This window comes from Raphanus sativus, chromosome 5 (assembly GCF_000801105.2).
Source record: "Raphanus sativus cultivar WK10039 chromosome 5, ASM80110v3, whole genome shotgun sequence".
Lineage (NCBI taxonomy): Eukaryota > Viridiplantae > Streptophyta > Magnoliopsida > Brassicales > Brassicaceae > Raphanus > Raphanus sativus.
This window is the reverse complement of record NC_079515.1, coordinates 18,915,353-18,969,070: the sequence shown is the minus strand read 5'-3', so window position 1 is coordinate 18,969,070 and position 53,718 is coordinate 18,915,353. Positions and strand designations below refer to the sequence as shown.

Sequence of the window (53,718 nt, the reverse complement as noted above, 5' to 3'; positions counted from 1 at the left end):
CATTCATCTACTATTCTTAGAAAGTCCATTCTACTATTTACTAAATTTCTAAATAAGAAGAATGTGCATTCTACTAATCGTAAAGGTATCCAAGAATGTATCTTGTACTTTTATAAAGTAATCTAAATTTCAGAGAATGTGTTTTCTACAATGTACTCTTACGTCTACTTAAAGTAGAAATTGTATTCAGGATTTTTATCATTCTTTTAAACTTTTAGAAGACGCATTCTACGGATAAGAATATCTGATTTTTTGAGAAAATAAATTAAGTTTCAGTTAAAACAATATTCTAAAAATCTCCTAAAAATATTCTAACTTCCTAAAACGTGTTATGGTCGATTTTACTTATGAAAAAAATGATTTTACATTTTTTTCTTCATAAATCTATGATATCTCCAAAGTTTATCTTGTGATTTTCACAAACACTTGTTCTATTTTTTTAAGTTTAATAAAACTAAAAATTTACAAATGTTTTAAGATTTTTATGAAAAAAGACTTTGTAAACGTTTTTTATAAAGTTTATTTAAAGTTTTTTACTAAAACCTTTTTCTAATGTTTTATTTTTAGTTTTATAAAGTTTACTTTTATTAAAATTTTATTAAAATAAAAAGTTTTATTTTTATTAAAAAGTTTGATAAAAACTCTTTGTAAAATATTTTTTATAAAGTTTGTTTAAATTTTTTTATTAAAAACTCTTTGTAAAGTTTTATTTTTATTTTTATAAAGTTTATTAATTTTATTTTTATTAAATTTTTATCAAAAACTTTTTAAACTTTTTATAAAAATAAAAATTTGTAAAAAGTTTTTTTATAAATTTTATTTATTGTTTTATTAAAACAAATTTTTAAATTATTTTTATTTTATATATTTTACGAATTTTATTTTACTAAAAAAAATTTAAAAATTTTTGTTTTTTTCCCTTTTTAAATGTTTTTTTTAAATCTATTAGCTTAATATGTTTAATTAGATTAATCAAAGGTTATTTTTTGGATTATGAAAAAAAATATACTAAAGGGATAACTAAATGATGGTTTTATATTATATGGACAACTATGCTGAATTTTTGTTCTCTTTTGGCAATTTTTCCAAAATATAATGTAGCTTTAAATAAAGGAGAAAACTTGATTTAAAATGTAAAAGTATATCCAAATTTCAATTCAATGAAAAACTAACCCAAATTTCGGGTTTCAGGTAGTTTGGATAGGGGGTTAGAGGATCCACTGGTTACTTAACCTATTTTTGGTTTGGTTCGGGTTCGTATAGTTTCGAGTTTGGTTCGGTTTGGATAGTAAAATTAGAAACCGGAAAATACCTGAAATAGTTTCGGTTCTCATTTGGTTTCGGTTCGGGTTCGGATAGTTTGGGTAGTTCAGATAGTTCGGATAAAACATTGCTTATTTAGGATAAAATACCAAATTATTATGATGATTTAGATAAAAAAGTTTAGATATTTTCGATTACTTTGGATATTTCAGATAACAATGTAGTTATCTTCGGATATTTTTGGATTCTTTTAAGAAAAAAATTAGTTATAGATATTTATTTAGCTATGCTATATGTATATATAATTAATATTTTTATATATTCGGGTACTTCGGTTCTCGGTTCGGTTCCGGTTCGATTCGGTTATTTTCAGATATAAAAATATAGGAACCATTCGAGTATTTGAGGATCTTTGGTTCGGTTCCAGTTCAGATAGTTCGGTTCGATTCCGGTTTGGTTCTTTGGTTCTGTTTTTCTTTCTAGGCCTGATTAGAACCTCTCGTTTACATACATATATATAAACTTTTAGGACCTTAATATTAGAACTAGGCCTAGGCATTTCGGGTATCGGTTTGGTTCGGTTCTGGTATTTTGGGTTTTGAGTAGTTCAAATAGGGGGTTAGAGGATCCACTGGTTATTTGACCTATTTTGGTTCGGTTCGGATAGTTTCCGGTTCGGTTCGGTTTAGATAGTAACACTAGAAACCAGAAAATACCTGAAATAGTTTCAGTTCTCATTTGGTTCCGGTTCGGGTTCGGATAGTTTGGGTAGTTCGGATAGTTCGGATAAAATATTGGTTATTTTGGATAAAATACCAAATTATTATGATGATTTAGATAAAAAAAAGTTTGGATATTTTGAATTAAAGTAGAACCTCTATAAATTAATAACCTATAAATTAATAATCTCTATAAATTAATAAATTTTGTCGGTCCCAAGTTGGACTAGTGTTAAATATAACACAAATCGATAAAATAATAAGATAATAATATTTTAAAAATTTCTATGTAAATATATAGTCCCCTTAAAATCATAAATTAATAATATATCTATATATAATTTTTATATAAGTACGAGCTAAATATTATATTGTTGATTTTATATTCACAATGAAAAATCTTTATTTTTCTTAACATTTCAATATATTTTGATAATATTTAGTAAAATTATACCAAAACCCACTTAACAATTCTATGAAATATAAAAATCTACACAAAATATGATAATAGAACAATATGGAAGTCAAATTTCTAAAATTTAAATAATGTACATGCGGTAAAATAAAATATTTTCTTTTTTTTTATAAATAAAAAATAGAAAAATAGAAAAAATCCAAATATGGAAACTTTTGTAAATTAATATCTCTATAAATTAATAAAATTTCAAAGTCCCAACATTATTAATTTATAGAGGTTTTACTGTACTTTGGATATTTCAGATAAAATTATCCGGATACTTTCGGATAGTTCGAGTAGTTCGGATATCTTATGATAATGTAGTTAGCTTCGGATATTTTTGGATTTTTTTAAGAAAACTTTTACTTATAGATATATATTTAGCTATGCTATATGTATATATAACTAGGTGTTTTCTTGCACCACGTGCAGTAAGAAATTTTTAAATCTAACTTATATATAAATTTTTTTTATTAAATTATAGATTTTACTATTTTCTTACTAATATTTAATATAGATTTGATATATATTAAATCAATTTGTATAAAACTAATAAAACGATATAAAATTGTAATTATCAAAAATTTAGCCTAAACAATATTTATAAAATTTGTAGATATATAAAAAACTAATGATCTTACGATTAGATATTTAAATTTTCTTAAAAATTGTAGAAATTTTTGAAAGCTTTAGTAATACAAATTGTATGATTATACAAAAATAATAATATTTCGAAATTTGAAATTTTATATATGAATATATTCATTTTATAGATGATGTATAAGCTATTACCATATTTTAAAAAATTACCAAAAAGAAATATCGATATTAAATGTAATATATGAATTATTACCATATTCTAAAAAGTTTTACAAAATTATAAATCAACTTTAAATGAAATTATCAATGTCATATTTGACCATATGACATGTCATCAATCTTAATAGCCATGTCACATTTTTTGTGAAATTGATTATAGAGAGAACATGTGGTAAATCACTTCGCAAATATAGTCTAGGAGATTAATATTTTTATATATTCGGATACTTCGGTTCGGTTCCAGTTCGGTTCGGTTATTTCAGATATAGAAATATAGGAACCATTCAAGTATTTGTTAATCTTTGCTTCGGTTTCAGTTCGGATTATTTCGGTTCGATTCCGGTTTGGGTTTTCGGTTCTGTTTTTCTTCTAGGCATGATCAGAACCTCTGGTTGGATTGGAGGTGTTCTTAGGTGTTCTAAGGGCCACACTTTTAAAATACGTGGTAATTACATTGGTCCACTGAAAAAGAGGCGACTTGGAAAAAGTAGGAATCTTTAATATCTGTGGAGTAGATAGGATTGCAATAGTTTTAACAACGTGCTATAAATATTGTGGAAAGAAATGAACAAAAACAATAAAAACAAATTGACAGTCGTTTTTCTTCATGGGCCGCTGTGACATGACCCCTAGTAGACGACAACACATCCGTTAACCAATGAAATGGCCACAATATCATTGTTCATTTCCTTTATATGGGGTGTATTCGACTTTAAGTTTAAAAGTTTTAGGTGATTATGATAAATCCACTGTTATTAGTTGACAAAAAAAATCTAGTGTTATTCAAAGATGAGTTTTAGAAATTCATTTAAAGTTTATTATTATTGAATTTGACATATTATAAAGTATTTCAAGTCTATTTTTATTGAAATTACTTTTAAGTTTTAGAATTTTAAAGTTTTCAAATGATTTTAGAGGGCTGTACTCAACTGAATATTTTAGATAATTTGTATTAAAATGACAAATCTACTACACATAAATTTTAAGAACTCATTTAAAATCCACAGTTATTAAACTTAACATTTCACAAAATATTTTGAAATCTTTGAAACACGATGTTATTGAACATATTTTAAGTTGTGGAGTTTTCAACTGATTTTAGAGTGTTGGGATAGAGTCTTTTAGTTAAAAAAACTAAGGGGAGTGCATTGAATGTAAAGCTTAAAGTGATTTGATTTCAATGAAGTTTTAAATAATTTCAATAAATTTCAGAGTGTAAGGTGATTTTCGTTAAACAACTATAGAATATCTCTGAAACCATGAGATTTGAGTTTTATTTTTTAACTAAGAAACTTCACCCAAACACTTAAAATCACTTGAAAACTCCACAACTTTAATATTTCCAATAATAGTGGATTTGAGGATACCTCTGTATAATTCAAAAAAAAAATAGTTGATTTCAGAGTATTTTATGAAATATCAAATTTAATAACAACAAATTTTAAATGATTTTTTAAAATTCATAATAATAGTAGATTTGTCATTTTAATACAAATCACATAAAACTCTCAGTTGAATACATTTCAAATATCATGGTTTTAGGTGATATTTTAGAGTAGTTTTAATAAAAATCACCCTAAACTCTCCAATTTGTGGAAATCATCTAAAACCTCACTAAAAATCAAGTATCCACAAACTTTAGTTTGAATACACCTCTCTTAAAGTGTTTGAGTGAAGTTTTTTATTTAAAGAAAAACTCAAATCTCATAATTTTAAATGATATTTTAGAGTGGTTTAACAAAAATCACCTTAACCTCTTCAATTCATTGAAATCATTTAGAACCTCACTAAAAATCAAATCACTTTAGATTTTATATTGAATACACCTTCCTTAGTTCTTTTTCTTGTTTATTTTTTTTTACTTTTGTAAATTATCTTATTCGTCAAAATGATAAAATAATTAGGTCTTAAAATAAAAAATAATTCTTGTAGTTTATTTTTTAAGTTTTCATATTTTGTAAATAGAAATTATATATACATATATATATAACACAAAGTGTGCTAAATTTTGAAAATTTATTTATTACAGTTTACTAGTTTCTTATATAAAACTTTTGTTTGTTTTCATTTGTTTCCATATGTAACTGTAATATCAAATACTAGATAACTAAATTATTTTCTAGTTAATATATTTTTAAAAAAGCTGACCCAAAAACCTTTAATATAATTTATCTTGCTAAAAGGTGATTTTTTATTGAGACAAAAAGTTCACCAGTAATTTATCTATGACATGAAGCATGTGCATGCCTTCTTAAGTTTTCTTATAGACTCAAAGTTAACCTAACACATCGTGGTGGTCTAATGGTTTTTACTAGAGCAGAAATTGCTATATTGGTATAGTTGAGGGATTGACTCCCACTTAATACAAATTATTAACTCCATATGTTACCATGCATATATGAACTAATAGCTTACGACTCATTTGAATACCTAAGAGAGAAGATCCATCTGTGGGTTACACCTCTTTTTTAAGATTAGTCTCAACTATTTTATGGGTCCGCAATACTCCTAGATTAATTAAAACAAATGTTAACTTATATCTCAAAATTTGAGATTCTATCCTAATAACAAACTTGTCTACATAAGATCATCGGGTTATTATATTTGCGGTATTGAGTAATTATTTAATTAATAAAATAATAATAATATATAATATGGAAAATATTTAAATAGTAAAACTTTTATATTAACATAATAAATATAGTTTAAATAAAATTATTTGATTGGTAAAAATAATTTGACTGTAAAAATAAATTAACATTAAGTAGTGTTAGTGATGTAAGTTTATCAACTACAATTTTATATTCTTATAAATCTTTATTTAAAAAATAAATGTTTAAAGTTTGTAAAGAAACAAAAATATATTATTTTTTATTTAGGCACATTTAAATTAATTTATAAAAACATAATCTAACAATTAATCTTTATAAATTGGCTGATTCTTGAATATAGCTTACTGTATTGTTTATATTTTTAGTTTTTTTTTTGGAGATGACAGCATTTGAAAAAAAAACTTTTTTTTTCTGTTAGAACACATGAAGGTATATTACTTTTTGGATCAAACTAATCGGCATACTTCACTTAATTTTAATAAGAATATAAATATAATATGCAGAAACTAAACAATTGTAGCTAAAAATTTGCTAAAAGCCTAAAAGTAACCATTGTAGCAATGGCGTTGCCTTAATTGATTACTTATTTTAATAGCTATTCTTACGATAATTTATAATCTTTAAAAAATAAAAAAAATTGTTATCCAGTGCATTATTTTGCAGGGTATTAACTGCTTACAATTTTGAAGTGCGGTTTATTGGTTTGCTGAGTAAATTTTATTGTATGCGTTTTTGCTTTTTCTTTCTGAAAACCGCAGTATATCTGACAAAAAAGTGTGATGGTGCACTAAAAGCGTTTTTGTGAAAACCGCTTTTAAATTCCTCGATGGTATTTCACCCATTCATTGTCTTAATTCCAGTAAGTATGTATAGTATTTCTAATGTACATCTCAATATATTTTTTAAAAATAGAGAATCTCTATTATAAAAATTATCTAGCTCTAATATATGACTCTAAAAGAGTTTCTCTATTTTAAAAACTTTTTGTTAAAAGAAATATATAATAAAATAAATCCATTTTATAACAAAAAAAAATTCTGTTGAAAAAGAAAATATAGAAATGAATATAGATGTGGATGACAAAATAATCGAATATAGACGTGAGTTTTCTTCTTTTTTTCTTGATAAAAGATAATATATAGATGTGAGTTGCAAAGGGTCTTAACGTTTATTTACAGTTCACTACGTGGGACAATGTTTGCAACATAGTTTATTGGTAGATTGTTGTGATAAAAGGAATCAAATCTTGTAAGCAAACAAAGAAGATTGAAAGAAGAGAGGACAACGAAGCACGGTGGTACACGTTGTCCATGTGAATTGCTATACTAAATTTATAAACAGCCCCACCTACCGTCCATTAAGATTAGAATTAACTTTCGTTTATTTTAATTTAGTTCAATATGATCGTAATTAGTAATTACGCAACTAATCGTGTTCTTGATTTTGTTCTTAAAAAAATGTTTCTCTCATCTCGCAAATTAGACACGGGATTTATTATTCGGGACCCGGATTCGATCCGAGATCTGTTCCGAATTGACTTTGAAAATAAAATATTTGAGTCATCTAAATCTGAATCCGGATAATAAAATTAAGAATCTGTCAAAACCGAATTCAGATATCTGGAGGCCAGATATCCGGAAACCCTAAATCCGAATCCAGATACTAAATCGACGGATCTGACGAATAAGAATCCGGATACCTTAAATTTCCCGATATTCAAATCTGTCTCAGCCCTACCACAAATAATTAATTAACTCAAAAATGTATTTAAAACTGAGAATAAGTAAAAGTTAGACAACCAATTTAATGATGTTTTAATATTACAAATTACTATTAAAATACTCACGAGAAAAGTTTACGATTAAAGTATCATCTGATTTTGATATAACCTAAACCTTAAGATATATAATATGATTGACAGCTAACTGAAGATAACAACCGACAAATTACAAATTACAAAATAGAAAAGGATTGAATATGTTTTTGGCGTGACAAGTGGGACTCCTCCTTGTGCACTTGATCCCCATTTTAAACTAGAAAATATTAGGGTTGGGCGTTCCGGTACCCATTCGGGTTTCGGTTCAGTCCATTCGGGTTTCGGTTTTTCGGGGTTAAAGATTTCAGCCCCATTCGGATATTTCTAAATTTCGGTTCGGGTTCGGTTCGGATCTTTGCGGGTTCGGTTCGGGTTCGGATAACCCATTTAAAATGTTTTTAAATTTTCAAAATTCATTATATACTTTAAATTTTCAAAATCTATAAGAAAGATAATATATTACATATAAATTATCATAACATATATGTCATAATACCTTAATTTAACATATAAATTGGTTTTCTTTGAATATTTAAATAAAGAATCAATAGATATTTAACTATTTTTGGTGTTTTAAGTATACTTTAGCTATTTTAAACATTTACTTTTGACTATTTGCATATATTTTTCGAGTATTTTGGAAAATTTAAAGGTATCTTATATATTTTTAATATTTTTAATATACATTATATATAAAAATAATGTATATATTTAAGTATATAAATTTATTTTGGATACATTCGGGTACCCAAAATACTTCGGTTCGGATCGGATTCGGTTTCGGTTTTTTAAATACCGAAATTTTGAACCCGTTCGGATATTTAATCAATTTCGGTTCGGGTTCGGTGCTACTTTTTCGGATCGGGTTCGATTCGATTTTTCGGGTTCGGATTTTTTGCCCAGTCCTAGAAAATATATACGTCGTTGCAAATCATATAATATTCTTCAAAATTAAAATTCAAAGAGAAAATATACGTCGTTGCAACTCATGTAATGAAAAACAATTGATCAAACTATAGCAAAAAAAGAAAAAACTATAGCAAAAAAAGAAAAAATGAATTCTATATTAATTTTTTTAACCCATACTAAATTCAATAAAGTATTAAACTATAAATATTGATGTCAAATATACAATTTTAATGTGTGGGTAACTGTTTCTAACTGCTGATCTTGAAAATAATTCTAAACATGTGGTTTCACATAAGAAACATTTGACAAAGAAAAATAAACAGAATTTATGGCTTCTCCCAACTCCTGGTTGGATATCGCTCACGTTTCCCCTCCTGACTCTACGGCTCCGGCCGGCCTGCTCAGCCGTCCTCCTCCGCTGCCAGATCCCCCAGACCCCCTCCAATTTCCCCCCTCTCTGCTTCTAAATCCCCTCTGAAAAATCCCTCCAGCCGTCCTATTCTCCCTTCGTCCTCTACTACTCCCTCTCCCATAACCACCGCATCCATCCCTCCCCTATCCCTGCAGCTACCCAGCCCTCTCCTCCTCTAAATCTTTCTACTACCGCCCAATTGCTAGCTTCCTTCACTATTTCCCCTTTACCTCACTGTTCACAAAATCCTAGTTCTCTACCTACTACAGTACCTTATCCAATTTCTGATTATCCTCTTGTCCAAGGTCCCGGCCTTCTTGGCTCCGGTCCTACTGCTACTATCGGCTCCTCCCCTCCCCTCCCTACTGCTAACCATCTAAAAAATGGTACTGGCATTAACCTTCAGCATAACCACCACCCGATTCCAAATGCCCCAGTTAACCAAACTCCTTCTTGGACCGCAAAAGTTAAAGCTAACACAGACAGAACCCTCCGCAGATTGTCTCCGCAGAGCTTCTCCCCCTCTGGTGTGCCTCGTGTCGTCATCCCTGATGAGGTCTACCAGAAAGGAACTGACCTCCACAAAGAGTTTCTGGTGTGTAAATTCTTTGGTAGAACTCATGCATACAAGCTTATCCAGAATGTCCTCAACTATTTGTGGGGCAAGGGACGTCACCTGAAGATTCATATGGTCCCAACTACTAAATCAGTGCTAGTAAGGGTTCCTAATGAATCTATCTGACAGAAAGTACTAACCAAGAAGTTTTGGTATGTGGATACCTCGATATTTCATGTCTCCCAGTGGACACAGGATGCTGTCGATTCTACTCCTTCACTGCAACACATCCAGCTCTGGGCTCACCTAAATGATGTTCCCTTTGACCTCATCCATTCTGAAGGTTTGAGCCACATAGCGGGCCAAATTGGCGAACCTAAGGAAACAGATGAATGGACCCTTAGTCTCACTAGCATCAGCATCGCTCATGTTAAAGTGGAAGTCAATACCTCCCTGCCATTGCCTAAGATAGTGGAAGTGGGAAGATCGAATGGATCCTTTGTTGAACTGGAGGTTGAGTACCCTTGGATCCCTCCTATCTGTTTTCACTGCAAGGAGTTGGAGCACATCTCTCGTAATTGCCTCCTTCTCCCAGAACCTCCAAAAACTGTTCCCTCTTCTAAAACCCCAGCCAACAATCCTACTGCTAAGCCTACTTCTAACCCAACCTCATCAAAAATTTACTGCTATTCTTGTAATGCTCAAGGGCACTTGATGAAGAATTGCCCTAAAGGTCCTCAGTAATGGATAAAAGTTTCAGGCAGGAAGAAACAGACTTCAGATCCTATGGATAGTCAATCTTCTGAGGCACATACCTCTCCTGCTGCTGAGGATTCGGTACCGCTAGGAAATGCAAGCGCTTCTCACTCTGCTGCAGAATTTGGAGGCGATTTAATACCCCTCCTGACCCAATTACCTCCACCTCCTCCCCTCCTACTACTATGGAAATTGACCCCCCCCCCCCCAAACCTTCCCCATCTCTTCCTACTCCACTACCTGATACCACCCTTCCTCTCCCCCTCTTCACCCCCATCTTGCCCTCCCCAAACTGACCCTCCTTCTCCATGTTTATCAGATACTGTCCTCGCCCTCCCTGCTGTTTTCCATGCTAGACCTATCGCTCCTCTCCCTAATCTCCACCCTCCAGCTTATCCTAAAACCAATCCCAAAGATCCTTCCTCATTCAACCCTTTCTCCACTAAACCTTTGTCAAACCTTAATCCCTCCCTCCCTTCACCTGCCTCTTCTCCATCCCTAGATCCTTCCCCCATTCCATCTCATCCTCTCCCTTCCCCCACCGTCTCTAACCTGCCACCTGACCCGCCCTCTCTTGTTGAGGGTACCCTCCACCTTTAATATGTGTACAAAAATCTTTTTTTGGAATGTCCGAGGACTCAACGAACCGGACAAGCATCGCCCCTTTTTGCAGTGGCTTTCCTCTCACAAGCCACTAGTCGGTGCAATTTTGGAGACTCATGTTAAAGAACCCAATCTGAATTCTATTCTATCTACAGTTTGCCCAAACTGTTCGTACTCTTCTAATCACAACACCGATGCAGATGGTAGGATAATCATCATTTGGAGACATCCTGCATCTGTTCAGGTTCTTCATCAATCACGGCAGTCCCTCACTTGTGAAGTTGAGATCCCTGGCCACACCAAATTCACCTTCACTGCTGTCTACGCCTCTAATCTGCGAGAGGAAAGGCGTGTGCTATGGGATGAGCTTCATGAGATCCAGACCACATTATTTTTGGATCATAAGAACTGGATCATTGGAGGAGACCTTAACCAGATTACCCACTTCCAGGAGCATCCTCTTCTACGGTGGATCATCTATCTAGTGATATGATTGAACTTCAAGACCAACTCCTTGCTCTGGGACTTGGAGACCTCAGATACCAAGGCTCCCATCATACCTGGACCTCTCATGCCCCCTCCCATCAGCCGGTACCCGCCCCTTCAAATACTTCAACTACCTCTCTAACCACCCATCCTTCCTTGTGACGGTTGAAGCTGCATGGATCCAGAGTGGAAGTGTTGCGTTAGACCTCCAAATGTTGGGATTTAAGCTAAAATCACTTAAAAGAGAGTTAAAAACACTGCACAAAGAGAGATTTTCAGATATTGAAAAGAGGGTTTTAGAAACTAACTGTTTGTTAAAAGATGTGCAGGAAAAAGCTCTGGCGAATCCAACCACGGAGACATTTACTGAAGAGAAAGCACTTTTGGCTAAATGTACGTTCCTGAGGGGAATAGAGGAAGCTTTCTTCAAGCAAAAATCGTGCACAACTGGCTTAGACTGAGTGATCAGAACATTACCTTCTTCATCAGAATTGCAGCTGGGCGCAGATCCTACAACTCCATCCGATCGTTGCTACTTGCATCAGGAATACTAATCACTGATCCGACTCAGCTGAGCATGATTGCACTGGATCACTTCACGCAAATCCTGGCGCATGCATTCTTGCCTATGTTAGTCTCATCTCTTCAGTGGTTCCTGGAACTAATTCCATTTCGCTGCTCTGACCACCAAAAGAACATCCTAGCCTCTGTCCCTACTGCTGCAGAAATAGAAAAAACAATTCTCAAGATTAATCCCAACAAGTCACCGGGTCCAGATGGGTTCACCTCTGCATTCTTTAAATCATCTTGGGGAATTGTGGGGTCTGAAACCGTCGATGCTACTCAGAAATTCTTTGCCACAGCTTTTCTTCCTGCTTCAACGAATGCAACGATCCTTACTCTCGTTCCAAAGAGGCCAGGAGCTGCCTCGATCACTGATTAGGCCTATCTCGTGCTGTAATACGACCTACAAAACAATTTCAAAGCTTCTTGTCAAGCGGCTAAAATCGATTATTCCTGAGGTAATTCTTCCAAAACAAACTGCTTTTGTGCAGGGAAGACTCCTCATTGAGAACACTATCCTAGCTTCTGAGATTGTTCAAGGGTATCACAAACAGGGAGGTCCTAAAAGAATTACTATCAAAGTGGATATTGCTAAAGCGTTCGACACAGTGAGATGGGAATCTATTTTCCAGTGCTTGAGAAGTCTGGTGATGCCTGAAATATTCCTACAATGGCTACAAGCATGTGTTTGCACTACCTCGTTTTCGTTGGGTTTCAATGGATCTATCTTTGGCTACTTCAAAGGAAAACGTGGGCTGAGACAGGGGGATCCTCTAAGTCCCTATCTATTTGTGCTAGCCATGAACTGCCTATCTCTATCACTAAACAAAGCAGCTAGGGAAGGAAGATTTAATTATCATGCTAAATGCCACAGAACAGAGCTCACTCACCTTTGCTTTGCGGATGACCTCCTGATCTTCTGCGACGGTTCGAGTGGATCTGTCTCTGCTATACTGGAGATTCTTCAAGACTTCGAGCAGCGTTCTGGACTTGCCATCAGCATCGAGAAGACTTCTATGTTTGCTGCTGGTATCAAGTCTCATGAATTGGAGCATATAAAATTGGCTACAGGTCTCACAGAAGGAGCATTACCGGTGAGATACCTTGGGGTTCCGCTCTGCACAAAGAAACTCTCTCTCACCCACTGCGCCCCACTCATCCAGTCCATCAAGTCGAAGCTCCACTCTTGGACTGTAAGATCTCTCTCCTTTGCTGGAAGACTCCAACTACTCTCCACTGTGATTGCAGGAATCATAAACTTCTGGTCTTGCGCATATATCCTCCCTAAAGGCTGTCTTGCAGAAATTGATTCTCTAAGTAGTAGGTTCCTATGGAAAGGGAAGACAGATGGGCAGGGCTCAGCAAAAGTGGCATGGGATGTAGTTACTAAGCCTAAACCAGAAGGGGGATTGGGGCTTAAGAACTTATCTGCTTGGAACAAAGCGGCGGCGCTGAAACTGATATGGATATTGTTCTTTAAACAAGACTCCATTTGGTCCACCTGGTTCACGAGTGAAGTCCTGCAGGGAGATTTAAATAACTTTTGGGTCATCAATACCAGACAAAAACACTCTTGGATGGCTAACCAACTAATACTCTTGAGAACTGTAGCTTACCCTTGGATAAAGGTTGTTGTAGGTAATGGTGAAACCACATACTTTTGGTCCTCCAATTGGGCGCCAATGGGGAATATAAGAAGCTTCTTGCAGGGCCAAGCCTCCTTAGCTTTGGGTGTAAGATCGGACAGTACACTTGCGGAACTGTGGGACATTGATCACTGGATACTACCGGCTGCTAGATCGGATGAACACCTCAGCATCCTATCCTACCTCACTTCTCTTACGCTATCAAGTGATGCAGACCACTATGCCTGGTGCCCAAATGGTACCTCGATGCCGCAGTACTCAACGAGAATCATCTACAACTTACTAAGGGAATCGTAGCCACTGGTACCCTGGAGCAAGGAGGTATGGTTCTCAGGAGGTATCCCCAAGCACAAGTTCCTAGCCTGGCTGATGGTCCTCAATCGGTGTCCTACTAAAGACCGCTTGTTGAATTGGGGACTACAAACGGATGCGCTCTGTGTTCTCTGTCGTGCCTATGATGAATCCAAAGACCATCTCTTTTTCCAGTGCTGCTACTCAAAGGACCTCTGGGATCGAGTGGCTCACAAGTGCGATCTGACCTCCTCTTCAAGCTGGGAAACTACTCTTCAAAGCCTCCGATGCTCCCCGGGAACGAGATTGCAGAAGAAGCTTCGATTACTCTCCTGGCAAGCGACCATCTACTTGATTTGGTCGGAACGCAACAGCAGGATCCATAGGAATCACTTCAAATCCCACACTGCCCTCTTCCGTGAACTTGACCATCTGATAAGAATCAGAATCGCCAGCTTCCGGTTTAATGATCCGGCTCAATCGTCGGACCTCCTATCTCTCTGGTTTCTCCGATCATGAGATGAAGTGAAGAAGAAGCTAGAGCGTTTTTCCCTCATCGTTACCTCCAAAGATCACTACCTCTGCTGGGTTAGGCCCTTGGTGTTATTAGTACTTCCTGTTTGGACTTAATATTTCAGATTAAATATTTTAATTGAACTCGGGCCGCTTGGCCCACTAGCTTAAGCTGTAACATTTTGTTTCTCATGCATTTAATAGAAACATGTGGTTTCACTACAAATGTGTTTAGGCTAAATATCATCCACTATTTTGAAACAATTATGTATTATCATCTGTATTTTAGTTTAGGTAAATATCTAATTTACTTTTTATTTAAAAAAAATTTATCATCAACATAGACAAATTTATAAATAATCTACAAACTAAACTGATAATGTTGCATCTGTATGAAAACAAACGAAGTTTATTTTTTAACTCTGCATGCGAGACTATTTGCTTTGATTTTCCGTTTTTGGTACATGATTGCGTTCTAAATGGTTAAAACGTTTTTGAGAAGTTTAATATCTTCTAAATAACTTATAAAACAGGTTATTTTCTGGTTCTAAAATTTTCTTTATTTATTGAAAACAATATGTTGCAAATCTATTTATTTATTGAGAGTAATCAGTTGCAAAAGTGACAATGATAGTTGATACTAACTAAATTTCTCATGCATTTTATTAAAGCTAGGCTATTCAATTAGTGTCAAATTTTAACCTAATTTTGATATTTTGGACAAGATCGTATAAATTTTGAAAGACTTGACGGATAAACTTATTATTACTTGTCTTTGACACTAGTAGTTTGAATGTGCTTCTTTTTATTTAAGAATCATCTGCTGATAAGTGACTATAAGATTAAAAAATGCCAGACTTTTCCACTCTAAAATTATTCTAATTAGGAAATTTCAAAATACTCTTAAATGAATAAAGTTCTTAAATTTATAGTTCGCGTTTATTCGCATGAAAATCTCTATTTTGCTCACATTTCAATAACAGACCTTTTACTTTGTCAAAAAGAAAAATTCCTATTTTGATAAAAATAGAAAATGAAAATTTTGTAAATATAATATTGCTTTAATATTTTCTCATTTTTAATAGTTCATTGTGTCCAATTAAACTTGTGATAAATTTATAATATAGATATCAGCATTTTTAATAGATCTTATATTAGAATGATTTTCTTGCTTTTCTGATACTATATAGGTTTGATCAAATTTTAAGACAAGATATTAATTTAAATATCAAAGAGTTCTCAAAACACTTTACTAGTGCTCTAAATTAAGCATGGTACCCACTCGGATATGGTTTTGGGAATTTTGAGTTCAACATCGTATATTCCATTTTGGTTTATATCTGATCGTGTTGGTTTCAGTTTATAACATTCATGTTCATATATAATTTATATAATCTTATGTAAAACTCGTTTTAAAACAGGCTCCGTTTGGTTCAGATAATACAAAACTGAGTTCGAGTATTTTTACAGATCATATAAAAAAAAACATAAAATTGAATATTGAGATACATAGTAGGTCGCAAAATCCCAAAACTTGAACCCGAACATGTGCTGGAAATCATATAAATCCCCAAAAAAGGAATATCTAAATTAGCACCTAAAAAGTATTCAAAACCTATATAAGTACATTATATACTGTTAAAATAAGTACATTAAATACTCAACTTCACATATATATATATATATATATATATATTTTTTGATATGTCCACAAAACTACTCGAACCTGAAGCTGTATTATCCTAATCCAAACTTAGTTTTGTTGAAAACATGTTTTTTCCATGATACTAAATAATTATATCATATATAAAATCAGAATAAGACTTAACAAGCTGAACCTATAATTCTAAATGATACGATATGAACCCGAAAGGATATTGAACGCATATATCTAGTACTTATATATGTTTTAAACACTTATTTTGGATACTAATTCTAGAGCCAGACCTGGTAAATAAAAGTTTAGAAGCAAAAATATATGCTGGCCTATTATTTAACTAAACAACATAAAAATAATAGAAAAAGAACTTGAGGGATTCGGACGCTGCTCTTCTTATCAAGCCGGCTTAACTTGTTAATGTGAAATTCTACATTAGAAGTTTAAATAGAGTGTTTCTACATTAGAAGTTTAAATATATATATATATATATATAAAATGTTCAAACTCTTATTAGTATGAAACTCTTTAAAAAAGAATTCAAAAATAAATTCATGCAGACCAGATTGTTAGATCTAAAATAGACAATATCGCACTAATTAGATACTAAAAAAAATTAAATATATGTTTGAAGAAAACCCAACAATTGATAACAGATCGGGATGACGAAATCTACGAGAATACCAAAATATTTTTCAAATAGGAATGAGATCCTTCAAATCAGAAGGGAAGGTAAGTGACAGAAATTAGTCAGAAGATAATGAAACATGTGATGTTGTAAAGGAAGAACACACGAGATTAGTATGGTCCTTATTTTGAAGAGGAAAATGTGAAGTATCAAACAAAATCCCACATGGGAAGTTTGAATAAAGAATGTCTAATATATAAAGAGATGTCTATTCTAATTAGTATGAAGCCTTTTGGGAAGAAATCCAAAACTAAATCTATGCATACTAATCTCTTAGGCCCAAAATAGATAATATCATACTAATAAGATAATAAATAATTAGACATACCCTTTCACAATCCTAACAGTTGAAGGGACCTCACAATTTTTTTAATCATCAACATACAAATATTCATATTGATTCTGCGAATCACACTGGTAACTCCGCATCCATGTGAATGACAAAAAAATTGTTGTTTCCTAGCACTGCATACTAATTTTTATATTATTATTAAAGAGGTATTAATAATTTAAAATAAATAACACATATTATTGTTTTCATTTTCATATAAAAAAAACTTTGATTATTAATTATTTAAAATTTTATCTAAATTCAACACTGTAAATGTAGAACCTAAAATCTACACTCAGTATTTTGTAGTGTTTGTAAAGTAAACTCGAGAATGACAAAATATGTAGGCAACGATATCCTTAAAACACAACGATATAATCGTAATTCAGTTGACAAAATGGACTTTTATTGAATAAGAGGTCTTTTACAAGGAATAACAAAGAGATTGACTATATCTAATAGATAGATCAAGATCGGGATCTAAGATAAAGTTAGAAAGGTAAAAGTGTGTAATGTGTTCTCTCTCTCTCTAGGGTTTTCGCTGTGTCTCCTATGTTGATCTCTCCTTCCTTTTATAATCTCGACTCCGTTATCCCCGTAACTGACTCCGTGATCTCCTTGACTTCGGCGAGTTCTCTTCGACTTCGTTGACGTCGCTATGGGCTTTCCCTTTTGTGGTCCATTTGCTTTAATCATAGTCCATTTAATTTAGGTCCAAAATTGGGTCCAACAGTAAATACAAAAACAAATTGTACCAATTTTTTAAAAAAAAAAAAACAATTCTACACTCATCATATTGTAAGTGGGTTCAGAGGTATGTGCACGATTTACCTTCCCTGCTAAACCGGATGTGCACGATTCACCTTCCCTGCTAAACCGGCCCTGACCCTAATATTATAATTCCCGTTGATATTGATTTGATCATGTTTTAACCACAAAATAGACCCTGTAAGAGCATAAGAGTGAGAAATAGTACTCATGAATTAAATTCACAAAGACTGACGTTACACAATGACTCTTCACGAGTAAAGTTAAGTAAGATAGAAGGGGTTTGTTTGTAGTTGTCAGCTTTGAGAATATAAAAGCAGAAGGCAAACAATGCTGTAAATTTAAAAAGCGCCAGGGCTAAGGAATCTCAGGAAACACATATTGGATGATATGATTGTTCAACATAGAATGTATTAAAACCCGCTCTAGTACTCAAATCTTTTAATTAAATTAGCATACTTATGTAGTATTAAACCCTATGTATTAGAATTCTATAGACTACATTTCGTTGAATGTCATATTCTAAATATACAATAAAAATAATTTTGATATGTTCACGAAACTCCTTCAGATCAAATTCAATTGGCTCGGAATATTTCGATGATCTAAGTTCGCTCAAGAATTTAATCAATCAATTTCAATGCAATAAATAAATAATCTATGAACCAGTAACTAAGTGATCAATACAATGCAAGCATAAAGAACAACTTAGATTAAGAAATCGATAAATTTTTCCCTATTTAAACAAATCGCAATCATCAAGCCATGAACTGAAATCCTAAACCTAACTAATGAACTAGTCATACATGGTACAAGAAACACAAAGAGATAATGAATAATGCATAATGGAATTATAAATCAAAATAGGGGTTAAGAAATGTTCTCCAAAGGTACATATTCATCTCCCCAAAATATCCAAAGCCAACAAGTCTGATAAAAAAAAAGCTTAATTAGCCTAAAAATGGCTAAAAATAAAAGATATACTCAGAAACACATCATGGTCGAATTTGAGGCTTAACGATATCGTAAAATAAGGAAAACCAAACATAAATTTCATGGTACTGAGCCATCATACAAATCAGTATTCAGTAAAACACGCATAACTTTTGATCTAACCATTGACTCGACCTCAAACTGGTGACACTGGAAATATAATTCAATTTTATATCTTTTTGTCAGAATTCAATTTCCCCATGCGAAGTCTGTAAGACCCGACCGAATGCTACTTCGAACCGGTCACGATTCAGGCCGATAGGCGACTCGGTCTGGTCACTTACATTTTAAGGTTCTTATCCCATTTAAGTGTAATTTTCAAATGAGGTTCTAACCATGATTCCCTAACTACTAAATTAAACACACAGAAGCAAAGAAAGGCATATGGCCTCATTGTATAAATCAAAATGGATTTGTTATATTGTAGTTTAAATATAATCATATCGATCTTATACAACACTAGACCTAAATGACTCGAATACCACTCATACCCATCGCCCGCCTGTCTTGTGCCAACCCAGACCAATTCTTAGAACCTGCCACACTAAACAAGGCATACTAGACTCTACAATTTCTTAGTGAGGCGAATCATTCCGCCTACACGGTGTAGTCCCGAAAACTTATTCCTAACATGCACATTATCCTAATGTCTTTTAATGACGACAGCTTCCAGACCCAAACAATATATTCAAGACTCGTCCTTAACTTTTTGGTCCGCTAGATATGGTTCATTCCCAATGTGGCCTTGTATACTCAAGTTGTAGCCTCTTCGAGAGAATACACAGATTGGATAATATGATTGCTTAGCATAGAATATATTAAAATCAAGTTGTAGACTCAAAATGTAGACTCTTCGAGAGTACAGTTAAGCTAAAATAAAAGGGGTTTGTTTGTAGTTTCCAACTGCAGGAATGTAGAACCATATAGAAAAGAACGACGTCTACTTAAGAATAAAAAGTGTTAGGTCTCAGAATGATGAATACTCAATTTTATAAAAATGGATTATATGTTAATATAAAAAGTATTTACAAGTGCTGATAAACACAAATGAGACTGAACTAATGATGAACAAGGTATAAAACAAGGTCAAAGTGTTTAGGAAATGAGAGCTCGAGGTCGAAGAATATGTGTGTGTGTAAGCAAGAGTGTTCATTTCCCCTTCTCTCTTGCTCCCCTCTCCTCTCTATTCTCCATCTGGTTGTTTCGTTCTCCTGATATCTTCTTCTCTTCTTGTTCGCTCGATCACTATGATCTCGAAGTTGTTCCCACTTTTGTCTTCGTGAATATTAGTACCAATGGGAATATCCTTTTACTTTATCATTGTCAAGCGTGATCGGACATCGATGCTTCTTTCTGTATCAAATTCTAGCTGTAAAGATCGTTTACCAGCCTCGTCATTATCACTCAGGGTCAAGTCAAGATCTGAGTTCATGAATATCGTAACTGCCTAGGATATTTGTTGGTTCGAGTTCACGGAGTAAAATCTGATTTTGTTATTCCTTTATACGATAGTGGCTCTCATTTAGGTTGATTCTGATCGATGTGACCATCTTTCTCAACTTCTTGTGTACGATTTTTATGGGCATGGTCAAGATTTGGGCTAAAAAGTAAGCCTAGTGTGTATTTAAGTATATACTATTTGATCTTTAGTATTATTTATCTTTTTGGCCTTTAATTAAGAGTTTGAACATAATAATTAGAGTGATGAAAACCGGGTTTCAGAAGAAAAAAGAGAGAGGGAATTATGAGTGATTAGACCATGGTAGTCTATTGTTTTGATAAATATATGCATGGACGAAAATATGCCAAATGATTATGTTATTCACTAGACCTAATTTTTGAGAACATCATTAACCTATTGGTATGTTTACCTTTATATTAGTATTTAGAGCTAGGGTTCAAAAACTCATTAGGCGGTAATTAGAACAATTTATATGAGATAATTGATTATATAGGAGTCATAACCGGCTTTTTAAATGTCTAGACCAATTTTAGAAAATTGTTCAAAAAATTTCTTCGTTTAGATTCGATTTACCGCATACGCTTGACCAATGTTAGAAAAATTGTTCAAAAAATCGTTTTGTTTAAAACCGATTTGCTACTTACAATAGACCAACTTTTAGAACACAATTAAATATAATCTCACTCTAACTAAGGAACAAAAAAAATACTATTCTTCACCAGACCCAATTGCCTCATTCTCTCCCCTGTAGACAGTCTGTCTTTAATGGCTAACCAAGTGATAAAGGAGTATCGTGGGACTCCTTGTGAGAACCACGGTACTTTGGGTCTGGTGCAGGGTTGTGAGCTTTGTGATGAGAAAGATGAGATAAGAGATTACCTCTTCTTCTGTTGTCCATACTCTTACACAGTTTGGGAAAGTTATGTTGGCCGGCTTTTTGGAAGGGAAACCAGCCAGATTGGCAATGGACCATAAATTGTTTGCAGCGAATGGGAGAGAAGAGACTGGATACAATTCTTGCTAAAATGTTACTGCAGAGTAGGATCTATCACATGTGGAGAGAAAGGAACGTAAGGAGACACCACCAGCCCTTGACGAACACTGATCAACTGAGATGAGTGATAGAAAAAACTGTCATAAATAGGATCGTCTCACTTCATTACAATCCATATTGTAAATATGGAGATCTTTTACAAAGATGGTTTCAGATTACCACATAGATCTGATCATTATTTTTTCTTTATATCTTTTCATAAAGATTTCACATTCTAAAGGTTGAGAGTTGTGCATAACATTTTTTGATAGATTAATAAATTTTAAATTTCATCAAAAATATTATTCTTTTCTTTATACATAAAAAAATTATTTTTTACTTTTACTATATATGTAGATAAATACTATTATAAAAAATACATCAAAACAAACTTCATCTTAGTTATAGAAATCCTCTACTCTAGAAAAAAAAATCAAACTATATATTTGAGATGGTGATACAAATTTCAATATATTAAAATGAGTAATATAATTTAACTTAGGTAGCATGTGTTCATCGTGTAGTGTGAATGTGACTAAAATATTATAAAGAGTTTCTTTCTTTCTTAAAGCATGTGCTAATAATATCGTTGGTCAAGTAAATAATTAGTTTTTTTTTGTTTCGTCAACAAAATAATTAGCGAAGGAGACAAGAATCATTTTGGGAGATTGAGATTCTCACTTGTTGTGCACCTTGTTGTAGTTTTACATACAGACAAAATTAACTATTTTCTTTCCAGCAATTTCATTTACTAATAAGCCACTGTCCACGTTATATAGATATATGGACATCTTAATATTAATTGAACTATGACAAAAATAATTTGAATTTTATAGAAATAAATTATATATTTTGTAACTAGTGACCTGGGATATTTTCTTGCAATTTTTTTATATATAAATAGTTATTTGGTATTTTTAACTATAAAAATAGCTATTTTCAGTCGGAGAAATAATTGTTTATTTAGTTTTTTTTTTTTAGATTGATAACCAAATCTCTTTGATATAGTGGTAAAAGAGCTCCAGCTGGAGTTTCTGTCTTGGGTTCGAGTAGCATTAGCCACCCATGGAGGTTTTAAGTGACTCTCGTGAGATTAGTCTTTGAACCTAGAAAACCTTTGAGATTCCACAGTTATAAAAAATAAATTGATCAAATTTATAAATTTTTTACATATATTTAAAAATCATATTAGATTAAGATTGTAAATGTATTTATTTTGTAATTAAATATTTCACACAATTTTAACCAATAGAAATTTAATAAACACAATTAGTTTTTTTAAAGTTTATGATTTACAATTATTATTTGATAAAAATGAATTGGAAATTTTAGAAATACATCTTTTTAAAAATTATTTTTTTCTAAAACATGAATGTTTTTGGAATAGAATGAGTATATTTTTACAAATTTTAATACGATTAAGAGTGAAATTTCACATATGGTAAAGAAAAAAAACTAACCCGGTTCGACTAAGGGAAAAAGTGCCTATTTCAATATGAACTTTACGCGTCGTGCCTATTCCTTCACGAACTTTGTAGTAGTGCGTATTCCACACTGAACTAAACAAATTTTTTAAAATACTATATGAACTTTATGCGTCGTGTCTATTCCTTCACGAACTTTATAGTAGTGCGTATTTCACATTGAACAAAACCAAAATAAAAATATACTACATAGACTCTCAAAATCGTGCTTATTTCAATATTGAGTGTTAAATATGTTAGTCATCCGTTAATGTATCAAAACAACGTCATTTTGTATAAATTTATGAAATTAAAAATTAAAAATTAAAAATAAAATACACTCTCAAAATTTTGCTTATATATATTGACTGTCAAAAGTAATAGTCATCATTGATTTTATCAAAAGACTATTTTAGATAAATTTTATGAAATTGTCCGTCGTTTTTTTAATTTTTTTTCATTTTACAACAAATTTATCCAAAATGACGTTGTTTTAATAAATTAATGTATGATTTGACTACCACTTTTCACTTACTGACAAAAAAAGACTAACATCTTTGACGGTCAATATATATATATATATAATCACGATTTTGAGCGTCAAAGGTGTTCGTCTTTTTTTTGTCAGCAAATCAAAGGTGTAGTCATATATATATGTACATTAACCGTCAAAAGTGTTAGTATTTTTCTGTTTAGGAAATCAAAAGTATTAGTCATACGTTAATTTATCAAAATAACGTCATTTTGATAGATTTTATAAAAAAATAAAAAATTACAAATTGACGGATAATTTCATAGAATTTATTCAAAATAAAATCTTTTGATAAACTAAAACATGACTAACACATTTGACAGTCAATATATAAATACAATTTTGAGAGGTTTTTGGTAAATTAAAGGATGACTATTACATTTGACAGACAATATATATAAGCACAATTTTAAGAGTCTATATTTTATTTTGATTTTTAATTTCACAAAAATTATTCAAAATGACGTTGTTTTGATAAATTAACGGATGACTAACACATTTAACGCTCAATATTGAAATAAGCACTATTTTGAGAGTCTATGCAGTATTTTTTTATTTTTGTTTAGTTCAATGTGAAATATGCACTACTATAAAGTTCGTGAAGGAATAGACACGACGCATAAAGTTCATATAGTATTTTAAAAAATTTGTTTAGTTCAGTATGGAATACGCACTGCTATAAAGTTCGTGAAGGAATAGACACCACGCGTAAAGTTGATGTTGAAAGAGTTATTCTTGGGTTCACCCCTAGAGTGAACATAGAGGTTCACCCAACCAATAGAAATTACTCATTTCACAATTGATATCTTTTAAATAAGGAAACAATATATTGTCAAGTTATTTTATGTTTTAAAATAAATAAAATAAAAACAAATATAAATAATAGTAGTTACAAAAAATAATTTAAAAAATATATTTTAACATTTTCAAAGAATAAAATAAACCCTAAACTCTAAATCATAAACCCTAAACCCTTAGATATACCCTAAACCCTTGGGTATACCATAAACCCTTGGGTATACCCTAAACCCTTGGGTATATGCTAAACCCTTGGATAATCTTAAACTCTAAATACTAAACTCTAGTATATGCAAAAAATATATATATATATTTTAATGCCGTCATCGAAATATTAAACTCTAAATCGTAAACTCTAAACCCTAAACCTTTGGGTAAATCCTAAACTTTTTTTAGGATTAAGGATTTGGTATTTTTAAGATTTAATGTTTAATGTGTTTAATTTAAATTTTAGAGTTTAGGCTTAGTGTTTTGATGACGGATTTAAAATATTTTTAACTTTTTGCATATATTACTATTTTTATTTATTTTTAACATTTTTATTTTAAAAACATAATATAACTTGATAATATTTTGTTTTCTTATTTAAAAGATATCAATTGTGAAATGAGTGATTCCTATTGGTTGGTGAACCTCTAGATTCACTCTAGGGGTGAACCCAAGAATATAGGCACTTTTTCCTTCGACTGGGCTCACATCACTGTCCACTACTATTGTTAGAAATAAATGAATCTTGACCGAACAATAAAGAGAGTGCGACAGACGCGCGAACAACAACCGCACGATGTTGATCTCACTGGTTAAGATATATATCACCGAGTAGGTCCAATAGTAGAGGGGTGAAAGTTAAATCGAAGCTTCTTCTTTAATAGCAGAGCACTAATAATCGAATAAAAGCCACGTAATAATATCATTGCAAATGTAATCACTTTCTCACCCTCGATATAATAATAGCAAAGCACTACAAATTTTTCTCCACTACGAAGACTTTCCTCTTTCTCTCTCTACAAACTTTTAACTTTAACCGGTTTGTGTAATGACGGAGCCGACGATGAATCTCTGGACCACCGACGATAACGCCTCTATGATGGAAGCTTTCATGAGCTCCTCCTCCGACATCTCAGCCTTATGGCCACCGGCAACAACAACAACGGCAACGGCGTCGACTACAGCTCCGGCACCGGCGGGATTTAACGAGGAGAGTCTCCAGCAAAGGCTACAAGCACTGATTGAAGGGACTAACGAAGGCTGGACCTACGCTATATTCTGGCAGCCTTCGTACGACTTCTCCGGCGCCTCCGTGCTCGGATGGGGCGATGGTTATTACAAAGGAGAAGAGGACAAGGGAAAGCCCCGACAGAGGTCGACTCCGCCGCCGTTTTCGACTCCGGCGGATCAGAAGTACCGCAAGAAGGTGTTGCGTGAGCTCAACTCGTTGATCTCCGGCGGAGGTGGTCCGACGACGGATGACGCCGTTGACGAAGAGGTGACGGACACGGAGTGGTTTTTCTTGGTTTCGATGACGCAGAGCTTCGCTTGCGGTTCTGGACTAGCGGGCAAGGCGTTCGCGACGGGTAACGCGGTTTGGGTTTCGGGTCCGGATCAGTTAACCGGGTCGGGTTGTGAGCGGGCCAAGCAAGGAGGAGTCTTTGGGATGCAGACCATCGCGTGTGTTCCTTCGGCGAACGGGGTTGTTGAACTCGGGTCAACGGAGCAGATCCGACAGAGTTCGGATCTTATGAACAAGGTCCGAGTGCTTTTCAATTTCAACGGTGGCGGCGCGGGAGATTTATCGGGTCTGAACTGGAATCTTGACCCGGATCAAGGCGAGAACGATCCGTCTATGTGGATTAATGACCCGATTGGAGTACCCGAGCAGGGTAACGGAGCTCCGAGCTCTAGCTCCCAGCTTTTCGCCAAGTCGATTCAGTTTGAGCACGGTGGTAGTTCAAGCACCATAACCGAAAACCCGAACCCGGATCCAACTCCGAGCCCGGTTCATTCCCAGATCCAGAATCCGAAACTCAGTAACAATAATTTCTCCCGAGAGTTGAATTTCTCGACGTCCAGTACCACCTTGGTGAAACCAAGAGCCGGGGAGATATTGAGTTTCGGCGATGAGGGTAAACGGAGCTCCGTGAACCCGGATCCGAGCTCTTACTCGGGTCAGACTCAGTTCGAGAATAAGAGAAAGAAGTCAATAGGTCAGAGCGATCATGACAAGGTTCTAACTTTCGGAACCGGCGGAGGAGAATCCGACCACTCCGATCTAGAAGCCTCCGTCGTGAAAGAGATACCGGAGAAACGTCCCAAGAAACGCGGGAGAAAACCGGCCAACGGTAGAGAAGAGCCGCTTAACCACGTCGAAGCGGAGAGACAGAGACGCGAGAAACTAAACCAGCGGTTCTACGCGCTGCGTGCGGTCGTACCAAACGTCTCGAAAATGGACAAAGCTTCTTTGCTCGGAGACGCGATCGCTTACATCAACGAGCTTAAGGCGAAGGTGACCAAGACGGAGTCTGAGAGAACTCAGATCAAAACCCAGCTCGAGGAAGTGAAAATGGAGCTCGCCGGAAGAAAAGCCAGCGCCGGCGGTGATCTGTCGTCGTCTTGCTCGATGACGGCGATCAAACCGGTCGGGATGGAGATCGAGGTGAAGATCATCGGCTGGGATGCGATGATAAGGGTGGAATCGAGCAAGAGGAATCATCCGGCAGCGAGGTTGATGTCGGCGTTGATGGATCTAGAGCTTGAGGTGAATCACGCGAGTATGTCGGTGGTTAACGATCTGATGATACAGCAAGCGACGGTGAAGATGGGATTCAGAATTTACACGCAGGAGCAGCTCCGGGCGAGTTTAATCTCAAAGATCGGTTAAAAGTAGCGATCAAGTAAAAGTTATGGGGTCAAATCATTAGTAGTTCGTTTTAGTTGGGGTTCCAGTAATTTTGTAGCTTGTAGTTATTATGTAAGAAAGTCCAAAAATAGAGCGACATGTTTGTTTTGCTCTATCTCTCGAGTCTGTATCGTTTGTTGTTGGATCTAAAATGTGTAACGTGTATATAGTGTATGAGTTTATACTGTGTTAGTTACTACCAAATCGATTTCTACACAAATTTAGATAACGTAACTTACGAGAAACTCCGAAGAGGGCTAATAAATTGGCTGGGATCTCTAGCTAGATTGTGATTGCCATCGATCATTGGTGCTATTTAAATGATCATTAATCGACGAATTGTAAAGAGAGGCCCAGTCATTGGTTGCATCTTTTAATGGTTCGACTTTATAAACATTGCTCAGGAAAAAATTAATTATACAGAAAATTATAGAAAAGGCAATTTTCTCAAATACTTTTTAATTTTTTTTGTCACAGAAAAAATTTTGTAGGAGAAAAATGACTAAAATGTTTTATTAAAGAGATCAAAAACATTTATAGTCCTAGATATATAAAAATAAAAAATAAAAAAATTATTTTTTTATAGTTTAGAATTATATTTTTTTCAAATTCATTTTCTTATAAATATTAACTTTTACACTTTTGAAACTATTTTTTAAAAAACTTATTTTAAAGATTTTATATTAATTTTTATTCAAAATTTTAAACCCACCCCAAAACTCCACATCTTAACTATAAACTTTAATGTGTAGATTAGTTAATCCTAGAAATATAAATGTATATTTACATGTTTAATGAAATATTTTGTTCATTTTGATTTTTAAAGGCTATATTTGTGAGGAAATATTTTTAAGGCTATCTAAGGTTATTTATCTTTAAAATTTGCAAAATGGCAAAATACATATTTGATTAATTAAAACTTTTATTATATTATATTTATTTTATTATAAGAAAAATAAACACTAATAATAAATTAATTATTACAAAATGAAAAAAATAACTAAATTTAATTAAAAATACTTTACTTCTTATTATAAATATTAAATGTATATTCAATACATTTTAATAATAAATTGGCATCTTATAATATTATAAAAATTATAATAGAATTGTATTTGCATAACTACTTATCATTAAAATTTGTTTCTATTTATTTAGAATTATATTATTATATAATTTAATAATGTGAAAATGCTAATTTTGAAAATGATTTACTAAAACTGATTTTCCACTTAATGAAATTGTTTCTTTTATTTTTGCCAGTGATAACGCAAACTTACTTTTTGCCTTTTTTTTATTCAACAACTTTTGTTGATTAGCACATAATTTGTGAAATCACGTTTAAAACATCGTTATGCTATCCCCATAGTTACCAATAAGTTTCTTTTATGTATTTCAAAAGCAACTGCAGATTATAAGGTCGTGAACAATGAAATCTTATATTTACGTTTTGATGACTTGTATATCTTTTACAAGTTTTGATATTGTACAAGACAATATTACATCAAACAAGTTAATACAAAACACATCAAAGTAAAACTGCATTAAATTACATAAATAAGCTAGAATATTAGAATTATACTAATTTAGGTAAATTTTATCCCGAACTTCCAATATCACTAAAATATTTTCCATAAAATTTTGGTGCATTCGGAGGAGGTTATTGTTGTTGTTGAGTTCATTTCTTTATAATTCTTTCTTGTTTAAATTGAATAAATTCACTGAGTAGTATAATCACTGATAGATTCTAAGTTTGTCAACAACATTTTATTCTCCTCAAGCATTTCCTTAAGTGGTTTTGCATACGTAAATGAATTGTTTCATAATTCTCCCCTAGTTGATGTGCTTTCTTTTTCTTGTAAGAAATTAAGAATTGTTCGTTTGATAAGACCAAAGTGTCAACTGAAGACTTGTTACCTTCTGAAAATTTTCTTTTGAGTTTTAATAACTTTAACTGATTAAAAATGAACACAATATTCGGTTTCAATAACTTTTAGCTTGTAATCTACAAATAAAATGTAAAGAGTTCATTTATCAATTCAAAATTCACTAATTGATCATTTATGAAAGAATTGTAGCAATAATAATAATGAATTATTATGCATCTTTATTTAAAATTCATGATTTAGTTTGTAAGTTTTTTTATTTATATGTAGTTTGCTATTAATCTATACTTTTTCTTTCTCTATAAAAAGAATAGTAAAAATCTACACGTAAAAGGTTCATTCATAATTAAAATGAATCCGATATTGTTTATTGTATGTTTTCAGTTGTTATGAAAATTTTGTTTAAATTAAGAAGTATAATATTAAATATAAAACGTTTTTAGTTATAGGAGAAGTTTTAAAGTTAACTTTAAAGTTTTGTTATAGGAGAAAACACTCTAAAACTCAAATTCAAACCATAAATATAAGGTTGCTCTCGGAGATATTCTCAAATCTTCTTTTTGCTTTTTTTTTTTTGCATTTCCAGGGTCTGACGATCTTTTGGCGGTACTTTGATGTTATTCTCAATAATATTCTTGATAACAATATTCTACAATTTGAATGAATATGTTTTGGGTTCATTCCCAAATGTCACGTATTACTAAACAATAATTGTCTACAGTTTGTCTAAAAATCTTATGCAGAACTTGGAATTTGGATGATATCTCAATAATATTCTTGATAACATTGTTAGGCGAGGTTATTGAGAAGAATAAAATTATGGAAATCACCAAACTATTGTTCGACAGCACCAGGCTGGTTATATATATATTCATGTCCATTTTGATTAGGACCGGTGAATGTCTTAAGAAAAAACTCTTGATGTTATTTTCAAATGATCTTGATGGTAGGTGTTAAATAATAAAATGCCATAGGTTTTGGAGATAAACACTACTTATCATCTGGGGTCGAATCTCCTTTTTTGTAAAGTGTGATAAGTGTTGGTAAAAATGAACTTACACATACTATAATTCCCATAACGTCTGGATATTCTAATACATAATAAAGAAAGAGCTGAAGCAGTACGGTTATAATCCAATGTTCTACTAAGGATGTTTGCTTTGTACATTCTCTTTTTTTTTTCTCAGTAAAATCCAATCTTAAAGAAACTGCACTTGCAAAATCCTCTAGCAAACCGGACTGACTTGACTCCTCAATAACCAACCAACTACATGGATTTGATCAAGTGTTCACCTTTCGAGCTTCAGCTTTCCAGTCTCTTGGACGAGGCCTAATCTTGCGATGAACCAAACAAGAACCATCCCGAGTCTTGTCCATGATCAAATGAGCTACTCTAGCTTCTTTTTTCCAATCTCTATGGCAATAAACACGCCTCACAAAGTCGTCAACATAAACATTATTATCACACTCTAGCTCCTCCTCATCCTCCTCCTCTTCTTCTTCTTCTTCTTCTTCTTCTTGGTCTTTTTGTTGACCCGTCTGGAACGAGAGATTCTCATCATCGAGCCCCGCTTCTTCCCGCATCCGCTTCCTGGCTCTGTACCTGCGTTGTCTCTCCCGATTCTTCATTCGACGGATATTAACTTCATCTTTGTCTCTCAAACCATCATTCTCATCAACGCTCATCATAAAAGCATCTTGTATCCCTCCACTCTCTCCTTCAATTCCCATTACTCAAACCACTGATAGAAAAAAAAACTAAGTTATAAAAGGAATAGACTTGGAAGAATCTAAGTAAAGATATAGAACCCTAGAAGTTAAGCTGCTTAAGGCAAACACATACACAAATACAAATGTAAGGGTTTAAAATGGAGGATAATTGAAGTGGACATTAGTTAATAGCAAATCAACCTGAAATTTAAGGAGTGCCCAAATCATAAACACCTTCCAAAGAAGAATCAATAGAAATAGAAAGGTTGGGGTTTTTTTTTATTTGTTTCAGTTGAGAAAACACAGAGAAGTTCAATACTAAAAAGAAGATCCTCTTTTCGATTTTAGAAAGGATTCGTTAGAAGACTGAGTTGATTTTGCAGAGGATTAAACCGGAAAATATGATAACAAAACGAAAAGGAATGAATAAAGGTCATACCTTTCAAGTACTATGTGCTTCGGAGAAGAAAGAAATTAAGGTAGCGAGCGATTATGTTCTCTGCTTGCTTTGAGCTTTAACCTTTAACAAGGAACGAGAAAGAGAGATTGTTTCTTCTCCTGTGAATGGGTTATAGGAAATGGTCTCTTTTCTTTCTTGCACAAAGTTTGATGGAGTCCTCGTCAGTACAGAGCAGTTAATTTAAAAAAAGTCTGTACTATACAATCAAACTGGGGTGGTGGCGCAGTTGGCTAGCGCGTAGGTCTCATAGCTACTGAGTGATCCTGAGGTCGAGAGTTCGAGCCTCTCTCACCCCATTTATTTTTATTTTTCGCCATTTTCTTATTTTTAATAATAAACTCCAATGACACTGTTTTTTCCCAATCCTTCGTGTTTGCTAGAAAAAAAAAACGGATCTGAGCCCAATCCTTCTTTCTCTCTCAACTCTCTTACCCTTGTTCTTTCTATGATCGTGAGTTTTTAGATTAACGTAGGTGATTCGATATCTAGATGCAGAATTGGATAGAGGGCAATCTCTTGATTCACTAATTTAGGGTTCATAGCTAGCCTAGGTTACTCTGTTTCTCTTCTCTGTTGTGGGTTTCTGAGATCAGAATTTAGGGTTTTTAGTTTAGTCTTTGTGCGTAAGATGGATAAGCCTCGGCATAATGATCAGTTAGCTGTGAAAAAGAAGATAAAGAAGACTCCTTTACACCTGCCCACTCTCGCAAATAATGGTTGCACAAGCAAGAACCGCTTAAGAAGAAGCATTGTTCCACTGCTAACATCTTCTCCTATGCCCCTTGATGTTCCTCCTCCTCCTCCTCCTCCTGCCATGGCTCAACCAACTCTTAACACAGCTGAGTCTCCTGTCTCGGTTTCTCTTCAAAGCTCATCAGGAGATTCAGGTCCTTCAGCTAGGTTCAGTGGTGGTGGTGGCGGGATATTGCCTACTCCTGTCTCTCTGTGTAATCACTATCCTCAAGGCTCGTCTGGAGATTCAGTAGGACCCAATAGAAACCAAATGAAACCATCTCATGACTATCAACAACAACAACCACCACGGTTCTATGGTTCTTCTGCATCAACTGTACCCATTTTGCCCTCTCCTAGGTTTGACGGTCCCGGGATATTACCCACTCCCCCACCACTTCAATATCCTTCACCACTTCAACCAAGAAGTTTCACATCCTCGTCAATGGCTCAAGGTGGAATTCTTGGTCCCGGCAAGTTTCCTCCTCGGCCTTAATTAAGATGTTCTGTCTTCTTTCACTCTACTCTTTAGGTTAAATCTCTGTGTACTATGCACCGGTGCCATCTTTTGTATTAGAAAGTTGTCAATTTGCTAAAGAGAGAGATGAAGGAAATATTTTTTTTTTTTTTGTCAAAATGTTTCCTTTTATTATTATTATAAGAGAACCAAGATATTACATAACTTTGATTTTTAGTTCTTGCTTCCTTAGCTAAAACATCTACAACATTTTAAAAAGACCTAGGCACAAAAAGTGAAAAGTGAAGTTACAAGCTCTTGAAATGTTGTAGATGTCTCGTATCATAGAGGTGGCCTCCGTGATACGCATACTGATGATGGTTTCTTCAGTATAAAACTGATTTAACTCATCTATTAGTTGCTTACAGTCGCTGATAAAAGCGACATTCTCATACCGCAAGCTTCTGATTTGCTGGACTGCAATTAACATTGCTATTGCCTCTGCTTCTATGGGTGTATTCGTTGGCATGATAGAAGAGGACCCTCTTATCTTTTGGATGCCTTCTTTACTGTGTAAGGACCATCCTATTCCTGCTAGCTCTTGGTTACTCTTCCACTAAGCATCAACTAAGCAATATAAATTTGTTAATGGCGGGAGTACGTCATGAATGTTTTCCGTTTGATTCCTCGGTGCTCCAGTACTCCGTTCTTGTGAGCTTTCGGTGTCCATTGCTTCATTCAAACACTGATTCTACCTTATTGCTGCGTGAATAACTCTGAGTATGTGATCCCTCTTGTGATGGAACAAAATGTTATTTCTCATTTTCCAGATGTTCCATCCTGCAAAAAAAATCAGAGCTTCTCTTTTATCCTGCTTAGCACCAACCAACAGATTATTAATATTCTCAATCAGATTATTTGAGGTGCTAGCTGCGACATGAAGAAGGAAAGATAAATTTACTTTTTAATTTATTTGTAATAAGATTGGATATTTTTTTAAAAAAAGGTTTCCTAAATCATTTGTTTTGTATGTTTATTGAAGGAAATTTTTAAATTGGGTAATCAAATATCCTCGGAATCATTTTCATATTTTCTTTCACTACTAGTGGTTTAATATTTCCCATAAAAGATCTCTGAAGATCACAATCGTATTCGAAATTTAAAGAGTATTTACTCCAGGTTATTCGTTATTAATCGCTTAGAAACGATTCTAGCTTCTCTTTGCTCTTTCTTGAAGGTTTGTTTCCCTCTCGTCTCTCTTCTCTTTCGTTCTGTTGGTACAGACGATTCAACTAAATGATTAGGTCGTGTTTTTTTTTTCTTACATTTTAGATTGTTTTAAGGTTTATTGTTTTTTTCTTGGTGTTGATAATCACCTTTAATTAGCAGAATTTGGAGATAATAATTCGGTTGCTTAACCTTAACGTTTGTAGTTTGAAGGAAAGAAAAACAATTCCAGGGAGATGACTGAGGTTACTAGTAAAGAGTCTGGTATGCACTTAGTTTCTTAACCCTTTTTATTCTCAAGATACTCTGTTTTTCTTGCTGTATCATATTTCATGTGTTGTCATGATGTTTATTAGTTATTTTATTATTATTCCTAGGAGCAAACCCCTCTGAATTATATGGGACATATACATGGAAGATTGAGAAATTTTTAAAAATAAGTAAGCCAGAGATCCGTAGCAATGTTTTTGAAGTTGGTGGCCGCCAATGGTAAATGCCATTTTCTTCTTCTCCTCTGGATATATAATAAGCTTTAAAACTCGTTTGATATTTCTATGATGTTTTCTTCTTTATCGCAGGTTTATTTTAGTTTATCCAAACGGCTGTGAAGTTCGAACCCATCTCTCTTTGTTTCTCTGTGTTGAAAACCGTGATAAACTTCTTCCAGGTTAGTATTATTGTCTTCTTTCTCTCTAGATCAACAAAACTTTTAATTGTTTATTTAACTTTAACCTTTTTGTGACAGGTTGGAGTAATTTTACTCAGTTTACTATATCTCTGGTCAATAAAGATCCAAAGAAATCAAAGCTTTCAGGTTTTTCTTTTGCAACTTTTACTTTTTGAATCCTCACTAATACGACATATATTAACTGATTACATTTCCTTTGCAGATACGTTGCACGAGTTTTGGAAGAAAGAGCATGATTGGGGATGGAAAAAGTATGTGGAGTTACCTAAGTTATATGACGGTTTCATTGATGAGTACGGCTCTCTTACAATAATGGCTCAAGTCCAAGTCATTAGGTAAATCTGTGTTTATATATATGATGGCATCAATCATAAACATGTAGCCAAGTTATCTTACAATTGATTCTTGCAGAGACAGCGTGGACCGACCTTTTCCCTGCCTTGATGTTCACTATAGGAGGGAACTTGTTACGGTTTATTTCAAAATGGTGGAGTCTATTTTCTTGGGATTTATGAAAGAGAAAAAAAGCAAGTTGATGGAGGACAAGACGAGATGGGCAAGGTATAAAAGTTTACATGTTTGTTAATTAATATAACAAGGATGGATTTTGATGATTTCCTTGTGCAGCTTATGTGCCTTTTGGTTAGAGATGGACCAAAAATCAAGGCGAGAGATGTCTCGAGAGAAAATGGAAGTGATTCTAAAACTAGTTGTGAAACATTTCTTCATCAAGAAGGAAGTTACATCCTCTTTGGTGATGGATTTCTTGTTTCATGGGTTAAACTCTCTCGTATGGAATACCAACAACGAGAAAACAATACATACAGTTTCAAAACAAATGGGGAAACTCCTTCAGGATGATTTGGATTCTACAATATTGAAGGCTATTGAAGAAGAACCAAAGGAAGAGAGAGCAACTGATGTCAAAAACTTGCCAGCTCCAATTGTTAGTGTGGACAAAGATGTGTTTGTTTTCGTTGATGATGCAATGTTACTCATGGAGAAAGCTGTTGATCTTGAGCCGTTGCCTGATGAAAGGGATCCACAAAACCGTATGGAGGTTAGTTTCACATTGTTTATACGGCTCCATATTTCATTAGATTTCTTTTCTCGTAATGATGATTTTTTCCTTATTATTTTTTTCATGTGAATTTCAGGTTAGTAACGACGGAGGGGGTGAGGATGAGAAGCTATTAACTGAGCTTGCTAGACGCACGTTGGAGGTATTTATTTTTGATCATATCTTATGCACCAAAGTTGAAGGTGCATATAAAGAAGCTATTGCATTGAAAATGCAAGAAGAGCTTATTCGTGAAGAGGAAGAAAATCTGAACCAGAGAAGAGTGAAGTCAACTAAAAAGTTAGTGAAGAATTAAAGAAAGTTATCGTATTGTTGGAAACGCAAAGTCATTTAAATTTCTTTTAGTGTTTGATTACTATGCCTTGTTAAACATTTTTTATGGTTTTGAGTTTCAGATAATTTCTCAACAAGCAATTTCAGTTTTAGTATTGGATAAGTTACTTTTCAATATGCTGGTTTGGTTCATTTCAATTTTATATAGTTTTTATATATTTTCTGAGAAACTAAAATAAGGCTTTTTCTTATGACCGTCAGAATTAGTTTTTTCAGTCCGGACCTAGAGGACGTTTTTAGATCTTCTTACATTTCAACTATCACCTGTTTTTTTTTCTCCATCTTCAGATTTTCCAGAACATGGTATCCATGAAAACAAGAAAGAAGCTTGTGTTAATAAGCTTTGTTTGGGTGGTGATGATGATTAACATCATCATTACCATCTTCTAGTGAGATGTGGTTTTAAATTAAATCAACTCTTTTTGTCTCTCCCCTAAGTAATTTTAACTCAATCACCAATGAAACATTTAACACTAATAAACTTAAACTGGCTTACAAGGGTAGGTTAACCAAGACCTTGGTTTGATGAGCACAAACTCAATCCAAGATCTCGGTTTGATAAAAACTGAAAGCACAGGTCCGTGGAAAATACCGTCTAAAACTAGAAGCAAGAGACTGAAGAAACAGAGAGAGGGTAAGAGAAGCTGTTAGCATACTGAAAGGAGAGTGTCTGTCCAGGAGCAAGAGGTTGACCATCATTGACCAGACAGTCATCGTACGAGAGTCGCCTGAAAACTCTAGGGTTAACCAGTCTGACCGAGCTGAACCAGCCACAACTGACGTGGATCTCCGCGACGCTGCAATCAGAGGCACATGCATTCAAGATCTCAACTGTAAATGCTGGTACTCCGTTTGGAAGTGGAACCGTTGAGCCCTGGAAGACAACAATGTCATCTTTTGAGCATTCTTCTCCTATCCTTTTGCTCCCGTCGCCAATATCTGAAAATGTCTCCCAAGATGTGTCTTTAGGGTTATCAAAAATAAATAAATAAAAAAAGACACAGAGATAACCTACTTTCATAAAATAGAGACTGATCGTCGTATATATAAAGCCAACAATGTAATAGATATGTTACGAAAGCGTGTCTTTAGGGTCTCTACAACATAAACAGAGACACTCGTCTTATATGTGAAGCCAATGCCTACGATGGATCTATAAGTTACCCGGAGATAGCAGAAGCTTTCTGGAGAGGCCGGTTTGGTTTTTGTAATTGGAAACGAAGTCTCTTGCATCGCTTATGTCAGTGGAATCTTCCAAGGCATTGCACTTCATAAAAGCTGCAACAGTGACAAAATTCAAACATGAAACTGGTGTGAAGTGACAAAAGAGAGAGAGAGAGGGATATGAAACTGAACTTACATGAAGCAAGAAGAGACAGCAATAAGCCAAGACTTATGAAGAGGACAAGCCGCTGTTGGAATTGGTAGAAGTGTTTCATTTTCTTGCAATGGGAAAAAGATGTGGTGGCTTCTTCTCTGTTTTATAGAGCTATGGATACGCTGCATGGTGGGGGGAGAGAGAAATCAACTTTTAAAAGGAAACGATGTGATTGCATGCATGTCTGCTGGTTCCAGAAGGTATTGACCAATCCCTTTGTTTCGTCTCAAAATCTATCTAATATACCTCGAGATTCAGACAAACACAAGTATACCAATCTTTTGTTAAAAAAGAAGTTTGAATAAAGGGGCTGACAGAAGGTAGTTGAGTCATTAACTGTACAAAACCATAATAAAAACCACCTATCAACAAAACTTTTGAATAAATGTTCACTTGTGGGAAGTAATAGAAGTCTTGGCACCCCTTGCTTAAAAAAGGCAGTGATTTATATAAAACACTTTGGTAGAGCTAAGTTATCTTCTCAATGTCCAATCTAAAGATGAATTATTGTTAACAAGAAATGTTTTAGAGTGAGACAAGACGTTGTAGCCCAATGGTTAGGACGGGTCCCCGCCTGCACCCAGGTAGGGGGTTCGATCCACGCCGGAGGGAACTACCTTGCAACGCTCTTGTCACCCACACGGATATGGGCCATGCTTTCGGCCCATTTGAAAAACTGGGAGGGGCGTCTATCCGTGGGCATTCCTTCCCCTTGGGGATTAGTCTGGGCCTTCTGGGCCTGGGATACCCCCAGGTTAAACAAAAAAAAAAAAATGTTTTAGAGTGATGTTTGGTACCTAATTGGTTATTCCACATGGTATGAATACATTTACAGAAGATAGAAACAAAAAACAAGATAGGATCTCACAAAGGTCTTTGATTCCGCGGACATTGGTTAATTCACTTGGTTTCTATAATCATTAATCTGCTGTGGAAAGTGGAAACCAACCTTGTTCCATTGATACATGAAGTGAGAGTAAAGACTCAACTAGAACATGTTCATATCTCTTGGTTAATACAAATAAAAAAACAGTAGTTAAAGAATAGAATGGGAGAGGTCAAAATCTTTAGTGCTTCTATAAGCAGAAGCGTCACGTTCCTTCAACAAGTCTGAAATCATTGGCCATCCTATGAAGGCAACACTGGTCGTCCTATGGGTGTAACGTTACTCTTTTGGAAGACAAAAATAAATCCCAAACATCATCCATTTTACAAGCCTTTCATGTTGAAGGGCTAATAAGGTGGATGATGCTTGGGATTTATCTTGTTATTACCTGACAAAAGAGTGAACGAACCATAAAAAAGGCGGAGCTAACATAGATCTATTCATGACAAAATCTGCTGCATAAATAGTTGAGTATTATTGTTTTATAGTTCCCCATCGAGAACGGATCCAAATACCCTGAGATCCGTTTTCACCTGCAGATAATTAGATCAAAACATCATACTTCTGCGTCGAGGTGAGCTCAATAAGATTTATCAAGAACAACAGTTATAGGATCCACCTTCTCCGATGAAGAAATTACTTAGTTCGCAATCGCAATGGATAAAGTCTTGGTTGAGAGAGACCGATCTACAGCTCTCTATTTCGTGAGTGACCATGTAAACGGCGTACGGCCTGCCCTAAAAGGAGTTCGTTAAGAGTTTAGGAGTGTTATTTTTAGGCGAGGAAACCGGTTAAACGACGGGTAAGAGTTGTCAATCCGGTTTTAGTAAATTAATGGAAAAGAACCGGTATGCCCTAAATACGAAAGAGTTAGATCAACGTAGGATGTTAATCTATATTATTACAAGGGAAACATTCCAAACAAAAATCTACTTATTTAAGGTTGTTTTTTTTTTTTTTAATTCTATATTATATATACCAAAAGAGGCCGGTCTATTACAAAAAAGAATAAGGACGTCCAAAAGAAGAGGCCAAAGCCAAGACCCAATTAGAGTATCAATCTAAACCCAAAAAATTACAAGATTGCTAATTAGAAGGAGGGGAAACAACCTTCTCAAAAAACCTGAAACCATGACGAGAGGAGAGTGAGCTCGGGGAGGTGTTGCTGGTTCCGGGAGAGGGGATCAAGTCGAAGCTGAACAAGCTGCTTAATCTCCACAATGATTGCATCTGACTGGCGAGCTGACCCTTGATGAAGCCTGGAGTTGCGTTTTTTCCAAATGTGATAAATGGTAGCTTGAAAGAGGAGCCTTATGATGAGCAGGATGTCTTGTCTCTTGTGGGGTCTTTCAACCATCTCAATGCATCCTCAAAGAGAGTCGGCGGAAAGAGATGGAGCCTATTACAGAAGAAAGACAACACAGCAGAAGAGAAGGAGCAATCGAAGAACAAATGTTGTCTGGTTTCATCACCTGCGTTACAGAGAATGCAAGTCGGCGACACTAAGATACCCCATGCTATCATTCTGTCTTTGGTGACTAGTCTGTCGCGGGCAATGATCCAAGTGATGAATGCATGCTTAGGAATACGTCCAGTGAACCAGACCTGCTTACACCAAAACACTGAGTTACCTTGTGGATGAAGAGTCTTCCATGTTTCTGATGTGGAGAAAGTATCCTTTGGAGACCCCGAAGCCGTTTTCCATAGATACCGATCATCCTCACCCGAGTTAATAATAGAAGAGGGGTCTGGCAGACTGCGCTTAAGGAAGAGAATGATTGGGTTGCGACTAACGAGAAACCCACCACTCTGCTCCTCTTATAGCTTCTGCAACGGAAGCATCAATATACAAGCCCGATATAGCCGGAGCCGTAGGTCCAAGGAGATCAATCAAGGGACTCATCCCCAGCCAGTTATCATACCAAAAACTTGCTGATATTCCTGAGGCAACCTCACATACAATGAAAGGCCGAGCAATAATTCTCAATTTACATAGGCTTTTCCAAATCCAACTCCCACCAGCAGAGGCATCAACCTCCCAGAAGTTAGTATCGCCTATGAGATGTCTACGAACCCAAGAGACCCACAAAGATCCCCCCGCCGCAAAGATCAGCCAGATGAGCTTCAGCCCAAGAACTGTGTTCCAGTCAGCCAATCTCTTAAGCCCGAGACCCCCAACTTCCTTGGGAGTGCAGACAGAATCCCAGGAGACCTTAGCTCCTCTAGCTGAAGTCGTAGAGCCTCGCCAAAGAAAAGCATTGCACATTTTCTCAATGGCCTGGATACATTTATTTGGGAGCACGAAAACTGAGGCCCAGAAGGTGATCGTAGAGTAGATAATCGTCTGTATAAGCTGATATCTTTCTGCAAAGGAGAGATGCCTAGCTGTCCAAGAATTGAACCGCATTGTAATCTTGTCCAAGAGAGGCTGATAGTCCGAGTCAGAAAGTTTCTTCGAAGATAGTGGAACCCCAAGATAGCGGATCGGTAAAGCGCCCTGTGAGATCCCAGAGGCATCAGCTAGACTCTTACATCTTGCCGGAGAACCTCCATCTATCATAACCTTTGTTTTCTCCCTGCTAATGCTTAGGCCCGACGCTGCTTTAAACTCGTCGAGGATGCCCAGAATACCCATCAGAGAATGTTGCGAACCATCAAAGAAAATGAGTTTGTCATCCGCGAAGCTGAGATGCGTGATGAAAGGAGCATCACAAGAGGGAGGCACCGAGAAGATACTATTGATGGCCCCCTGATCCAACTTTTTTGATAAAACGTCCATAGCCAAAACAAAGAGAAGCGAGGAAATAGGGTCCCCCTGTCTTAAACCCTGCTTCCCCTTAAAAAAACCATGCAACTCACCATTGATGACCATACTATATGAGGTTGTTGTGACACACTGCTTGATGTAATCAATGAAGACCGAAGGTATCTCAATTGCATGAAGAATATTGAGCAAGAAGTCCCAGTTGAGATTATCATATGCCTTCGTAAGATCCACTTTGAGACACCCCCGAGATGTAGTGCCGATCTTGTGAAAATCAGAGACAAGCTCTGACGCCAGCAGGACGTTTTCACATAGTAATCTGCCCTTGATGAAGCCAACCTGGTTCCTCTGAACCACCTCTGCTACAAACAGCTGAAGTCGCTTCTTGAGAATCTGGGAGATAACCTTATAGGTTGTAGAACAGAGAGCAATAGGACGGAATAAGTGCAATCTGTCTCACCCGTGATCTTAGGTATTAGAGCAATAGCTGTAGCGTTGATCCCTGAGTGTAGTCGGCCTGAGATAAAGAACTCTTTGACCGCTGCAACCGTTTGAGGACCAACAATAGACCAGGCTTCTTTATAGAATTCCACTGAAAACCCACCTGGTCCTGGAGCCTTGCTTCTAGGCATTGCAAGGAGAGTAGCAGTAATCTCCTCATCAGAAGGAATGTCAAGGAAAGACGAGTGCAGAGAGACAGGACAGCGATAACGATATATCCTCTGAAGTTCCTTCACTTCCATCGTATTACCCCTGGATTGACTGAGCCAAGAAGGTTCTGATAATACGCCAATACCATGCCAATAATCTGAAACTTGTTTACAATTTTCTGATCATGGACTGTCATGAGATACCTGATTGCGTTCCTCGCTTGATGAGCTAAGACCGCTTTGAAGAAGAACCTGGTATTTGCATCTCCTTCATGTAGCCATCTGATTCTCGACTTTCTGCAGAAGAAGATCTCCTGAGCCACCTCAAAGAAACGCCAGTTCTTGCGAGCTACAAACTCCTCTCGAAATCGCTGAGGAGAAGGATCGGTCATAAGATTTACTTGAGCTTCCTGAAGGCGAGCCCACGCCTCCTTAGTCCTCTGTTGAATGTTGCTGAAACCCTCCTTGTTGAGTTTTCTACAAGCTGACCGAACATTCTTTAATTTCTTTGATAGAGAGAAGAGATGAGACCCTATCTGTATCTCGAGATTCCAGGCTTCTTCTATCGTTTGAAGAAACTTAGGGTGAGTAGCGAGGAAGGGAAAATACATGAATCGTGAATGCCTGACCTCTGGCTGGGAGTCAAGATCCACAATACATGGGCAGTGATCGGACTCTCCTGGAACGCTGTAGTACGCCACAACATCCGAGAAGGTTGTTTTGTTGAACCATTTCATTAATTCATTATTCTTTGGTCTTAAAATTAATTACTCTAACTATATACATAATGTGGAAGCTTACTTTTGATCCAGTGGTTTGATTAAGGGTTCAATTACTTATACACCCGGAGATTTGAGATTCGAACTCTAGAAAATACCAAATTATGCAGATTATGGAGAAAACATGTTACAGGAGATCTTCAGCTTGGTGCAGTTCGGACCATTGAACATGGATCTCATATGACGGCTCAGAATGGTGCAGTCGGGTATGTATTCTCACATAGTGATAGAATTATCGGCTGTAAAATCATCTTTGTAGTATTTCCATCGTTGTAATAGCATAATTAATCGATAATAATCGATTCAGAAGTTAAAAAAAACTATATACATAACTATTTAGATATCTATAGATTTTTAGTTATACACCTCTTTTCATTAACGTGGTTACTTACTTAACATTGGATATATTTCATTTACAGTCGTTTCATTATAGTGCATCGTTATTATTTTTGTTACTACATTATTCCAAACAAATATATATATCATCATAGTACATCGTTATTATTTCTGTTACTACAAGGACATATATTATTTTATTATTTTTGAGCATCAACATCACAATGGACATATATTTATAGTTTAGAAATTATATTCTTAGGATTCTTTTAGTTTATAAGTTTGTACGCTCTACTCTTTATTAACATTATAACATTCGTTATTTGAATTAATCTATTTCAATCAAAAGCTTCTAATAGGGTTTCATTAAATTTTAATTTGTGGAACCATATTAGTTGATAAAAAACATATTAGTTGATAAAACCTATGATAGAATGATACATGAAAAACATAGAGCAGTCCGGATTATATACAACTACCGGTTTGACTGCAGGTCTAGATCAGATATAAAAATATTATTTATATTTTGATTTGTCTACAAACCACATATGTATTTAACTAAAATAATTAAATAATTTGTAAAAATAGAATATTTTCTTTAAATGTTGATACACTATTAGTCTTTATCATTCAGTTCGGCTTGGCTATTCTTATTTATTTTTGTTTTGATTCTAGGAATTTAGGAACCAGTCAGGTATTTACAAAGTTTGGTTTGGTTTGGTTTCAGTTATGTTATTTTGGTTTCTGGTTCGGTTCAGTAGTAAATCTAGAAACCAGCTAATGTGCAAAAGGGCTTAATTCAGTTTCTGGTTCAATTTTGGGTTTTTCTGGGTTATTATGAATTTATAAAAAAAAATATTGGATAAGTTGAAATTCTTTTCAATTTAAATATCATGTAATTCGGGTTATTCAGATAAAATATCGGACAATTGGGATAAATTTTAGTATTTTGAATAAATATTGTTCGGGTAATTCTGTTTTTTTTTGGGTAATTCTATTTATAAATAATATTTTAGGATACTCATTTGGTTATCATTTCAGTTTCAAATCTTCGGTTCCAAAAAATATATGATCTGCTCGGTTATATATACAATTTCGTTCAATTTTGGTTTCGTTTTTTTCTAAGTTTGGTACTTCGGTTCGCTAGGATAAATGTAATATATTATATATAAATTCATTAAAAATAAATTTATTTAATTTGAAAAACAAACCCGCGCTTGAATTTTTGAGTTTATTACTCAGCCCATCGAAAGCTCGTGTTTACCGGAAACGCAGTTCAGTTTATCACATTTATCTTGGTTATCTGAATTGTCTTGGTTTGGCTATTTTGGGTTTAGTTAGTTTGTCTTTTCTGAAACCTTTATATAAGGATCTTTTGCCGTTTACATAAAACAAGAATGTTCTTGTTTGATTATTGTACGACAGAAGCTCGGTTGGTTGTTCATGTTCTTGTTTGATTGTTGGACGGTCGAATCGGTGGACTTTAATCTAGATCAGTTTTCTGTGTTACAATCACTTTTGATGGTGCGAGTCCTGTCATGTCCCAAGTTCTAGATAAGCCATCCGGATGGGCCATGGTGCGAGGACAAGCACCAGCCAGGTCAGGAGACCAATAGGGCAAGCGTATCATGGTCCATAAATGGGGTTAAGTGCATCAGGAAGCTGAGACTTAACCAGAATAAAGGAAAGGTAAGCTCAAAGGAGCTGGACAAGTGTTTTGGTAACTGGCCGTAGAGGTTTGGTAGCTCGGGCAGCTAGGAATGGAGTGAGGCAAGCTCACAGTAGCTCAGGCAAGTCTAGGACAGCTCCAGTAGCTGGCAGGTCAGCTCACTCAGCTGGGGAAGCTAGTGACCAGCTCATCTCAGCTGGACGGAGTGAATAGCTCTTGGGCGGCTGGACCGGACCATGAGCGGTTATGGGTCCGGCTCGGTGGTGGCATGGTCAGGTGAGACCATGGAGCTTGGCAAGTGAGCTAGGTACCTGGAGGAGTGTTGGCAGCTGGAGATCGATCAAGGGGAGCGGTTGGAGGCAGTTGGGAAGCGGTTTGGCCGAAGAGATGCAAAGGGAACCGTTTGTGCCTTTTCGCCCAAAACCGTGCAACCGCTCGGTCCAACTGCTGATCGATGACATTTCCTATAAATAGGAGTCATTGTTCATCGATTTCAAACACAGAAAACATTAGGCAAACCTCTGCCAAAATTCCACCAGAAAGAAAGAGAGAAGAGACCGGCGGTGTGGAGTGATCCGTGTGGTGTTCCGGTGAGTTTTAAACGGTGGAAACGGTTCAGACAAGAACATGGCAGGCGGGCAAAGTGATAAGGACAAGAGGAAGGAGACAGAGAAGGATGGAGGCGCGGAGGAACGTACGCCTAAGGTACTGATGCACTCCGGATGGTAACCGCGCAAGACCATGGGTTTAAATGGTCTGGCCGGTTGAACCATGATGTGTTGGTTGCATCCGTTTCTTCCTTTCTCTTTATCAATCTCTTCCCTACTATTTTCTGATGTGGTCTGAGGGTTTAAACCCGCGGACAAACCCCCAAGGTTCGGATTGATCAGTGTAATCTCTCCGCGGCCTTGGTTGGGGAGGTATGGTCCGATCTCATGGTTCTCAAGGGAATCATTGGGGTTTGGCGATTGTAATCTCTTAGTTGGGATTTTTAATGAATTACCAAAGTGGTAGATTCAATTTATAACATGGATTTAGGGTTGGTCCAGTTTGGCCGGTTGGCGGTTCATGGTCAAGGTCGGTATGACTGAGGCCGGTTCTGAGGAATCCAACTGGACCATTCTCTTAGTTTGGATTTATCATGAATTATCATGTATAGTTTACAGTTTTTGGCCGAGTATTTAGTATGGTCAGAATTGGGGTTAGATGTGATCTAGGGTCCGGAACCATGTACTGATTAGTTTGATGTTAGGATATCGGACCATATGTATATTCATGTGTTGTGGTTTGGTTTCAGGAACAAGCAGTGATCGTGGTAAAGCTAAGGAGTCTTGAAGACTTGGCCGTGAATGGATGTGTGATGTGTGTCTAGTTAGAATTGAACTTATGATAGCCTATTGTGCAACTTGTGTGTTATGAATGATTTGTATGGATCACATTGACTTATATATATAAAATGATCTTTCTTTCATGCTTCCGCAATGTACATGTTGTTTATGAACCTCAAACAAAAGGAAAATGACTTAGAAACTATTGGACCTAAACCGGCTTAATTACACTTAGACATCTAGGTAAGTACTTGAACTGGTTGGATCATGGGATCCAGGTTCGGGTCTTACAAGTTGGTATCAGAGCATGCTTGATTCTAGGCTGTTGGGTTAGGGGCAGGTCATCACACATCCGGCTGAGTCTCTTGACATGTTTAGTTTATGTTTTTACTTGCTTATGTTGATGTTGTTTGAGGTTTAGAAAGTTCTTGTTAAGAATAACATTTGGTTTGTGTTTGGTTTTGATGTGTCCTAAGGGAACAAGGAAGCGGTCTCGGAAGGCTAAGGATGGGGCTGGGGTGTCTGGTGCTGGAGATGCATCAGTACCTAACCCAAATGTGGAGTTGGCAGTTCCACCCATGGGTCGGACCGGAGACACTGTCCTGACTGAAATCCAAGTTAACCAGACTGAGGTTCAGCTGGATGGTGCGGATGGGCAGCTGAATGAGACCGGGAGGCAGCACGAGGGAGCTGGAAGTCAGTTAGGTCCAGCTGCTGGGCAGCACCAGGATGATTCGGATGGAGAGGCGGAGTCTTCAGAGATTGGTCACCGGGCTGATCCAAACATCAGGACTGATGGGAGGACTGGTCCGGGTGATCAGGCGGCTGAGCCTTCCATGCAGGAGATATTGGCTGCCATCAAGCTAATGGGTAGTCAGATGGTAGCCATGACTCAGGTGCTCACCCCAGTGGTAAACTCATCCGTTGGCCAAGCCACACAAGCTCAGGTGGGAGCTGGTGGAAGTGGTGGAGCTGGTGGACGAGTGTTACCAGTGGCTGAAGTGATTGAGCTGGATCCACCTTCTGGATCAGCTAAGAAAGTGGACTATCTGAAGGTTCTGGAACATGTATCACGCCTAGGGACTAAGCACTTTGCTGGAAGTGTTGATCCCATGGAGGCTGATGAGTGGAGAGACCGGTTGGTTAGAAACTTCAAATCAACCCGGTGCCCTGAGGAGTATCAAAGGGACATTGCAGTGCATTTCCTGGAGGGGGATGCACACAACTGGTGGATAGCCTTGGACAAACGTACCAATGGTTCCATTGAGCGCTTTGCTGACTTTGAAGTGGAGTTCAACCACAAGTACTTTCCAGCTGAGGCATGGGACCGATTGGAGGCTAAGTTCTTGGACTTGGTTCAAGGGCGTAGGTCAGTCAGAGAGTATGAAGAAGAGTTCAACAGGCTCAGGCGCTTTGTGGGAAGGGAGTTGGAGGATGAGGCAGTACAGGTCCGAAGGTTCATCCGCGGCCTTAGGCCTGAACTCAAGACCTACTGCTCAGTCCGGACCTTCTCCAATGTGACTGAACTGGTTGAGAGGATGGCTATGCTGGAGACTAACCTTGCTGAGGAAGCTAAGCACAAAGTGAAGAGTGTGGTGGTGGCTCCTGGGCAAAGTGGTGACCGGAAGAGAAAGAGGGACCAGGCTGAGGAGGGTAAAACCTCAAGTGGTAAGCCTGTGTGCCCTAAGTGCAGCAGAAACCATTATGGGAGTGCTGGAGAGCCATGGGCGCTTGCACTCGTTGTGGTAAGATGGGACACTTTGCTCGAGAGTGCCCAAATGTGGGAGGTGACCGGACTTGCCATACTTGTGGTCTTAAGGGTCATCTCAAGAAGGACTGTCCAAAGCAATCTGATGGACAGAACAAGAACAGGAGTGGGGGTAGCAGGCCGGACCAGAACCGGGGTCAAACCTCAACTCCAAGGGTGTATGAGCTGTCCAAGGATGTGGAAGAGACAGGGCCATTCAAAGCAATCACTGGTAACTTCTGAAACTTATTCTTTTATTTTTGGAACTATGCATGGTACGGAACCTAGAATGGTTAGGGACTTAGATGGGGTCTTTGTAGGGACCTTGTGTATTGGTGGTGTGGAAACACATGTTCTGTTTGATACTGGAGCCTCACACAGTTTTGTGAGTCCAGAGATGATTGGAAAAGGATTGTTTTGTATTGGTTCAGGGGATGATCCTGGGGTTGTGGTTGCGGCCGGAGGCCAAAGGATGCAATCACAAGGCCTGGTAAGGGATATCCCAGTTATGATACAAGGGAGGGCATTGCCTGTGGATCTTGTAGTGGTTAGCCTTAAGAATCACGAAGTGATCTTAGGGATGGATTGGCTTGGAAAGAATCGGGCCACCTTAGATTGTCACCGAGGAAGGGTGCAGTTTGAGAGTGGGTGTGGACCCCCGATCAGGTTCCAAGGTATCCGACCAACCTCGGGTAGCTTAGTGGTCTCAGCGGTCCAAGTGGAAAGTATGCTGAGGAATGGTTGTGAGGCCTGGTTGGCGACCATTAGCACTAAGGAGGTTGTGGGGGGTGGTAGCCCGGACGGGATACGTTTGGTTCAAGAGTTTAGTGATGTATTTCGGGCGCTTCAGGGTGTGCCTCCTGATAGGGCTGACCCGTTCATGATCGAACTTGAACCTGGAACGGTCCCAATGTCCAAAAGTCCGTACCGGATGGCACCAGCTGAGATGGCTGAGTTAAAGAAACAACTTGAAGAGTTGGTGGATAAGGGGTTTATACGCCCAAGTGTGTCCCCATGGGGAGCACCAGTCCTCTTTGTCAAAAAGAAGGATGGGAGTTTGAGATTGTGCATTGACTATAGGGGGCTGAACAGGGTTACTATCAAGAATAAGTATCCCTTGCCCAGGATTGATGAGTTGCTAGATCAGTTGAGAGGAGCCAAGTGGTTCTCAAAAATTGATTTAGCATCAGGCTACCATCAGATCCCCATTGCACCAGAGGATGTGCAAAAGACAGCATTCAGGACAAGGTATGGCCACTATGAGTTTGTGGTCATGCCGTTTGGACTGACCAATGCACCAGCAGCCTTCATGAAGATGATGAATGGTATCTTCCGAGATTACTTAGATGAATTTGTAATCATCTTTATTGATGATATACTAGTATACTCTAAGACAGAGGAGGACCATGAGAAGCATCTCAGGTTGGTGCTGGGACGGCTAAGGGAGCAGCAGCTCTTTGCTAAGTTAAGCAAGTGCAGTTTCTGGCAGAAGAGTATTGGATTCCTAGGCCATGTGGTGTCTGAGGAAGGAGTTTCTGTTGACCAGGAGAAGGTCAAGTGTATACAGGAGTGGCCAAGACCAAAGAATGCTACTGAAGTTAGAAGCTTCTTGGGTTTGGCCGGGTACTACAGGAAGTATGTCAAGGGGTTCGCGAGTGTGGCACAACCTATGACACAACTTACTGGAAAGGATGTGAAGTTCACATGGTCTGATGCATGTGATAAGAGCTTTCAGGCCTTAAAGATCATGTTGACCAGTGCACCAGTGCTAGTGCTGCCTGAGGCTGACCAACCATATGTGGTTTACACAGATGCATCCATCACCGGATTAGGCTGTGTGCTCACACAACATGGGAAAGTTATTGCTTATGCCTCCAGGCAACTAAGGAAGCATGAGGGCAACTACCCAACTCATGACCTGGAAATGGCTGCAGTGGTATTTGCTCTGAAGATATGGAGGTCCTACCTGTATGGTGCCAAGGTTCAGATCCTAACCGACCACAAGAGTCTCAAGTACATTTTTACTCAGCCTGAGTTAAACTTGAGGCAAAGAAGGTGGATGGAATTTGTGGCGGATTATGATCTTGATATTACTTACTATCCGGGCAAAGCAAATCTGGTAGCAGATGCCTTGAGCCGGAGGAGAGCTGAAGTGTCAGCTGAAAGAGAGGCTGAGGTATTGGAAGGGATGGTCAGGTCTTTGAATCTAAACACCTTGGTCAGTGAGGATGAACCTCTGGGGCTAGAGGTTGTGGATCAGGCTGATCTCCTGAGTAGAATCAGACAAGCACAATGCTTGGATGAAAATTTGCAAAAGGTTGCAAGGAATGACAAGACAGAGTACCAGACGGCCAGCAATGGTACCATTTTGGTACATGGGCGTGTGAGTGTTCCGAGTGACCGGGGACTAAAGGAAGAGATTATGAGGCAAGCTCATAAGTCTAAGTTCTCAGTGCACCCGGGGCTGAACAAAATGTATAAGGACATGAAGAGGTATTACCACTGGGTAAGGATGAAAGCAGACGTGGCCGAGTGGGTGGCCAAGTGTCCAACTTGCCAACTAGTCAAGGCCGAGCATCAGGTTCCCAGTGGTTTGCTGCAGAACCTCCCTATACCTGAATGGAAGTGGGATCACATCACAATGGATTTTGTGACTGGGTTCCCAACGACAAGGAGTAGGAAGGATGCAGTTTGGGTGATTGTGGACAGACTGACCAAGTCTGCACACTTTGTACCAATCAAGAAGGGTGATGGTGTGGATGAGATAGTGAAGATCTACATTGATGAGATAGTAAGGCTGCATGGAGTGCCGGCCAGTATAGTCTCTGATAGAGACCCGAGGTTCACCTCTTATTTCTGGAGGGCTTTTCAAAAAGCCTTAGGAACTAGAGTGAACATGAGTACATCCTACCATCCCCAAACGGATGGACAATCAGAAAGAACTATCCAGACACTAGAAGACATGCTGAGGGCATGTGTACTGGACTGGGGTGACTCATGGGAAAAGCATTTGCCACTGGTGGAGTTTGCATACAACAACAGCTTCCACACCAGTATAGGCATGTCTCCCTATGAGGCATTGTATGGGCGGCCTTGCAGGACACCCTTATGCTGGACCCAAGTGGGGGAGCGCAGCATAATAGGTCCTGAGATTGTGGAGGAGACAACTGAGAAGATCAAGTTGGTCAAGGAGAAGATGAAAGAGGCACAAGACCGCCAAAAGAGTTATGCTGATAAAAGAAGAAAACATCTTGAGTTTGAGGTTGGTGATCTAATCTATCTCAAGATGATCACATTCAAGGGAAGGGCCAGAGTTTCTGGGAGGAAGAAACTGGACCCAAGGTTCCTAGGTCCGTTCAGGATACTTGAGAGAGTTGGGGCAGTGGCTTACAAATTGGATTTGCCATCTGAGATGGATGCTTATCACAATGTGTTCCATGTGTCCCAACTAAGGAAGTGTCTGACTGACCAGGACATTGTGTTGCCTGAGATTCCAAAAGATCTTGGTAAGAACCTCACCTTAGAGACAAGGCCGGTTCGGATCATAGATAGAATGGAAAAGGCAATGAGGAGAAAGACTGTTCCTATGCTTAAAATAGTATGGGAATTCAATGGCAAGGATATTATCACTTGGGAAACCGAGGCAAGGATGAAGGCTGAGTATCCTGAGTGGTATAGTCAGTATGTGGATGGTGAACCATCAAGTATGAACTCGGGGACGAGTTCCTTCCAAGTGGGGGAGACTTGTCATGTCCCAAGTTCTAGATAAGCCATCCGGATGGGCCATGGTGCGAGGACAAGCACCAGCCAGGTCATGAGACCAAAAGGGCAAGCGTATCATGGTCCATAAATGGGGTTAAGTGCATCAGGAAGCTGAGACTTAACCAGAATGAAGGAAAGGTAAGCTCAAAGGAGCTGGACAAGTGTTTTGGTAGCTGGCCGTAGAGGTTTGGTAGCTCGGGCAGCTAGGAATGGAGTGAGGCAAGCTCACAGTAGCTCAGGCAAGTCTAGGACAGCTCCAGTAGCTGGCAGGTCAGCTCACTCAGCTGGGGAAGCTAGTGACCAGCTCACCTCAGCTGGACGGAGTGAATAGCTCTTGGGCGGTTGGACCGGACCATGAGCGGTTATGGGTCCGGCTCGGTGGTGGCATGGTCAGGTGAGACCATGGAGCTTGGCAAGTGAGCTAGGTACCTGGAGGAGTGTTGGCAGCTGGAGATCGATCAAGGGGAGCGGTTGGAGGCAGTTGGGAAGCGGTTTGGCCGAAGAGATGCAAAGGGAACCGTTTGTGCCTTTTCGCCCAAAACCGTGCAACCGCTCGGTCCAACTGCTGATCGATGACATTTCCTATAAATAGGAGTCATTGTTCATCGATTTCAATCACAGAAAACATTAGGCAAACCTCTGCCAAAATTCCACCAGAAAGAAAGAGAGAAGAGACCGGCGGTGTGGAGTGATCCGTGTGGTGTTCCGGTGAGTTTTAAACGGTGGAAACGGTTCAGACAAGAACATGGCAGGCGGGCAAAGTGATAAGGACAAGAGGAAGGAGACAGAGAAGGATGGAGGCGCGGAGGAACGTACGCCTAAGGTACTGATGCACTCCGGATGGTAACCGCGCAAGACCATGGGTTTAAATGGTCTGGCCGGTTGAACCATGATGTGTTGGTTGCATCCGTTTCTTCCTTTCTCTTTATCAATCTCTTCCCTACTATTTTCTGATGTGGTCTGAGGGTTTAAACCCGCGGACAAACCCCCAAGGTTCGGATTGATCAGTGTAATCTCTCCGCGGCCTTGGTTGGGGAGGTATGGTCCGATCTCATGGTTCTCAAGGGAATCATTGGGGTTTGGCGATTGTAATCTCTTAGTTGGGATTTTTAATGAATTACCAAAGTGGTAGATTCAATTTATAACATGGATTTAGGGTTGGTCCAGTTTGGCCGGTTGGCGGTTCATGGTCAAGGTCGGTATGACTGTGGCCGGTTCTGAGGAATCCAACTGGACCATTCTCTTAGTTTGGATTTATCATGAATTATCATGTATAGTTTACAGTTTTTGGCCGAGTATTTAGTATGGTCAGAATTGGGGTTAGATGTGATCTAGGGTCCGGAACCATGTACTGATTAGTTTGATGTTAGGATATCGGACCATATGTATATTCATGTGTTGTGGTTTGGTTTCAGGAACAAGCAGTGATCGTGGTAAAGCTAAGGAGTCTTGAAGACTTGGCCGTGAATGGATGTGTGATGTGTGTCTAGTTAGAATTGAACTTATGATAGCCTATTGTGCAACTTGTGTGTTATGAATGATTTGTATGGATCACATTGACTTATATATATAAAATGATCTTTCTTTCATGCTTCCGCAATGTACATGTTGTTTATGAACCTCAAACAAAAGGAAAATGACTTAGAAACTATTGGACCTAAACCGGCTTAATTACACTTAGACATCTAGGTAAGTACTTGAACTGGTTGGATCATGGAATCCAGGTTCGGGTCTTACAAGTCCACTTAATTTCACACTCTCATTAGGTTTTAGTTCTGATACCAAATATAACGCTCCGTCCTTCTAATGTCTGTGAGCCTCACGTTCACTTTCGGCATGTGAGCCTCACCCTCATTCGACATCTGGTGCTTTACCGGAAATGCTTGATAGAATTGATATATTGACCATGCAAACACGACATGACTGTTTCTCGTGTTTTGTCCTCACTCACATGGTACATGGATTAACAAGCTTGCACCAGCTTCCGGATAGGTCACCCATATTTTGATTGCTCATGCTCGAGTACCATTAACTATGGAGTTCTCTCCGGATGCTTAACCAAAAAGGTAAATGCATTTTGTATCATAGGTATCCAAATCAATTCTTATAAACTCTTTCCACCTAATATACTACCACAAACCTGGAGTACTACACATATAGTCTTGGCAGTGTTCAGTTCAAGAACAACAATCCTTCTAAGGTTGTGTCCGTCTCACTAAAGTGAAGCTTGGACATGGAGATGCTCATATCTGGCTTAGAGACTAAAATTGATGAAGTCAAGGCTGATCTCAATGCTTTGAAAACTGACTTCAAGGAATAGATAGCGGTAACAAGAGATTCTCAACATGATCCTGCAAACCTCCAACCTCATAGTGTCCAGCCTCTAGCTTCCATTCATACCTCAAATGCACCAGCACGTAAACATCAGCCTCATCCTCATGCTCAATCTCAGCCTCATCCTAAAGCTCAAGCTCAATCTCATGCTCAACCTCAACATATCATCATCACTAGACAGGTTGTGTATTGAAGAACCTGGTTTGCAGACTTTAGATGTGTTGTTGCTTGACAAAAAACAAGTTCATGTAAGTCATTTGTTTGTTTTAATACCTTTTAACAATGTTTAATCTGAAGCTCAATGTAATATATAATTTGGTTTCAAATTGCGAAAAAATTAAATTGTTTTTTCTATTTTTTATAATTGCGACAATATATAGCTAGGAAAATATTATGATTTTTAGTAGAAAAATCATACACACACATGAAAAAGTCTTCTCTATTCCGTGTCAAAATACTAAGAAAATA

At 36.8% G+C, this 53,718-nt stretch overlaps 6 protein-coding genes, 1 long non-coding RNA gene and 1 other non-coding gene across 8 annotated transcripts; 5 read left to right on the top strand and 3 right to left on the bottom strand.

The window, feature by feature from the left end:
* Positions 1-13,987: 13,987 nt before the first annotated feature.
* Positions 13,988-14,428, top strand: LOC108858426 (uncharacterized). Its single transcript, XM_018632353.1, has one exon. It carries the CDS (start codon positions 13,988-13,990, stop codon positions 14,426-14,428), a length of 441 nt encoding a protein of 146 aa, XP_018487855.1.
* Positions 14,429-25,063: 10,635 nt separating this feature from the next.
* Positions 25,064-27,247, top strand: LOC108863050 (transcription factor MYC2). Its single transcript, XM_018637349.2, has one exon. It carries the CDS (start codon positions 25,184-25,186, stop codon positions 27,023-27,025), a length of 1,842 nt encoding a protein of 613 aa, XP_018492851.1. The 5' UTR covers positions 25,064-25,183; the 3' UTR covers positions 27,026-27,247.
* Positions 27,248-29,963: 2,716 nt separating this feature from the next.
* LOC108859944 (uncharacterized protein C13E7.08c) lies at positions 29,964-31,242 on the bottom strand. The gene is made up of 2 exons (XM_018633845.2): positions 31,079-31,242; positions 29,964-30,671 (listed from the first exon to the last, which is right to left on the bottom strand). Exon 2 carries the CDS (start codon positions 30,658-30,660, stop codon positions 30,211-30,213), a length of 450 nt encoding a protein of 149 aa, XP_018489347.1. The 5' UTR covers positions 30,661-30,671; positions 31,079-31,242; the 3' UTR covers positions 29,964-30,210.
* Positions 31,243-31,310: 68 nt separating this feature from the next.
* Positions 31,311-31,395, top strand: TRNAM-CAU (transfer RNA methionine (anticodon CAU)). Its single transcript is given in 2 exon segments — positions 31,311-31,348; positions 31,360-31,395. It is a non-coding gene; the product is annotated as a tRNA-Met (tRNA).
* Positions 31,396-31,471: 76 nt separating this feature from the next.
* Positions 31,472-32,528, top strand: LOC108857716 (pistil-specific extensin-like protein). Its single transcript, XM_018631729.2, has one exon. The coding sequence runs from the start codon at positions 31,728-31,730 to the stop codon at positions 32,325-32,327; it is 600 nt and encodes a 199-aa protein (XP_018487231.2). The 5' UTR covers positions 31,472-31,727; the 3' UTR covers positions 32,328-32,528.
* Positions 32,529-32,682: 154 nt separating this feature from the next.
* LOC108857714 (TNF receptor-associated factor homolog 1b-like) lies at positions 32,683-35,694 on the top strand. The gene is made up of 8 exons (XM_018631727.2): positions 32,683-33,779; positions 33,893-34,004; positions 34,094-34,182; positions 34,261-34,329; positions 34,406-34,538; positions 34,615-34,764; positions 34,831-35,263; positions 35,361-35,694. The coding sequence occupies exons 1-8, from the start codon at positions 33,752-33,754 to the stop codon at positions 35,577-35,579; spliced, it is 1,233 nt and encodes a 410-aa protein (XP_018487229.1). The 5' UTR covers positions 32,683-33,751; the 3' UTR covers positions 35,580-35,694.
* A 396-nt stretch (positions 35,695-36,090) lies between these two features.
* LOC108858425 (TPD1 protein homolog 1) lies at positions 36,091-37,106 on the bottom strand. Its single transcript, XM_018632352.2, has 3 exons — positions 36,978-37,106; positions 36,782-36,895; positions 36,091-36,556 (listed from the first exon to the last, which is right to left on the bottom strand). The coding sequence occupies exons 1-3, from the start codon at positions 37,054-37,056 to the stop codon at positions 36,219-36,221; spliced, it is 531 nt and encodes a 176-aa protein (XP_018487854.1). The 5' UTR covers positions 37,057-37,106; the 3' UTR covers positions 36,091-36,218.
* A 1,131-nt stretch (positions 37,107-38,237) lies between these two features.
* On the bottom strand, positions 38,238-38,687 carry LOC130512622 (uncharacterized). The gene is made up of 2 exons (XR_008946194.1): positions 38,501-38,687; positions 38,238-38,414 (listed from the first exon to the last, which is right to left on the bottom strand). It is a non-coding gene; the product is annotated as an uncharacterized LOC130512622 (long non-coding RNA).
* Between the last annotated feature and the right edge of the window lie 15,031 nt (positions 38,688-53,718).

What these genes read in the sequence shown, in the direction of transcription:
- LOC108858426 (XM_018632353.1), top strand. Translation starts at nt 13,988, where the DNA reads ATGGTCCTCAATCGGTGTCCTACTAAAGACCGCTTGTTGAATTGGGGA.
- LOC108863050 (XM_018637349.2), top strand. Translation starts at nt 25,184, where the DNA reads ATGACGGAGCCGACGATGAATCTCTGGACCACCGACGATAACGCCTCT.
- LOC108859944 (XM_018633845.2), bottom strand. Translation starts at nt 30,660, where the DNA reads ATGGGAATTGAAGGAGAGAGTGGAGGGATACAAGATGCTTTTATGATG.
- LOC108857716 (XM_018631729.2), top strand. Translation starts at nt 31,728, where the DNA reads ATGGATAAGCCTCGGCATAATGATCAGTTAGCTGTGAAAAAGAAGATA.
- LOC108857714 (XM_018631727.2), top strand. Translation starts at nt 33,752, where the DNA reads ATGACTGAGGTTACTAGTAAAGAGTCTG. An exon ending in GCTCAAGTCCAAGTCATTAG is followed by an intron (nt 34,539 to 34,614) that starts GTAAATCTGTGT and finishes TGATTCTTGCAG; the next exon opens with AGACAGCGTGGACCGACCTT. An exon ending in GACAAGACGAGATGGGCAAG is followed by an intron (nt 34,765 to 34,830) that starts GTATAAAAGTTT and finishes TTCCTTGTGCAG; the next exon opens with CTTATGTGCCTTTTGGTTAG.
- LOC108858425 (XM_018632352.2), bottom strand. Translation starts at nt 37,056, where the DNA reads ATGAAACACTTCTACCAATTCCAACAGCGGCTTGTCCTCTTCATAAGT. An exon ending in GCTGTCTCTTCTTGCTTCAT is followed by an intron (nt 36,896 to 36,977) that starts GTAAGTTCAGTT and finishes TCACTGTTGCAG; the next exon opens with CTTTTATGAAGTGCAATGCC. An exon ending in AAAGCTTCTGCTATCTCCGG is followed by an intron (nt 36,557 to 36,781) that starts GTAACTTATAGA and finishes AGACATTTTCAG; the next exon opens with ATATTGGCGACGGGAGCAAA.